The sequence below is a fragment of the Scleropages formosus genome, chromosome 5, assembly GCF_900964775.1.
Source record: "Scleropages formosus chromosome 5, fSclFor1.1, whole genome shotgun sequence".
Lineage (NCBI taxonomy): Eukaryota > Metazoa > Chordata > Actinopteri > Osteoglossiformes > Osteoglossidae > Scleropages > Scleropages formosus.
The window spans coordinates 21,718,172-21,790,260 of NC_041810.1; the positions used below are offsets into that span (position 1 = coordinate 21,718,172).

Here is a 72,089-nt window from a genome sequence, read left to right on the forward strand (position 1 = left end):
TGTCTGATTACGCTGCCTGGCAGTTAGAAGTGTGAGAGCAGTCCTGCGCATTCTGCTGTCTGTCATTGAACGGTCGAGTTCCGGTTGCTCTCTGTGTCCTTCCTCGCAGAACGAGCGGCGCAGTGTTTAAGGGTAAACAGCCGGTGTTTTACTTCTGCATCCATGTTGACAAACCTGTACGCGGCGCTTCAGTGATTGAGGAAGGGTGCTGCACCGCCTGGGACTTCCTGCTCTCGCTGGCTCAGTGCCCATCAGTCCAGCAGACTGACTCTGTTAGTGTTTCCCACATTTTCTTTTTGTTCCCGTATTTGCATGGACCCCCTGAATGTCCGAACACGCCACCTTCTGGTTGTTAGGCCTCCTCTTTTTTTTTTTTTTTTTTTTTTTTGTGGTGGCCTTTTGTTGAAATGACCGCATATGAGAGACAGAAAAGTTGTAGCTACTCCTTTACAAAGATGCTTCAATAGTACCAATAGTGACGTGTGTCCTACTTTATCTTTCTATGTACTGTATGTATGTATGTATGTATGTATTCACCTGTAAGGCACAAAACGCATACAGAAACGGTTATGTACTGCCTTCAAAGTCTGTGCATTTGGTTTCTCAGTCTGAGTTCTATTTAGTCAAAAAAAAGCCTTTTTGTATTGAGAAAAAAAAAAAAAAACTGATGCTGGTGGTTTCTTTTGTATAAATACAATACTGTATATGTATCTGTTGTCAAATTAGGATGTAAATTCAAATATTAAATATTTAAAACAAAGCTGTGCATAAATGTCATTGTGCCATTTGAGGTGAACGGTATGCAGTGCAGAGTACCATGCAGACAGATCCTTTCAGTGTATTTGCACACTCTTGCCTTCCTGTCCTTCCCCTTTTGGCCCCTGACTGCAGGTGGGGGGGGGGGGGGGGTGATAGCAAGATACAGGTGAACGATTGCAGTGTCCTTCCCTGGGACTCGTCTGACAGCAGAAGAAACGCAAAACAGACACACACTGCTCCTACTGGCCCAGCGGTCAGGCAGACTAGACTGTGTTCCAAACCCGGCGCTATGAAAGAGGTCACCAGGTCTCTCCCTGTTCTTGGTCCTTTGGTCAAAGGTAGTTTTAAGGAAGCGACAGGAGAGGCCAATGACGCATCCGTTCTACAAAGCGCCTCCTGCAGAAACATACGTGTCATAACCAGCAAATCCACCTGCTACTTCCAGCAAATAATGAGTAGCGCAGTGAACAGGGAGGGTTGTGGGTTACCGTCCTCACCTGTCCTCCACAGCACATCCACCTGGATGACTCGTGTGGGAGGGAAGCAGGCTGTCTTGTGAAGACTCCGCCCCCAGAGGAGAGTGCGCTCATTCACAGCAGAGGTAAACAGTACCAGAGGAACACGCTCATCCACTTCCCTCCTGGGTGCAAAAGGGAGCAAGTGAGACGGCGCGGTGCTTTTATTCGTCTCATGGGGAGGATAGAAGAGCGCCACGCGGATCACCTGTTGCTGCTATGGGGGGGTGCCAGACCTACATAGGAGGCTCTGAGACCAGCGTGAAATCGTGTGGAATTGCCGCCGACAAGCTGTGAGTAGCGATCAATAGAACAGCTGCCTTTACGTGTCAGCAAGATAATCGGCTCCTTGTTTCCATACCGCGGTTCTGTACCTAGTTGTTTACTGTGGTGGCTCTCATAGGAGATAATAGTAATCAAAGAGCTCTGAGGGATGAAAGGAGAGCAGGAACCTTTGTGATGGACATGGAAGCCAGAGCTCAGCAGTGCTGGGTGATGTTGGGGCTGTGTGTGTGTGTTTGTTTGTATTGGAGGCTCCATGGGCTGGAGTGTTTTACAGTCACTAGTACAAACTGTCATCAAGACAGAGCACATGTGTCCGTGTCGTCATCACACAAGTTTCCAGCCACCATAGACCAAGTTGGGTCATAAAGGTTTACTGTAACAGGAGGGAAATTTGTTTCATACTTTGCATGAAGGCAAATCCAGATGATACAGGAGGCTCAAGGGGTGGGTGGGTGCATGTGTGTGCGTGCGTCACCTGTGGAGAAGTGAAACGAGGGAGGCTTTTTAGAACAGTCAGGGCTTGGTGTCTGGGGGTGTCACCCAGTGTACAGCAATAATTGTCATCAATACAGTAGTATAGTGTACTGTAGGACCAGGGTAAAGCCCAACATGCATGAGGGACTTTCCAGACAGGTTTTGGAAAAACGAGAAAAATGCACGTGAATGGGAGTAATTTTCCAGCTTCCCCTTGTGTCATCAGACCTGCTTGGCACTTACATTTACATGTATTTATTTAGCAGCTGCTTTTCTCCAAAGCGACGTACATCTCATTGACAATAAAATGTGTTCATTACATTAGCAGGAAGAGAGACATAGTTGCATGTGTGATTCTTAAGTAGCTGCATAAAACTTTATCAGAATATCAATGATTCCTGAGTAGCACTTTTTTTTTTTTTTGAGATTCATATTATTTACATTACATTACAGGAGTAGCTGTGTAAAGGTTTATCTGGGGATGATCTTAGTTATACTGCGTGAACATTTATACCATCCGTGAAATTCAGAGATCATGGGCGAAGGGAGTCTGGAAGAGGTGAGTTTTCAGACCCTTTTGAAATGTGGAAAGAGTTTCAGCAGTTCTGAGTGAGAGGAGGAGGTCTTTACACCACAATGGAGCCAGAACCGAGAACCTCTGTGCTTTACCGTTCGGGCGTGGGACCACTGAGCAGGCAGAGGCAGAAGAGTAAAGCGGTCTGGTTGGGGTGTAGGGGATGATCAAGTCTTGTAGATATGTGGGAGCAGTTCTACTGATGCATTTGTAGGCCATAACCAGGGTCTTAAATTTGATCCGGGCAGCTACAGGAAGCCAATGCAGAGAAATGAGTAGAGGAAATACATGGGAACACTTTGGCAAATCAAACAACTTGTGCAGCAGCATTCTGTATCAGCTGCAGAGGTTTATTGCAGTAGCGGGAAGGCCAGACGAGAGAGAGTTGCAGTAGTCCAGACGGGATGCCACCATGGCCTGGACAAGTAGTTGGGCAGAGGCTGTTGTGAGGTAAGGACGAATCCTGTGGATGTTATGCAGGATGTATCTGCAGGTCCGGGTTGTGGCCTCGATGTGCTGAGAGAAAGACAGACTTGAGCCCATGATCACTCCCAGACTCTTAGCGGAGGAGAGGCAAAATGAGTCAGTGGTCCAGTTTGATTGAGAGATCGTGACAGGAGGACAGGCCAGCTGGGAGGTGTAGGATCTCTGTTTGGGAGAGGTCGAGTTGAAGTTGGTGATCAGCCATCCATGCAGTGATGTCCAACAGACAGGCAGCAATGTGTGCGGAAATGTCTGATGCTCCAGGTGGACAGGAGCATAAGCACTGGGTATCATCAGCATAGAAGTGGTATTTGAATCCATGGGAGGTGATGACAATACCAAGGGGGGAGGTGTAGTTAGAGAAGAGCAGAGGACCCAGTACCGAGCCCTGTGGGGGACACAGCTTGAGAGAGGCAGAGGAAAAGAACGAGAGCCCCGCCAGACCACGTAGTAGGATCTGTCAGATAGGTATAGGTAAGACTCAGACCATCTTAGTGCCGCACCTTTGATCCCAAGCTGACTAAAAGAGGAGAGTAGAATCTGGTGGTTGACAGTGTCAAATGCTGCAACAGATCTAGGAGGATGAGGACCGAGGAGAGGGAGATGACTATCCAACTGGAGAGCATCAGACACTACCAGAAGCGCTGTCTCCATGGAGTGACCAACTTTGAAAGCAGACTGATAACCATCGAGGAGATGGTTCCGGATGAGGAATTCAGAGAGCTGAATTCAGAGAGGCCACCTGCTCTAGAGATTTAGACAGGAAGGAGAGGAGGGAGACTGGTCTGTAGTTTTGGATCTACAAAGAGTTTCTTTACCAGAGGTGAAATGAGAGCCGTTTTGAAGGCAGATGGGAAACAGCTAGAGAAGAGCGAGGAGTTGATGATCTTAGCAATGGAGGTGGAGAGTTGTGGAGAGATGGTCTGTAGGAGTGAGGATGGGATCGGATGTAGCGAGCAGGTGGTGGCTCCGTGTGATATCAGGTCGTCAGAGATTTTGGATTCAGAGAGCATAGCTTCACAGGGAGGTCCAGCGCGAACCAGGCAGGGTGATGCTGAGAACTTGTCTGTGGTTGCTTTGTTTTTCAGTGAAAGTCAGTGCAGAGTCATCAGCAGTGAGAGGAGGAAGAGGGAGCGGTGGAGGACACAGTAGGGATGAGAAGGTGGCAAAGAGTCTGTGGTTTTTAGTTGCAGAAGGAGGTTTTAGCTGAAGAGACAGCAGAGTGAAAAGTAGCTGAGAGTTGTTTTTAGACATCCAGCTCCGTGCGAGACTTGGATTTTCGCCATGTGCAGCCTGCAGTTTGGTCCTGTTAGCACATAACGTATCGGTCCGCCATGGGGTGGTACGGGGGCATGCTGGTGTAGAAGATAGTGGACAGAGAGAGTCAAGGGAGGAAGATAGGGCAGAAAGTGTTAGCGGCATCGTCTGTTGACAGATCTGAGCATTGCGTGGCAGAGGCAAAGCAGGAAGGTGAGAGATTTTAAGTTGTGGCGGAAGGTGACAATGGGTGCAGAAGAAGGAGATGAAGAAATGATCGGAGAGATGCAGCAGGGTAAGAGACAGGACAGGACAGCCACAGTTACGGGAGAAGACAAGGTCAAGGCAATTGCCTGCTTTGGGAGTAGTGGGGGACTGGGACAGGGAGAGATCAAAGGACTGCAGGAGTGGCAAAAGGCCAGTTGCATGAATGTCCTCGACATGCAGGTTGAAGTCACCCAGGAGAATCAACGGAGTTTTGTCCCTGGGAGAGAGATCAACTACATGTTGAGGTCATCCAGGAAGCGGCACAGAAAAACCACAAGAGTGACTGTGGCAGTGATAGAGACAACATTCAATTCAAGGGAGGACAGGTCATGCAGGTGAAGAACAGAATATTCCCACTGGGGAGAACACTTAAGTATAATAATATTTGAAACAAATCTAATCTAGCTGTAGTGCAAAGTTAAATTCTCTTTCATTTATTCATAATGAAGAACTGCTTGCGTTTCTGTGGTCCGGTGAACAGTTGCACCCCAAGATTTGAATCCCATCTCGCAGGGCAGGTACTTTGGCTCTGTCCTTCCACTGTTACACCTGCGCTCTCCCGTAACACAAGGACAAACCACTGGACACCAGAACATTCCCTGCAGCACAAGCCCTACCTGTTACATACCTACACATCCAAGCTGCTGCTGCCCATGGACATGCAATCCCTATGTGTACTTCCAGATGGGCTCCATAAGGCTGAGTGGATCGCGTGTCACAGTGAGTAATGGGGCGGGGGGGTGAACTGTACAGTCACGACCGTGCTTCTCAACATGACTGAGGATGAGTGCTTCACCTGTTCCTTAGTTTTTGTGTCTGACAGCTGCTCTGTTTATTAACTGAGCAAAACCTTGAGTTCTCAGATGATGCAAAAACAGTACAACATTGCTATAATTTTTACATGAATAATAGGTGAAGTTGCCATTTTCTGTCCCCACTTAGAATTCTTACGTTTATATTCTCCGTTTCTATGATAGAGTAAAAGGGGATTATGGGAACAGAACCCTGTCAAAAACAACCTCTAAAGAATCCATGATGCAACTTCGGAGTCCGCTGCTCATCTTAACTTCAGGTCACCTGTTTTTCTGTACCTCACAGCTGTCTTCTTCTTCAAGAACATCACGGTGATCTCCAGCGCCCTTTCTGACTTCTGCACCGCGAGCACCTGCCCCACTGCCAGTGGCCCCGGTGGCGTGTGAGTGTCTGGTCAATTTTACACAAAGCTACTACTGAAAGAAGCAAAAATGATGACGTTATAAGCAGAGAGGACTGGATAGATGAGCTCAGTGACACCAGGTCACACCTGGACTGCAGGACCTACTACTGGACTGATGGGAGCGGGAAGAAGGTGAGGTGCTCGGCCCCGCTCTACACGGACTGCACTCTGTCCTACGTCCAGCAGCTGCTCGACGACGAGAACGTCTTCCCTACGAGAGCAGGTTGAACGCAGGCTGCTTCCTGTTTCTCAGTTTCTTCCGGAGACACTTTGTACACTTTTCTGAAATGATCTCTCCTCCATCACATCACAGCTCAGTGAAACAAAACATGACCCTTTCATGATATTCTTTGTGTTGCTCTGCTGTCGTCCTCAGATGCCTCCTTTCCCAAAGGCTTTGTGTTTCTCGTCCAGAGGATCTTCCTGTACATGTTCCACACGCTGGCCCACCTCTATGGGACTCATTTCTTGGAGGTGGTGCAGCTGCAGCTGCACCCCCATCTCAACACGCTTTTTGTTCACTTGATTACTTTTGGTGGGAGTTTGGGCTGCTGGAGGCGGCTGACACACAGCCGCTGGAGGACCTCTTCTCAGCTCTCACGCACTCCCAGAGCTCCTGAGCGCTGGGGGGCAGTGGACAGCTGGACGCTGAAAACACCTGGACTGAAGGTGGGATGTGATCGGAGTAGTCTTTCCTGTTGCTTTAGGCACAGAACCAAAACAGCCATAGAGCCACATGACAACTGCACTGGGATTCAGGCCAAAATCATCATTAACTGGACTGTTCCTCTGTCTCACGCACACACTGGAATGAAAAACAAGTTTAGCTGAGGAACAGCGGCTTGACCGAAGTAAAAAATAATCATGGTGTCAAATAAACATGCTTGTCAAATTGGCCATGTCACACCCCCCTTTTATTCATTCATCTGATGCTGTTCTCCGAAGCAACTTACAATGTTTTGGGTTACTGAGAGTGTGTAGGTGCCCAGGACTGGGTTCACAACACTTTAGCTTCAGATGCTGTCAGCTCTATTGCTCTGCATTCATTTTCCAGTTCATGCATGTTCTCCCTGTGTCTGTGTGGGTTTCCTCCCAGTACTCCGGTTTCTTCCCACAGGCCAAGGACATACTGTTCAGTTTCACCTTCAGTGTATCTAGCAGTGTTAGTCACCTTGGTGAATAAGGTGTGTGGGCTAGTAACACTACATGGAGTTTATTGGAAGTTGCTTTGGACAAAAGTGTCTACTAAATAAATGTAAAAAACAAACCCAGAGAAACTGAAACCCACAATATTTGTCCTTTAATCCTAAAAAAAAAAAAAAAAAAAAAATGTACATGATTGATAGCATCATCTGCCTAAAGGTATTTTGGAGGGGAGGGAATAAATCAGACATAGAACTAAAAAATCAATTAAAAAAGGGGTATCAGGAATATTCTGGTAGAGGCTGAGAACCATTTACTTCATGTTCATAGCAACAGTAAAGCGTGCTAACCTCCGTGTGTGTGAATGTGAGCACTGTATACCGCGCAGTGACAGACACAAACTGCTGTGTCCCCAACCAACCACAAGTCTCTCCTTGCTCAACATGTCTGTTTAACTATTGCTTTGAAATGGAACTGAAGACAAAATTACTTTACCTCCCAGTTGACACTGTGGCAAACAATGGCACAATTTCTACTTCAAAAAAATAGACGTTCCGAGGGCCGTTATCTTTCTTACACAGGAAACAAAAGTTAAATAAATTATCACCATACGTTACATACAAATTCCAATAGTTATATACAGCGATAGATACTGCAACAAACATCGATATTTCAAACAGAATTTTAACAGAGATGCCGGGGTTACGGTGCTGTTCGCAGGAGTGCCTGTTGGGGACTGTGTCCGGGTTAGGGTGAGTGCCCCTGGCCTTGAGTTCCCAGAATGATTCTCTTTCACTGTCTATTCTAACCTGTGCCCTTCACTCAACAGAGCAACTGAACTGACTTGTGGTCCTGGGGTCTGACCGACAAGGGGTGGGGCTTCTTCCAAAGAGCTCCAGCTCTGCACTCAACAGCAACTTAATGGAACACAGCAGTGTGCACAGCCAACATGCAGTGACATGGGTACAGATTGAGATGGGGAACTTTTTAAAGTATTCAATCAAGAAACTATCGAAAAGGGCCAAGAATGGCTACAAGTACAGAAGGGAATGTGGTGCCTCAACTACACAGGATGGGTAGAGAACGTACTCATGTGGTAAGACAAATGCAGACGGTGTAAAGCACCGCTATAAAGCTATTTTGGAGGTGTTACCCTGGGAGCGACAGAATGCTATTTACAGAAGGACAGATGATACGGGGGGGGGGGGGCAAACACACGCACCAGTCACGCTACACAATGCCGTTAGTAGTTCATTCTCCATACTGTAGGCTGGTGAGGAGCACTGAGGTCCTTGCACCCGCAACCCCTGTGCAATGGACAGGAGACCACTCACACACGCACCACAGCCCTCAGGTAAAAATGAAGCACTGGACAACCTGAAAGAGAGATGAAGACTGTATACAAATGTAATACCTCTCATGACACACTGCCTGTACTGACATCCCTAAAATGCACATTTGCATCACATATTTACAAGCTTTGTACACAAGATCGGTACACGAGTGTTGCGTGTTGTACTGCTGAGGAGGATGAAAGCAGTTCCAGTGCCGCTGGGGCAGGCGGGCAGCTGCTGGCCACGTCCAGCTGTCTACGGCCACTCACCTCACCATAACCTTTACTGCCTTCTTAGTGGTATTACAATGAAAGTCAAACCCCCACTTTACAATTAAACTACATTCAACACATCTCTCCAATGTCTTGACCCTTCATACATGAGCAGTGGGACCGGCCGTCTCCTCCCAATACCGTGCCAAGTAAACAACCAGAGGTGGATTTTCTAGGCTTTACTAATTTGAGTGGCTTTTCCTGCCGTTTTGACGCAGAAATAACATCCCTTATTTCCCTTATATGTCCCTCAAGTTTGAATAATGTACAGTGGTTCTGAAGAACACGACGCGCACGGCTGGTCTGTAAACATTTGAGAGGAAACTCAAACTCATAGAACTCTCTCCATAAGGCCTGCATAGCTAAGCTCCACCTAGTATTTATACACCATGATTTCACAGTATTTACACTGCCAAGTAATGGGACTGATGGAGTCAAAGCTCTAAAGCAAATCAGGCTTTAAATCCTTCATGCATAATGTAGAGAAGACATTTTTGGGGCGGTCAGGCAGCTGGAGGAGAGCAAAGCGAAGCCTGCAAGAGCAGGAGTGCAGTAAATGGAAGGTGGCGCAAGCACCCACACACTGCCTCCCCCCGTTAAAGTGCAACGGACACACAGGTGAGACGACGAATGTGTGGAGTTGGTCACGCAGTCCACCGTAAAGCAGTTGGAGAGGATTGGTTTCTCTACCACATATAGAGAACAGGCAAACTGGGAGGCAGCCTTCTCCCGCATTACGGAAGTTTCTTCAGTCCCCAAATACTGTGTGCAATTGGTTCCTCTTCACAAAAGTCCAGAGTAAACAGTGGTTATCTGTGGTGATATCTGGAAGCATTAAGACCACAAGACGACAACTAGTAGTCTTAGCTGGATTAAAAAAATAATAAAGATTAAGAAAAATAAAAATACTGAAAGATGATTATGCCATTGAGAGCTCAATGTCCACAACAGCGAGCGTGGTCACACCATGGGGCCTGTCCCCTTCCCACTGTCCTCTGCGAGTGGTCGGCCGGGATGTGCGGCGGTGCCTCTGTTGTGTGTTCCTTCCCCCACTGACGCAGTGCATGCCAACCTCCTCCCTCTTGTTCCACTAGCGTCTACGCGTCCGAGAGGCAGCTCTGCACATTGTCCATCCACAGCTGGGCGTTGCCGCTGTCCTGCGCACAGAAGTTGTACACCCTCTTGGTCGTCTTCAGCTGTTTCGCAAGAGAGACACACAGCACACACACTCAATCTTGTGCTATCGAACCCCTCCCCTTTTCTCCCTCAAGGGATTTAACGGTATTGGCCCGTGAAAGTAAAGGCCAGGTGTATGATTCCTCCTAGCGGTCAATTCCTGGGAAAACGGACCACTGTGGATGACGGCAAGGTTAAACACAGAGAACTACTTTAATAGCAGCATTTTAAAAACAAGCATCTCTCCTGAAAGACGTATCTGGCGACTCACATCGAAGAAGGCCTTCTCATCTATGTTCTTGGGTGCTCCGATGGTGGGTGTTCCAGGTACAACGGACTCCACTTCGGCCAAGTCAATGACGCCCTTGCACTCCTTGTCCTGCCGGGTCTCGTAGTACCGCAGCTGCAGGAATGAGATGAGGGCAAAGCTCTTTGTGAGCGACGGCGTGCAAACCCCACGAAGCACGTCGCATCTCCCGGCTATCGAGCGGACCTCGCCGGTACAAACCTGGTGCTTCGTCTTGTCCAGCACAAACCAGCGTTGTTTCCATGGCTTCAGCAGCGCCCCCTTTTTGTACAAGATGCCCTCAAATGACCTGCAAGAGAGCAACAAGCCATACCGTGGGTCTGAGTGCGCTGCGTTTGCAAACCACTGAACATATGTGTGTGAGCAGCAGCGCCGACCTGTTCTCGCTCTCTGTGCTCTGGAACTGGCTATACAGTGTGCTGGTGCTGGGCCTCCCCGACATGCCCCCCGTGGGGGCAGAGCTGCTGCTGCCCTCGCTGTCCAGAGAGAGATTGATGGCAGAGCCCACCATGCTGTCCTTCAGGTACACGCCTTGGGTGCGTCGATGGTGGCTGAGGTTGGAGGACATGAGCAGGGAGCTAGAGAGGGAGCCCTGCAGCAAGACAAGACAGCAATAGGGGGTTACAATACAAGTATCAAACCTCAAAATACGTTCATGTAGCACCGTACTACAATACAAGCGTTGGTGCAGGTAGATGTGGCAAATCTGATGTTTGTGGATCGTGAAGTGAGCATGCTGCTACCGAGGTGGTGAAACACGGTGCATGAGGGGCTCGCTCACCCTGCTCTCCAGCTTGCTCTCAGAGCGCTGTGTAGCCTTGATCTTGTCCCACGTGTCCTTCCACTTCTCTGACACCTGCCCAAGTTCCATCTCCAGACCCTGCAGCTCCTGATACAAGTGGAAAGCGTTACAGTACATTAGAATACTAGCACACCTTCTGCTTTGCACTTCACGGCATTCATAACTACACCCGTTTAATTCGAACATGGATAATAAAGCAAAGAAGCAAATCTCTCACTGCGTCCCACAAAATCGACAAAAATGCCGCAATCAAAAGTGATGCAAATACCTTATATATCAGTGACAGTGAGGCTGATCAATCCCACAGGGAGATGAAGAAACCATTTGTGGGTGAGTGACAAAGTGATTTGATTTGACTTGAATTAGTGAATAGCCTCTGTACCCTCCTGCTGTCTGATAAAAGGTACTAAAGCATTCAGGGCCTCACAGCAAGACTGTGTTAACAGTTTCTTCCCCCAAGCCATAAGACTCCTCAATATTCAAGGACTGGGCTGACACTAGAACTTGCGCACTGGTCAGTGCTGAACTGTCCGTTATTGTGCCTATTGTCCTGTTTTAGTAATTGTTGAAATGCCTAGCACTGTTTGCACAAGTCTTGCACGTGTGCATTTATACAGTCCGTGTAGATAACTCTGTTTCATGTAGCACCATGGTGCTGGAGGAACTTTGTTTCTTTTCACATATATGGTTGAAATTACAGTAAAACCTTTTGTCTTGTCTCTATGGTAAACTACTGCAGCCCTGAACAGGACACCCCTTACATTTTTAGTGGTAGCGTAAAACATATTTATAAATCTTTCTGTCCCCATCATTATGAGAGACCCGCATGCTGGAGAAAGTGAGCACGGCAGAGCCGAGAGCAAACCTGCAGCAGCTTGGTGATGGCATCAGGCACCACCTTACTGCGCCGATCGTAGCACGGCCAGACAATGCGGCGCTGGGATGTGGGTGCAGCCGTGTCAGGCCTGTCGCCCTCCTCCGTCTGCTCTTGCTTCCCCTGCACCAGTTCCCAGTCGTATGAGGGACCTTCGGACAGCGTCTCCTCTGTGTAAAAGTCCCAAACCTTCAGGTTGGAGATGTAGCTGTAGGGCTTCAGTACCTGGACACAAAGGAGAGAGGAGGCCCTCAGCCTGCACTAGGGATTCCTGTATTCAACAGCAGGTGGCAGCAACAGCAGACAGAAGCAGCACCTCATTGTACATGGAGAGTGACATATCCCTTGGAAGAGGTAAAACAACCCCCAGCAGCTCACCTCTCCATCCTCAGGGGCAAACATGAAGTTGAAGAAGATGGGTGTCTTTTTGTTGAGCCGGTCAATATAATCCCACACAGACTTCACCTGCTGACTTTTCTTTTCGCCCTTCTCCTCATACATGACACCTGCAGAAAGACGTCGATAGCCAAGAAAAAAACTCTTTAAAAAAAAAAACATTTCATGTTTTATTTAACAGTGACCCCTTTCAAGTAAGACAAGAAAGGTCCTTCCTGTAGAAAAGGGTGTCAAGCCTGGGCAGGAGGAGCACAGCCAGCTCACCAAACACATATTCCACATATCAAAGTACATTTCAATATTTGGTATGGAAGGGAAACGCAAGGGAAGAGTGACAAGAAGGGATCGCTCACCCAGCTCAATTCTCTCGTAGTCCGAGTCCAGCAAGAAGGTGCGGAAGCGGTTGGAGACGTAGTGGTAGGCCAGGAACTTCAGGTAGTACTGGCTGAACTCAAACTCCATGGGGAACTGCAGGTGGATCTGGAGCAAGAGGTGGGTGTGAGCAAACTCCCCTTTGAGTCTTCACACAACACAACAGGACAGGAGTAGCAAAAGCCTGTTTGCACGAACGGGAGCATTTCCCCAACAGCAGTGCACTGAAATGACCTCTGTGGAAAGTAACAGTGACCTCTAGAACACCTTTGAAGTTTATGACATCCTGCTGATAACAGGCAGTCAGTATCGCTCCCGATGAGAAAGTCCAAACACGGATACCGGGAAACAGTAGTCCAGTTACTCGTTATCTTCACTAAACAGCTGAACCACAAGCACACTGAGCACAGCCAGGCCCGTCCCCCAACCTGATGGACACAGTCGAGGAACTGCAGGAACACTGGTGTGAAGCCACTGTTCTGACTGGCCAGCGTCTGTGCTCCACGATGGCTGAACCGGTGGCCGAACGACAGCCACTCTTTTTCCACCAGCAGCCGGAAGCCGTCGAAGGTCCGGTAGTACGGGTCGGATAGGAGCTGGACCAGCGACACCACCTGCAAAGGGAAACGGGATATTGGCTTCTGGCCTGGACACCAAAAGTACACCGTCCAGAAACGGAGGATTGCTACTGCAAGCCAAACATAGCTATTATCCCGGCAAGAGCTCAAACAGGAGATGAGTCGCTCTACTTTCTTTGGGTCGCAGAAACACAAGAATGACACTTGTGCCACCCGCAGCTCGTAAAAATGATGAAGTGCGCTGCAGTGTGTTAAAGCCTTGTGCTTGCAAGCTACCTGCGTGGTGATGTCCCAGCCATCCTCCAGGCTGACCATGATGGAGGAGCCTGAGTCAAGCAGTTCAACCACCAGCACAGACACCTGCAGGACCTTATGCAGCTGAGGAGACACAGGGGTGGGGGGGGATGGCATTACTGCCGTTACTTTCGTAAACTTCAGCCTCTTCTGAGAATGGTTGCTCATTTGATCTTTGTTCTGGGTGCTTGTTGCTCTGAGTCCCTCTTCTGGAACACACAGGGGGAGGAGCTTACCAAGCACATCCACTCTGACTCCTGAAGGCATCGGTAGAAGGTTGTGTCGGGATCGACGACCACAGAGCTGGGCATGCAGGCCTTCATAAGTTTCTTGAAGCTGGCCTTCACCTGGCGCACATCAAACACCTCGATGGGTACCACCTCCCACTGCTGGAAGGAGTCCTGCTTGGCGCCCTGCAGCCAGGACACAGGAAGTGGACGGGGAGATCAGCCACGCAGTGACGGTTGAGCTGTTCGTCAGAATTTAGTGGGAGCTGAAGTGCGGCTTAGGAACCTTCAGCTGAGACTTGTCTCCAATGATGTAGAGGTAGGCCCTCTGTGGCCTTAGGAAGTGAGTCTCCGAGGGGCCACCGTTGGCCTGGGGGGACTCCTTCCCAGACAGCCTGTTCCCGACATCGGCGTTGTAGGTGCTGAGCCGGCCAGTGCCACGGATGCTGCCCCACTTCCCTGTAGTACAAGAACAGAGACAGACAGACAGACAGACAGACAGAGAAAGGATTCAGACCTGTTCTTACTACAAATCAGCGTCATTCATAGCTGGGTGTTGGAGCAGTGTGAACCCGAGGACATCCCTGTACGCACACGTACAACCTGCAGCCAGAGCCCTGCACTTGCTTTGGTAAATGGGAAAGTGTCGGATACAAAACAGCCACGGCATTTTTGTGTTTGTTTACATAGCAAAACTGGGGAACTGCTTTAAAGGCACGTTTCCGGAGCGAGAGCAGTGAATAGCACTCGCGCACACAATGCACAAACACTGCTGGGAAAAGCGAGAACAGAAAAGCATGACGCCACCGCACCAGCAACACACAGACTCTGAGAGACCAAGTGTCCTTTCCGCCCTGGGAAATCAAAACGACACACGTATGCATGGAAAAACAACCGTTCTTGATCGCCAACATTATGTACATATTGGGATTTCGAAAGAGCTCAACGTGTCAGATTCATGTAAAGACACACAGAGAGTCACACAGTGTTAGTACCGCTGAGCCGACTGACAATGACCCTGTGGGAAGCAGACGCCAGCGCAGACATACTGACACCTCGCCTGGTGCAGTGTTGGTGCAGCTCAAACGGGAAAGCAGCCTGCTGGATCAACTGTACCTCTAGGAGAATCTTGGTCATTCTCTGAAGCTCTAGGCTGAGAGAGCGAGGCGACTCGCGCCCTTTGACCTAATCCCGAGGTTGAACAGGACACAAGTATTATAAAGACGTCACGCTGAACATTTCTCTACTGATTACGCTCTGCGGCACCGGCAGGCCATGTTGCTCAAAAAACATCCGTGAGAGACGAGTGATTCAACACAACCCACCCTTTACACCGCGAAACAACCTGACGATGGCGGCTGATGTGGAAGACACAAAGATTCGCGTCCACATTTTTCTGTTCATTACACATTTCATTTAAAAGTTGACATGGCACACAAATGATTTGCCCTAGGTAAGTGTTACAAAGACTTTAAATGACAGCTTTAAAAGAAAAAAACTGTTCACCATTTGATAAGACTGGACTTGAACTCCAATTAGTATCTTCAAAATGTGGTGTCAACATTTAGAGTTCTCTGATGGTGCTGGCAGAACATGTTTAGAAAGCTCCACTCACCTCCCCTGCTGAAGGTCCCTGGGACATCCTCCCTGCTGCCCATCACTTGCTTCATCAGGGCTCCAATCTTGGGCTGCCGAAGCTTATCCGTCGAGTCTGAAGCAGTAAGGGTGGGACCCAAACAAGTCATAAGTACGAGAGCTTAGGGGATGGGTCCGTGGCTTGAGGGTGTCTGAGCCCTGACCCGCAGTGAGTTTTACGTGTACTCAATCAACAGCTGTTGACAAAAACTGAATATCAATCAGCTTCTCAATCAGAGCTATCGATTACATGAAGGGCATGACTTCCTGACTATTAGGTTAGAAAAATCAAACTGAAATCAACCAACACTGACTTATGCTTCATCTATTTGGAAGAAACTAGTCAGTTGGAATCAAATCCTTCCACTACATCATTGAGAGGCCATACTCCTGATTGGGGCATCTCGCTACGCTCTTCCTCTGGCCTTCCGTTACTTACGCGACAGCGAGGTGACAACATGTGACCACACCTTCCTGGCCAGCATCTCGGGCCCTAACACAGTTGGTCATGTTAAGCCGGCACAACAACGAGGCCCAAGCAAACAGGCGCATACACTTTGTAGGTGGTGTGGTGACATGAGCAGAAACACCTAGATGCGCAATTTTTACTTCAAGTATCAAATTCAGATCCCTGGTGCTGAACACACGAAAAACACTAATGTCTCAAGAACAGGGTTCACGTCCAAGGCTGGTGTCACGACGGTGATCCCTAAGACTGACCACCTGGCCATTTGCTGTAAAACCAAAACCCACCCAAAGAGCGAAAAAATCACTGCCGTCCCTTCGCTTGGCTACAGCCACTGGAGAAAACTGACCTGAGCTGCTCATGTGGGCTGAGGTGAAGCCGCTCAGTGTGTTTCTGGCACCGGTGTCCGAGTACGAGGGCATGGAGCTGACGACAGCCTGCAGGTACTTCTCCTGCTCCAAGCTAGTAGAATCTGCCTGGGAGGAGCCTACAGCATGAGGAGGATGGGGGAAGGGTCCCACAGCAGTCAATCACTGGGAGTACGCTGAGAGACAAGAACCATGCACTGGGAGACGGGACTGCGGGTTACCTGCACTAGGGGCATTGGGGGACTTGAAGAAGCCAACCACACCCTTGCCATGGAGACCACCTGAGCGCAGCAGCACAGCCTTGGTGCGGGAGCTCCTCCAGCAGACCACAGGGAAGCGGCTTTGCCGGTAGCAGCGCGAAATCCTCTGGATGGTGGAGTCTGGGATGCTCTGGGGCACAATCAACAACCCAGGATAACTGTGCCAAAAAAGAGGGGCAGATAAAACATAAAACTCTAACAACCACTTCGGAGCAACACAAAACAGAATTCAGAGAACAGTGAGGATCAACAATCACCGTTTCACTGTGTCAAATACTGTCAGACTTTGAGAAGCAAGGGAAAGGCTTGGGAACTATTTGATTTATATGCAGTCATCGTAAAATAATTAACGTAAATAAAAGTTTTCACATTTCTATATGGGACAAGCGGTTTCAGACTATATGTGTGTGTGTATATTTTTTTAAGAGATGTTTGCACAACCCAAATTATAAAGAACATCTGTATTGCACAATTTGTAAATATTGTAGAATTTGACAAAAGTAAGACCTGCTCATGGGACGAATCTGGAGGTTATGGAGATTTTTTTATTCTCAGCAACTGCAATTAGTTTTAATTTTAATGTCACCTGAATTTAAAAATATAAAATGTATGACTTGATTAGTTTTAAAAAATTACACCTTTAGTTCAGGCTTCCAGCGAATCTATCATGCAAAATAAAACAGAATAAAACCTATTATTAACTTTCAATGGACTGTGCTTTAGTGGTCTAGATACGTAGGACTAAAACAAATTGTGTTATGAGCAGAGTTCCAGCCCCAGTCGTGTCAAGGTGAGGAGCCAGTGCAATAAGAACACCCAACAGGAGCCCATCTCGTTCAGTGAGAGACCTCCACACTCACCTCCGGCACACGGTATACATGCGATTGACAGTGGAGATGCGGAAGGGCTCGTTCTTGGAGCGTGTCAGGCTGTTGCTGAGTGTACCCAAGCCCAGGCGCTGGTAGTCACGGCAACAAGCCCGCTCCACCACGCTGCTCATAGTTTGCCGGTCCGATGACTTAATGGTGGAGGACAGAGTGAGGGAAGTCTGGTCCACCTCTTCTGAGACTATAGAAGGAAGAAGATGGCGTTAGAATGCAAAGGCTCTTCAAGAAACTACCTTATGAAAGAAGGGCTCTACGTTGGAGAGGAGTCCTGCCATTCAGCAACCCGAGGCCATACCGGAGATCTCATCTTCGTCCATTTCGGACTGTAGACTGCTCCGCTGCTCCCATGTGGGTGGTGTGTACTTCTTCCGCGTCACATACTGTCGCCCTATAGTCTTCTTTGCGCTCTTCACCAGGTTCTTAGACAGAGTTCTGCGGAAACCGAACAGATTCCACACGTCAGTTGAGCGACAAGCAGCAGGGTCGGTGTTAGCCATCGGTGGTCATCACGAGCATGCAAAGAAAGGAGAAGGTGTCCTTCACCCCACCACTGTATTGAAGAAGAGAATGCAGAAACAATCGATCAGAGGGGGAGAGAGAGAGAGTGTCCTCCTCAGGTCTGAGGGCGTTGATTTCGAGAAGATGGATGATAATTGAGGCTGTTGCCCACAACCCTGCCGCAAGCGCCACCAGAGAGACCAGAGTTCTTGTGCTACGCGCCTCCTGTTCAGCCGAGGCTCACGGCTAAACACCATCCTCTGATGGCAGCTACCTGCTGTGACAGTGAGGCAGACAGAGGGTCTGGACCGAAGGCGTGTCAGAAGCATGCAGAGAGGGATCAAGTTCACGGCGACATCTCGGAGTGCGAAGTGAGCGCTAGCACTGGCGCAGGCCAAAAATACACAGCATGTCCTGCAGATCACACACCTGGCTGTTTTCTCCCTGGTCAGCGGCCTCCCCTGTTGAGCATCGCGTTTGCCACCTGAAGTCATCTACTTGTTTTATCTAAAGCAGCATTTTAGACGATGATGATGGAGCACAATAGAACACACATAACCAGAAACAGGGAAAATAACGACTCAGAAAAAAGGAAATGCAATCCCAGCGCAAAAAAAAAAAAACAGGATGTGGTTGATAGTGTTACCACTGCAGTGTCAAACTGAGTAAGAAAATGCGTCTGCTTTCAGGATAACACACACAACAGGCGCAAATGAGATTTGAATTAATTTGAATTGAATTAAAACAGGCTTCAAAGTTAAGAGAAAGTGTAACAGATGGCACCTGATAATAATGATAATAATATGAATATTTTATAAAAAGAACAACGATGTTAACGTTCCGGTATAAACAGCCACTGCCAGTGCTAATGCTCATCTGACATCCGAGAGAGGAGGAGGAATGAGTGGGACAGGAAGCCCTTAGGAAGTGTCGGGGCTCTTACGCGGTTGACGAGCCCATGCGGCCCAATGAGTGGCCCAACCTGAGCCCATGGAGCGACTCATTCATCTGCCAAGAGCTGGGGCAGAAACACACAATGAGTAATCTCCCAGCATCGGCATCACATCCGCAGTCTGGGTAAGTTACTGCGTCGACAAGAGAGCGACCAGTTCCTTTTTAGACATCACCCTCATTTTGGTTACTTGACACCTCCAAAGACACACGGCACAGACAAAAGATGCCCCAAGGCCCAAATCCACTTCCTGTGATCATGTTCCCAAGATCAGCATAGTCATCACAGGTGGCGCTCATGATGCGACAGGCCCATGATGCCCAACAAGTCCATGCTCCGTTGTTTGCACGGCTGCCTGTTCTTACTTCAATGACGGGTTCTTGTCCTTGCCCTTCTGCTCGACCGCCATCTTGGCAGACTGGCCCACGGTGAAGGCGAAGGTGCCGTGGACGTGCTGTGGGTAACGCAGTTTATGCATGTGTTTCCGGAATAGCTCTGCCAGGTCTGAAGCCACCTCCTCATCAAAAGCAATCTTCATCAGCTGCAAAGCACAAGATGAATAAGTGCAGGTTTTGGAGTTGAAGCTCATGTGTAGCACTTTGATTTGACAAGTGACTGCCCTGTGTCACCACATCTACCACAGCCATACTGAAAAACCTGAAGAGAAAGTCTAAGAAGAGCAAGAAAGTGGTGATCTCTCAGAGAAAAACATGCCTTGGAGCTACACAAGGTTTTAAAAAGCAAACAATATTTTCTCATTTGACACAAGGGCTAAATCAAGAGAACTACTGGCTTCATTCCACCCTACCTGAAAGGTGGAGGAGCGTAACTGTAGGCCCTCCTGGATGAACTGGTCCATGGGCAAGTTAACGGAGATCTTTTTCTCTTTGATGAGGGACGCCACTGGGAAGGAGCGAGTTACCACTTGCTCTCCGACTACATATGAAAAACAGTGTTATTAGATGGATCCCTCTAAATTGTTCAAAAATGCTGACATACCTCTCCAAAGTGAAGAGCAGCGAGATATAGCCTTCAGAGCAGAAAGGCCTTGGGTAGGACTCACCAAGTGGATCGATCGGGGTGCCTTTGAAGATGAGGCGGTATGTGGTGAGAAAGATGGCGCCCTCAGCAGGCAGCAAGGGCGGACCCCCCAGGGCCCCGGAAGTCTCTTCCCGTCCGTCAGGCATCAGGTGAACCCTCATGCCTTCCATCATCAGTTCCTCACCTAGCAGCAGGGTGGGTCTCAGCAGCTTGGGCTGCAGTCGGCAGGAGGCACGGGGGAGGGTAGAATGAACAACTTGTTAGTTCCCAGGCCTCACTGGTGTCCACAGAGGAGTCACAATAAACACAAAAACAATGAACTAAGACAACTCAATTACAGAAACGCTACAGCTGGGAGAAAAAAATAATCTTGTGTATTATTACAACAGCTGCACAACACAACAGTATTCAGAATATGTGTAAATCATTTCCTAAATAAACAAAAAACAAAACAAGCAAAAGCAGCTAGTTTAATATGAATATAATTACAGCAATTGGCAGAAAGTATTTACCCTGGAAAATTATTTCTTAACTCAAATTGTGTATATAATTTTGTCAATTTCCAAACGTCAGCTGTATTCTCCCAAAGAGCTTGGAAGGGGGACCCTACTTATAAGCTGTAAACAATAAAATCAGCAGCACCGCATCAATTATGCAACGATGCAAAAAGTCTCTTGTGAAAGGATCTACTCTGAAAGGATCGTTCAAGCGGAATTAACATTTCCATTAACAAGGGCCATGAGAAACAATGGCAGCGGTGTTACGCTCTCGCAGGAGCCCTGAGAGCGGAATGCCGCTAGCGCATGTGCGACTGCTTCTGGAGCCGCTTATTAGGTAACGGACACAACGACAGCCTGTCACATAACTGGTCTCCAGACTCCAATCAACAGCCCTGCAGTGTTCTTCGGCCACTTGGGAAATGCAGCTGGCTGCCTTCACAGGTGAAGCTAAGTGTGTAGCTTCTGAGCTCCATACCTTTTGAATGGGGGGCAATCTTTTACTCTCCCGGTGGACTGCATCCAGGGTCTCAATGTGCATCTGGACGATATCTGTAGAAAGGCAACATGCAATTGTAGTAATTACTCCAGAATACCAGTACACTGATGACAGCCCCAGTAAGATTATTGAGAACCCACAAAACACTTGAGCTTACCAGGGATCATGGCATGAAGGGCCTTGAGGTGTTCGTTGGTCACACCACTCTCGTTGCACACTTTGTCCACAAAGCGGTTGATAAAGCGCACCACTGAGTTGGCCACATCGGAGCTCTCTGCATCCTCAAAGCCGCTCTCTGTGTCGTAGCTCTCCGCCATGCTGCCAGCGATGCTGTGCAACAAAGAGCAGTTTTGCACAGAACTTCATATTCACAATCATTTACATTACTTCATTTACCTCACATTTTTCTCGAAAGAGCCTTAGTGTTGTTAAGATACTTACAATTATTTACCGACTTACACAGCTGGGAAATTTTTACTTGAGCAACTTAAGGCATGTACCTTGCTGAAAGGCACAACAGCTGGAAGTGAGACTTGAACCCGCAACCTTTACGCTATGTTACCAGCTGCCACATTTAAATGAGAATCCAGACCCATTAACGATAACTGGTATTAATAACCTTGGATCGGCCAAGTAAGCTGGAGTTGGTATCAGGAGGTTTGCAAAGAGGCAAAGCATTCTCTCTTCATGCTCAGATGAACAAGCTCATCCCTGCTCTGGCTACCTGTTGGTGACATAGCTGTTGCTGACGCTCTCCACGTCTCCCAAGGCCGAGCCACGCAGCAGGCGGTTTTTGCTGGTGTCCAACGGTAGCAGTAGGTAACTCATGCGGTTGGCGTAATGGATGGCCTGGCTAAACACAGTGCTCTCCTCCTTCTGCACCAGCTCCTGCTGCTTGTCCTTGCTCAGCGTGGGCCACAGGCGCCGCTGCTCCGATGCAATCTCCAGCGCCCCGTGCTCCTCGGACCCATCCTGCTTTTGGTCCTGAGTGGGAAGGGGAACAATATTACGGAACATCTCTCAATGCAAGACACAGCAGCTACAGAGCCAGATCATGCTCTTTCGTGTCCTTCTCCAATGCTTGTACTCTAGCGTTTCTTACCGAACTGGGTTGCTCGTTCTCACTGACCTCAAGGTATAGCGCTCGTATGTGGTTCTGCACATCACTGTAGAACATGGCCTCCCAGAACTGCATGTTGGTCCAGACCATGTGCTCCTGAACACAGCTGTAGGCAAACTGGGTGATTCCTGCCCCAAGTTTCTGCAACAAAGAAAAGCCCTCATTGTGAACAATAAAAAGACAACTGCTGGGTTATTGAACAATAACGTCCAAGGTGACATATTGACCTGTGTGTGGACATTTGCACCACTACCTGCGAGTCACCAATGCATACACACCCTGCAGAAGGCTGTGACCAGCGGCAGAAGAGCAGCCGCTATGCCGTGCTCATCCATGTGTGAACAGTCCTGAAAAACATAATGAAAACTGATCCCTGATGTTCAGCAGGGGGCACTGAGTGCTCTGGTTTGACTTTGAAATTCTCCTGTACTGCATCAGAAAAGGCGTGTGCCAAAGGTCACAAGAGTGTCTTACACCCCCCCACATTATTGCCAATGTCAGCACAGTGAACCCAGTGGATGGATAACATTTCAGAAAAGCCTACCTGCAGCGTGCAGTTCATCATGCGCACGACGTAGTCAAACTGCTGGTCATCCAGCACGGCCCGGTTCTGTAGCACGTGCAGGTTCAGCTCCTGGGTCAGGCAAAGTCGAGCTGCCCGCCCCTTCAGAGCCCGCAGAACTGCCGGCATCAGCTATAGGGATAAGCGCAGTTTACACCTCACTCCTCTCTAGAATGTACACACACTCCAAGAACAATGTGAAATCTGGCGATGTTCCTGAGACGTACGGGACAATCCAAAAGTTTCTTCTACAAAACAATTTAGCAGCTCAGTGGCGAAAATATGTGTTCACCTGAACTATGTAAAATGAACACCTTGTGGTCTGGATTGCTTTGTGGGACTTTGGGAATATTGTTCAAATGGTGACGCTGAGGGATTTGCCACATCTTGGAGAAGAAGGAAAGGTACAGCTCCCACTCACCTTCTTGGCCTCCAACATCTTGTTCTCAAAGATATAGGTAATGCAGTTCCTGACCACCTCTAGCCTCCGGGCGCTGTTGGCAAGAACGCTTCCGTTCCTGTCCACAGCATCACCTGTAAAAAGCATGAGAGGCTGCTGCTAGGGCAATGAGCCAAGACTGTTCAGAAGCACTGGCTTGTGTTTCCACCACACTGGAAACACTCTGGATGAGTGCCATTAGCCGACAAGAGAATAGCACCATTTTTATGCAAGAATTTTGCACACACTTAACAACTGAAACCTTTGTGACTTTTATACATATTCCTCCCTTGGACACTGACAGGTTAAGAATGCAGCAAGACAAAATAAAGAAGAACAAGAGTGACATCGCAACTTTTAACCACAGTTGCACAGCAGCGGGCCAAATATGACCACACTGTTTCAGGAGTTTAAAAATGAAGCGTGACAACTTTGCCCGTATTTGAGGCCCTTCCTCCCGCCCTCCTGCACCAACCGCATGGTCAACCCCAGGGGCCCACCTAGAGGAGGTCCAGACGGCACCATTCGCTTCATCTCTGCCTTGACAATCGGTGGAGCCGTCTTCTGCTTGGCAGCGGCATGGTCAATAAAGAGCTGCACCGTGACCTCATCCAGGTGCGGGAATGAAGTATGGCGAGACTGCAGGTGAGAACTCTCTTTAGGCCTCTGGACTTTGTGCATGGCCACCGCCGGGTATGGGTTCTCCTGGGGGGGTAGGAGGTAAGTGGTCAGTCTTAAGACAGATGTTCACAGGTCTCGAGGCAATATTAGTGTCAAAGGGGACCAGGCTGCTCTCATGTCCAGTAAAGTTAAAACATGTACTGTTGACAGAAATGTGCCTCTTTCAGCATGTCAGCAGGCCCATCTCCACATGCCTTCCAAACCCACACAATCTTCACAAACCCACAGTGACACCACCACGTACTCATTATGACAACATACTGCCGGACCTGCCAGGTCAGACAACAGTAAAGAATGCTTCCCCACTCAATCTGTGTGGAGCTTGCATGTTCTCCCCATGTCTGTGTGGGTTTCCACCGGGTGCTCTGGTTTCCTCCCACAGTCCAAAGACATGCTGTTCAGGTTCACCCACAGTGTGTGAGTGACAGAGTGTGTTCCAGTGATGGATATATGGATGAGTGACCTATTGTAAGTAGTGTATCTAGCAGTGTAAGTCACCTTGGTGAATAAGGTATGTGGACTGATAACATGACAGAATCCATTGGAAGTCACTTTGGAGAAAAGCATCTGCTAAATAAGCAAACATAATTCACAATCCTCTCCATCAGTCTTGCTCTATAAACGGGATCATTTTCACAGGCTGAGCCAAAATGCAATATTTAATTCTATCACTCAATAAAAGGTTACTTGTGACTCAAAGGAGTCTTTCTTGCATCTAAATTACATTATAAACATATACTTGTAAAAGCTGCCAAACCAAACGGTGCATGAAACAACAAACCCAGTCTCATTTGACATTTTTCCCCAGGCAGTGCCAGTTAAAGCTCCATAAATGAACCTCTCGAACTGCAGAGATCCCAAAACAGACGGATTTTATTGGCTGAGTAGTGAAATCGACTGAGCGACCAAAGACGTCACACCTGCTCATGTGCACCAAAGAACACCTGTACGAAGAAATGAACCACACCTCGCCTGCACACACGTTGTATTATTTAACATTATAAAATTTTAGTGCTTGTGGGCTTGCTGGCAGTTAAAACAATAAATCCAGAATGAGCAAAGGGCATGCGTAGTCGAGGCACACTACCCTAAGGGTGGCCTTTGAAGGATTGCTCTCAGCACAAGGTCACATGAAAGGTGCTGAAGCCCACATACGTTTTTGAAAAGCTGCTCAGCTAGCTCCTTGACGTGGTTCATCATTTTGTGGTTGTCTCCTTCCTCCAGGCGGATGCGCTCCACTTCGTTCCCGACGAGCTGGGGACAGAGGGGCACACGGTCATTTAGACTGTCTGGGTGGGCTCTGAGTCTCATGCCTGCTTGTCTCCTAACGGGGTCTGACCACAACTCTTGGACTGGCGTCGGCTTTGTCGCCCAGAGCCTTGTAATGCAAGGACTGACATTAATACGCGATCTTTGCTGCAAACATCATGATATGAAGTAAACAACAATTTGTTTTTCTTTTTTTTAAAAAAAAAAAAAAAAAAAAAAAATCATCAGCATGTGTTTAAAATATTTGTAAGGAAAGGAACCACTGGACTTTGAATTTACAGAAAAACTGTTTATCGCAAAAATGCAGGGGTCCAGTGGCAATAAATCTACTGTTGTTTATTCCTAGCAGTTTCCCATAGGAGACGACTATCTAAACATAGTCAGAGTTAACAGTTGCTTTTCAGGCAACCGGGTGACAGTGAGGCCTCAGCTTCCTTACCTCGTCGAACAGGTCGATGGGCCTGTAGGGTGGGCCTCTCTCAGATACAAAGCCAGCAAAAGCCATTCCGTCCAGCACCTTCATCAGGAAGTCATCCTCACTCAGTGCCCGCTTGCCCAGAAAAGCAGCCTGGACAAACATGTTGACATGAGCTACAATCACTTATAAAATTCAATCTGTGGCCTATTGCAACAGCATAGAATCTCGTGTGAACTCCTGCCAAAGGCTTGGGGAACGTCAACTGTCTCGAACTGTGGGGAAAACCTGAGTCAACATGGCATGTCATTCTCAAGAATTATCCGGTCATCCATTCATCACAAATCCTAGAAGCACAACGACTACAGAATCCTCCAGGAAAACTGCTGAACATCACCTAGTAACCTAGAGCAGCGAGAAAGGCTAAAAATGCATCCCTCCCTTGTCCTCTGCGTACCTTGTGGAAGCGGATCACAGGCTCAGGATGGATGCGGATGATGTGCAGGCACCAGCGGTAACCCCGGAACAGATGTGCGAACAGCAACAGAAACACAGCACGGATCTCCTTGTCCTGCAACACAGGGATAGGCTGCATCACAAACAGAGAGGGGGGGGTCTGAGTAAACAACGAGGAGCCAACTACGGTTAAGTGACTGAGTGAAAGATTAGATTTTAGGCTATAAATCCTTACAAAACTAACATCAGCATTTTGTTTAAATGGATAGAGTAGTGACTATACACAGATTGTCAGTGTTCTGAGCTGTAACAGCAGCTCCTCCCTGACCTGGGGGATTTCTGAGCCATTAGTGTGACTGCACCATCAACACTGAGTGCCAAAGAAAGTGGGTGACAGAAGAAGAGCGATGACCAGAGTACCTGGATTTTAAGGGTGGAGGGCTGAGTAGAGGCCGGAGGAAATGCATGATCTGCCACCTCCAGCTCTGGGTCCAACACCTACAAACCAAGCAGAAGAGTGAGTTGAAGCAGTCAGAGCTGAAGTACTGGTCCACAGTGTCATGTGCTGGAAGGGCGAATGGAAACTCCATTAGGAAACAGGAGACCCCTGCTGAAATAACCAGTGCCAGGAAGCTGCATTCAGCTGAGTTAACTGGGGGCTGCGATAGGCTGAGGGGCAAATGTGCTGTACAGGATGTGGACCACTGACTTTGGTTGCCTCACAACCACACGTGCTAGCACAGCTTCACCTGAAATATCTTTGCAGAAAAGTAGGCAAATTAAGAGCCCATGCTGCGAAAGGGCTCCGCTTATCGCCCCTCAAACATTGAAACTACAGGTCATGAAGAATGTATGGGAAGGACAAGGATTAAAGGTGGTAGTGAACAGTTCTGGATACACACAGTAACAGCGTGGCGGCCGCAAAGTTGTGTCTGGGAGCACTGGGGACACCAGTGTGAGAAACCACTCCTTGTAGATGATCAGTCTAGTCACGCAAGGTGCTGACTCAAAAAATAAAAACAAATAATTCCAGACAGGCAAATGCTGCTGAATGTCTGAGAAAGACTTGTAACCCCTCCTTATGAAAAGTTCGAAGTTCAAATTTGTGACCTACAGTACATAACTTTCAAGGCACATATTTGCTAAACAAAATGTTCGTAACGTAAAGACAACTTTTGCCATAAACCTGACAGGCCAGAAAAAGAAAAGAACAACTGCCATAAGGTTTTGGTGGAGAAAAAAAAAAAAAAAAAAAAAGACTCATTTGGGGATATTGTCACACCTCAGCTCACCTATGCAGCAACAAGTCATACTTACTCTTGACTCAAAACACCGCATGGAGGAACATAGAAAAGCACTTCTGAGAGCAGAAGCCATGTTCTAGACCAAGGAAAGTGCAGGTGACCACTAAGATCCACTGATATTGCTCAGCTGAGCTTGTTTCTACTGAGAGGAATGGATTGTGTCCCATGATTCTGATTCATGGCCTTTGACACGAGAGAAAGAGAGGTTCCTCACTCAAGATGAAACTGACCCCAGTTCTAGGTTTGACCCTTGTCTGTAAATCCAGATCCAAGTGTTGCACTCTCAAATTTCCTAAATATTCATTTCTTTTCTTGAAGGGCTTTGGAATCCTCTACAAATCTTCTTTCATTCACACAAAGAAGGATGTTTTAATCTAAATGCCCAATCAAAATGTTCCAAAATATTTCCAGCAGGGTTCAATTCAGGACCTATATTTCATGCAAGTTTGATAAGTCCTGCATTAATCCAAACACAGACACTCCATGTTTTGGCTGAAAGTTCTCAATGCCACTGTCCAATGGAGACACACCAATAGCGTACATTTCTTTTCTTTGAGTCTATCTGTTTAATTAAAAAAAAAAAAACTGATGTTACCGTCTTTGAGGATATTTAGTCTCAACTGCCATCTATACAGGCTGAGCTTAGAGGACATAAAACTACCATTCCCAGTTCCCCTAAAACATTACGTGTCCTGAGAATATCAATAAAATTTAACAAGCAGAATTTACAGGACGTTTTAATGAAAAATAACATTGTTCCTATAATATAATTTACAGTGTCATAATACATGGGTTTACTTTTGACACAATGTCTGCTTGAAAAAACCTTAGATTTATTATGCTTTGACTTCCAGAAAAAAACTAGTAAGGACCTCCCCGCAGCAGATGTGTCATCCCTTAGCAAACATGTCAGGGTAGAACAAACAAACACACACACACACACACACACACACACAGTCCATCACCACTTATCCTAAGCAGGGTCGCGGCTAACTGAAGCCTAATCCGGCAACACAGGAGGGGGAGGAGAAACACCCAGGACACGACGCCAGTCCGTCGCCAGGCACCCCAAGCAGGACTCGAACCCCAGATCCACCACATGGCAGGCCCAAGCCAAACCCGCTGCACCACTGCGTGCCCCTCTACAACAAACAGTGCACACTTAAATCATTTAAAGCTATAGTTAATCAAAACTTTTGTGTGCAATGAATGTATGAATGAACTTTTGTGTACAACAAATGATGCTTTATGACGAAATGTAGGAAGGTACTTTATTACTGAGGAGATTCTACCCATCTTCAGCCAAAAGGTGTTAAATTTAAAGAATAATATGTTCAATATGTATTTGGATGCTGAGCTTGGCAATACCCCCAGAGTTATCTGCTCAAGGAATCGTCACTTCATTGCTTAGTTGTGTATACTCGGGCTTCTCAAGCTACAAAAAGACAAATTACAAATTAAATCATTTTTCCATCTTATTTAATAATTGCATTCCCTTCCATGTTTTTCTAACCATTCTGTATCTAGATAAGTGACCACTTGTCAGTTCAACATAATTGTGGATCATCAGTGGTGGCGATTCTAAAAGCGCCAGTAAGAAGAGGCATCTTGCTACCATTGAGGCCACAAAGCAGAGACAATAAAGCTGAGTTTGCAAAAAGATGAAAAATTTTGCACATGCATATGGGAGAATCGGTCAACAAACAGAACTGAGTACCGGTTTTAGGATACAGTATTCTTATTTTCAGTCATTTCAAATTAGTATTCTTTTTCAGGTAACTTCAATTTAATGAATATATTAAAATGTGGTACTTTTTCAATTTATCATGGTTACATCAAGGTTTTCTACAGCAAATAACCCAAGGATGTATATACTACAACTCCTGGCAAAAATTATGGAATCACCACACTTTGAGGATGTTCACACAGCTTTTTCACGTTGTAGCAAATAAACAAATCACAGAGAGAACACAAAACAATTTTTGTTTGATAGCTGAATATTCTGGGTTCATTAAACATACCACAAACAAATTAAATTATTTTAATTAATGGCAATTTTTTTCCAAATCAAGCAGAAGAAAAAATTATGGAATCACTCAATGTTAAGGAAAAAATTATGGAGTCACTTGGTATTTGCATTTTTAAAACAAACACAAGTCAAAAAATGCAAATTAGTCTGCAGTTAAAAGAGAGATCTTACTGAGCTTAAGGAGCTTTCGGACTTGACTAACTGAAAGGAAACATGGCCCCAACAAGAGAGTTGTCAATAGAAACAATGGAAAGGATAATAAAACTTCTTCAAGAAGGAAATCCAACACGGAGTGTGGCATAAGAAGTTGGTTATTCCCAGTCAGCTGTGTCTAAAATTTGGGGCAAGTATAAACAAAACGGGAAGGTAATAAAAGGAAAAGGGTAGGCCAAGGACGATGTCAAAGCATCAGGATAGAAAACTCAAAGCAATATGCCTTGAAAATAGAAAATGCACAACAAAACAAATGGAAAAACAAATGGGTGGAAACTGGAGTCAATGTTTGTGACAGAACCGTAAGAAATCGCCTGAAAGAAACGGGATTCACATATAGAAAAGCCAAACGAAAACCAGCACTAACACCTAAACAGAAGAAAACAATGTTACAGTGGGCTAACGAGAAGCAATCATGGAGTGTGGATGACTGGATGAAAGTGATATTCAGTAATAAATCACAAATCTGCATTGGCCAAGGTGATGATGCTGGAACTTTTGTCTGGTGCCGTTCTAATGAAACATATAAAGATGACTGCCTCAAGAAAACAATCAAATTTCCCCAGTCATTTATGATATTGGGTTGCATGTCAGGTAAAGGACCAGGTAAGATGGCAATCATGACCTCAGCAGTCAATTGCCAGGTGTACATTGAAGTTTTGGACACTTTCCTCATTGCATCAATAGAAAATAGGTTTGGTGATGAAGTAATTTTTCAGGATGATAATGCATCTTGCCACAGAGCAAAGAGTGTTAAAGCTTTTCTTCAGGAAAGGCATATCAACTCAATGACACGGCCAGCAAACAGTCCAGATCTCAATCCGATTGAAAATTTATGGTGGAAATTGAAAAAACTGGTCCATGATGAGGCTCCATCCTGCAAAGCTGATCTGTTAACGGCTATTCGAGAAAGTTGATGAAGAATATTGTTTTTCCTTAGTGAAGTCAATGCCTCAAAGAATCCAGGCCATCATAAAAACCCGAGGAGGAACGACAAAGTATTGACTGTATTTTTTTGTTGATGATTTCATAATTTTTTCTCTCTACTTGATTTGGGAAAAAAAAATTGCCATTAATTAATTTAATTTGTTTGAGGTATGTTCAACAAAGCCAGAATGTCCAGCTATTAAACAAAAAATGTTTTGTGCTGTATCTGTGATTTGTTTGTTTGTTATGAAGTAAAAAAGTTGGGTAAACATGCTCAAAGTGTGGTGATTCCATAATTTTTGCCAGGGGTTGTATTAAGCTTCTGTTGACTGTTTTCAATGTAAAAGTGAGTACTAGAGCCTTCTGGTCCCAATTGTGCTCGCAAATCAAAAAGGATGTTTGAAAGAAAGTCACGCTGCTGTCTCTTGTCATTTTGTTTCATTTACATGTATTCATTTAGCAGACACTTTTATCCAAAGCAATGAACATTTCAAAGAAAATACTATGTGTTCATTCCATTAGCAGAACGAGAGACGTAGTTGCAGAAATGTGATTCTAAAAAAAGTTTCTTTCCACCACATGAACCACTGTTCATTGCACGATTAGCTGCATAAAACTTTATCAGAATATTGACAATTCCTGATCACCTTTCTTAGTAATTTTTTGAGATACACAAACATTTACGTACATTACAGGAGTAGCAGTGTAAAGGTTTATCCGGGCATGAATTTAAAGTTATAGTGCATGAACATTTACACATTACATAAACTTAAAAGATCATGGGCGAACATTTACAGAAAGTGTACTACATTTACATTTATTTATTTAGCAGACACTTTTCTCCAAAGTGACATACATTTCATAGAAAATACAATTTGTGCATTACCTTAGGAAAAAGACCCATAGCTGCAGATGTTTGATTCTTAAGTACAGTTAGTTTCCTTCACCATATGCAATGATGTTCATCACACAAGTAGCTGCATAAATTTCACCAGAATGTCAATGATTTCTAATTACCTTCCTAGTGTTTAGTAATTTTTTTAAAAACATTTTTTAGATACATATGAACATTTATGTTATACTGCAGGAGTAACTGTACAAAGGATTGATCCGAGCATGATTATGAACATGTATACTTTACAGGCATGAACATTTATACCTTACATGTACTTAAGAGATCATGGGCAAAGTGAGTCTGGGAGAGATGAGTTTTAGGATCCTTTCTAAATGTGGACAAAAATTCAGCAGTTCTGAGCGAGAGGGGGAGGTCGTTCCCCCACAATGGATCCAGAACCAAGAACCTCCGTGCTTTACATTTCTTGCATGGTTTCTTAGGCAAAACTTTAATCAAAAACAAAATTTGGTATAAAAGATTTTATGCATTTGTACAAGTGAACACTGTTCAATGAAACTGCAAAAAAGGATAATATATGAACAAAATCTTGATCTCTGAAACCTTGAGGTTTCAAGTCTCTGTCCTTCAGTGTTAGGTGACCACATCCTACAGGTAGGGAGACTGTCAGAGGGCTTTGCAGGACTCACCATGGAGAGGGCAGTCTGCGTCTGGTGCAGCAGGGGGTCCGGCAGCAGAGAGATGTGGACGCACTCCGGGATTGTCACCGTGCCTCCATCCAGGTCAGCAATTACCACGTCCAGCTGAGGGACCCAAAGAGAGTGACGGTCAGACCACCACTTTGCCCTGTGACACCAAACCCCGTCTGTGCCCACAAACAGCTGAGTTCTGTCTACTGCTACCCAAGGCAAGTTCACATCACTGTTTCTGTATCTGAAGTATCCTTCCTCGATCACCCCTAAATGGGACAAGGACCAGAACCCCTCAGAAATACAGGCTCCCAGAAGCCACATCAGGCTCTGAGTCTATCAGCGAGCTTGTCTCAATGGTCTGTGTATGTAGACATTATCAAAGCGTCGGCATCAGTCCAGTGTTTCATCACAAGAAAAATTTTCTTGTCTTCTGGGCTACTTCATCTCAAGCACTGTCATCATCATAAGCCATATCTTTTAATCAACGAATCTTATAAACAAAGAATGCTCTAGATTTGGAGTGAAACAGAGGAGGCTCTAAAGTTTACTGGCACCATTTCTCTGTCACCAGCCACTCATTACAAATAGTGTGACCTGCTGCTCACACATTCAAAAAGAAAAAAAAGGACCAAAGACAGCGTGACGGAAATTGTCTCTGACTGTACTGTCCGTATCACATTACCTGGAGAAACATGACCTACAATATAAAACAAGAAGCTCATTGTTGAAGCAAATTTACTGACAAGGTCGACAGGGCTCTCCACACACGTAAGACGACACATTTCAATCATTTAACAAACTGATTTCTTCTGACCCTACATAACACAGGCTACCAGTGTAATCAGCTATGATAAGATAAGCTGTTCATACCAAATATTAATTTATCTAAACCTTCTAAGCAATACATTTACACCAAACAAAAGAACAGCAGGTATAAAAAGTCAAAAGCTGAGACTAAAAGACAAATTCTAAGCCAGCAAAAATTTACAATTTTGAAATCAAAAAAGCCACTAAACCTACCCACAGTAATGGATGAACTGAAAATGTAGTGATCAATGACCCCTAAAGACAATGTTCTGATACATAAAAGATCTGTCAAGTGAGGCACAAAGAATGATAAACTTCAGGTAAAATACAAATACTAAAAAGGTATTTAAGTGGGAGGCTAAGGCAGCTACATTATGTGTGAAAGCCAGCTCAGTAGGAGGAGTAATTTTGGTTTTGGTGTACTTAAGCGGCCAGGACATACCAGCTCCTGCGTTTCAGAACGGAAGAAGGAGTTGACTCCAATGATGAAAGGCGTTGGAGTGCTGAGGACCTCCAGGAGTTTGCCCGGAAGGATGGGGACGTACGTGAAACTGCACAGAGGAAGAAACGTCAAGGCAGTCACTGCAAACCAGACATCCCCACAACCCTCCCTTGCTCCACAGTCCTGCATGGTAGAAAAGTACTGCTTCACTCCCAGAGAGACAGTTTAAACCAAGTTTCTGAAGCTTCTCCAGCATTGATGCAGATGCTGAAAGCAGACAGGCCCCTTCATGGCACTGGTAAAGCACAAATGGCTTTCGTGAACAGACATCCTAAAATTAGGGCAACTTACTGCTTATCAGCATCAAAGACCTATGAAAGATCTACGAGAGGACTTGACACCCACCTGTATTTGAGTGGGAACATGATTGCCAGAAGGGCTCTGCAGGCATCTGAGAGCCTTTGATAACTACTGGACAGGAAGAGGATCTTGTGTTCCGTCAGGGCAGCGCAAAACAGGTAGAGGACATTGATGATTCCTGCAAAGGAAGGAGTTTCATGTGCCTCTGCTAAGCAAAAGCCCTGTCAATGAGGGCTACATTAAACAAAGGCAGAGTGAAGCAGAACAAGAAGGCCAAGACAAAATATTCAAAGGAGCTCAAAGAAAGGAGAATTAAATTACAAACTGCTTACATTTTCAGGTTGGGTTGGGACCAGCAAGGAGTTAAGAGTGTCTGCATCTCTTACCCAACTGCCTGAAGAGTACAGCCACGCTGCAGCTGCTGACCGGTAAGGAGTCGCTGATGGGTGTCTGGATCACTTGTCGATCCCCGGCTCCTAACGTGATGGTCCTCTGGAAGGACACGATGCTCTTGAATGAGGGCAGGCTCAGTGATTTGGCAATATAACTGGGCAAGGTTTCAATGATTCAGCATCCCACAAAGAGACAGCAGTAAAAACACTGTGGTATCCTTCATCCCTCTGCTACAACATATAGCCAGCCTGCTCATGAAAAACTTTCAGCGACTAATATCAACGTGTTCTGATCTATACCAACGTTATACAGGTGTCAGAATAACGGTGAATAAAAAAATCAGAGTGAATTTGAGAAGGGAGTTGATCAGCACTTTTTCTGCATTATGAAATCAACCTATGCAAACAAAGAGTATACTGGTAGCCACGGTGAACTGATCCAACTGGCAATCTGTTATCACTTGAGTAAGCAGTATTTGAACAGCTTATCAGACCTTACCCATTTACTTCAATTTAGCTTTTTTCTACACTCTGTATTTCTCAGGTTAAATGGTCAGCAATACATGCGTTTAGCACAACGTTCAGTTGCATCAGAAAGCAAAACACATTCCAATACTGTACCAGAAAACATACTGTGCTGAGATATGCACAGTAAAAACAAAAAATGTTTGAGGATGTCGTGTCATGTATAGCAGAGTCAGATGAGAGTTTGCAGCCTCGGATCATTTGCAGGGGGCAGAATGGATTCACAGAAGCTCAGGTTTTGCATGCATAGCATGTTGATGTAGGGATGTGTTATGTCAAACCACCTTGGTTGTGTACAGTAGAACAGATCCGTACAATGTAAAGAAAGGGGAAATTATGTGAACAGAGGATTATTCAAAAGAAAACAAATCAGAAGCAAACAGCTTGATGCACACTTAAATGGACAAGAATCAATGAGTAAAGTGACTCAAAAAGACAACCACCAAAAGCCCATATCATCAGCCACCTGCAAATTTGTCTTAGCATTACTATTCCTTCTCTCGAGTCGACCAGCTTTTATGTCTGGAAACTTTCTCCAATACCCTTTCTGGGACTGACCCAACTCACACACTATATGGGTTTTTGATGCAAGATTAAATCAGAACAGAAAGTGGTTATCATCATGCCCATGTGATTTGACGGGTTTCTGGGGAAGCGCCGTGCGTTGACTGGAGAAGCGTGGATTTGAGCAGACACTCCTGTATGAAAGAAGGGACACACAGAAGAACTTATTTGGGGCCAGAAGCTAAAATGTAATATAAAAGCAGGCATACCACACTCTCCTCCTCCTCCGATGGGCCAGGATAGGTTTGCAGACAGGACAGACACATCACAGGAAAACAGACAAATTATACACATTACACTCCGTGGGGTTGAGGAATGACACAAGGAGCATGGACACACACACACACGTGCACGCGCGCACGCACACACGCACCACATGACAGTGGGAGCAATACTATTGGTGCTACTCATAGTGATTCATATCATGGAGTGACATTTAGACCAGTTTCACTAGAAAAAATTGGACATAATGGTGTTCACATATACAGCCCTCACACCTGAAGGCTGGGGGGTCCAGACTCAGGAAAAAGACACTGAAAGTTGAGCTGAAGTAAAATATGCATTTTAATATGTGAGGAAAGTGGAAAAGGGTCATAAATGTGTAAAATGAGATCACAACCTTTCACAGCATATATCACCACACTGCAATAATTATTCCTTAAAGACATGATGGAATGAAATGTATGAATAATATTTCTCCATCTCTGGTCACTGGGAACTGAGTCCTGTGAAGAGCCCGAACCGTAACCCAATGGCACTTTCAAGACTGCTAACAACTAATGTGTTCATGGAAACATTAATGGGTTTTAATCTCCACTCTAGTTTGTCTTCTTGATAAAAATAATCATAAACCACACATGTTGAAGGTAATGTCCGTCCATTTGTGACGCAGGCGTTGCATCATGACTGACTTGCACCGACCATCGGTGTCTGGCACTCTGAGCGTCTGTGCACCGAGTCAGACTCCAGCTCGCTTCTCGAGAGGACTGCCTCACTCTCAGAGGGCGTGCAAGAGAAACAGACGTGGCCTGAGCAGTGCTCTGACCAAGGGCTGGAATTGATCTCTTTTACTACTTCTGCTCCATCTCACCCAGTCAGGCCACAGAAAGGGGTCGTGAGAAAGTACCTCACTAACTGCACCTTTTAGAAATAGAACAGTGATGAGCTTATTTTGTGAATGATCCTCCTACGGTGTGGTGCTGGACTCTGCAAGCAAGGCCCTTGACAGCAACAGAAAAAGGGCCTCCCTGTTCTAATGGACCTCTGGAAACCCTCTTATAGTACACAAGATAATGCTTTGCACTGTGCCCTACATCTGTTTAATGCACACAAGGCAAAGTGTATAATTTACTTCTGCCCTCCACACACACACACACACACACACACACACACACACACACACACACACACACACACACACACACTCAGAAGATCCAGAGACTATTGTAATCTAGGCCGCAAGGTCCTAACTGTCCAACGAGTGTATACCGAAGACATGACAGTATTACAGTGCTAGCTGGAGTTTTTTTAGTAACTGCCATATAGGTGACACAGGATCTCTTTCTAAATGCACAAACACATGACAGCAACCCAAATGTCTGTGAACTTATAATGACTTCGAAATTTGGAGGTTAACTCCCAGACCACCTCTGATTTGCAAGGCTGGCCTAGCTCCAAGTACCAAAGTGAAGATGAAGTGTGTGCAGAAAAGCCTGCCTCTGTCACAGTTAAGGCCAGAATGAGTTGTTTTTTAATAGGACAGAAGGACAAGATATTAAACCAGGGCCTGTCTTCTGCTTAAAATCCTTGCCTGCAATGCAACCATCTGCTGGCTCCTCTCTCAGTTAAAAAAAAAAAAGAAAAAAAAGAAAAAACTTGCCTCCCAACCAGAATGCAGCCATATGTTCGACCTCGTGTGGCAAGTTATTTTAAGATACTGCTAGCAAATACATCTAAATACCAGACGGAGGCGGTCTCTGTAATCTGTATGTGGAGGGGGGCGTGGTCTCAATCGCCTGAACAGATTAGAAAACATCCTGTTTGGCTGTCTAGGTAGAAGTGTCCTATCAATATGACCCACAATATTTACCTATTAAGAAGGTTACTCCACAAAAAGCACTAGAAACAAAAACTATCTGAATGGTCCAGCATCCCAGATATCATGTTTCAACACTGATTTCTCTGATGTTGGGTGAATTAGTACTTTGGATTTAAATGCTTGCATTTCTATGTAAACAGTTTGGATCTGATATAACAGGAGGACTGCTGGTGAGAATGATACACACTAAAGTTTCAACAGCCTGAAAAGCATCCAGGGAAGTTGTGTGCACAGAGCAGGATTGCAAATGCTGACAGACTGCACAGCTGTGACAGTGACACAACTTTTACCTACAGAACACAAAACACATCCATCACTTAGTGATGGTGCACTACCGTATCTATGCTAACTATAGATATTTAACAAATATTCACAATAACTTCGAAATTACTATTGGATATAAGAATCATACCACGCATTTCATTGAATGAAGTACTTGTATCATAAGAAGTGAGCAATCAGCTGTTTCACAGTTTACGGTTGAAGTGATGGAAACTACAGCTGCAGGACTACAGACCACGGGTGCTTTGCTCAAAATTACATAGGGAGGGTCCGGCAACATTTATGCAGTGGTCATTGCGTCGGCCAGTCTAGTATCCATCGTATAGTACTGATGACGACAGGATTCTTTACTATCCAGAATGCTGCACTATAATAAGGCTGAATATGTGATTATGAAGGACCAAATCATGAAAAAGGACTGAGTGAAGGCATGATTCCTACTGCAGACACTTTTCTTGACAAAATACAGCCTGCAAAAAACAATGTTGAAACTAGTTTGTAATTTTCATACTATACATATTAGCTAAAACTTACATCTAAATCCGTCTTCTCTGGCACTTGAAACATCTCTGAATGTATTACCAAGTGCAATGTAAATAACATTTTAAAATACAACAAAAATAACAAACAAAGAATTTCTAAATATTAAGTGTTTTACGAGAGCACATTTTTTAATGCAGAAAGCAGTGGTTCCCAGAAACTGGGGGGTTTGCACACAATAAATCACAATGAAACCCTATCAATAAACAGGGTGAGTGGAACACCCCCCCCCCAAGCTGCCCATTTCCTGTAAAACTGAACTTCAACTCACTTTTCATCCTCATCATGTTTACAAAGAGTGTCCAAAAACATCTTTGGTTGAGTGGCTGTGGTGAACACAGGCTGCACCCAAAGTACCACTGTACAGTGACACTACAGAAAAATCAAAGGAAGTTTTTACTTCCACAAAATTTATTCCAGATACAGAGGGAAAACAGGCATCATATCTCTAAACAGATATGAGAAGCACTGATTGACCAGTTCTACTAACCTACAGCTACTGATGCCTGCAGCTTGGTTACAGCAACTCCTGAAGGATAAAAGCTTTATTGATCCCAAACTGTACAGCTTTACAATTGGCAAGACCTTTTTCTTACCTGGGAGCCACCAGCGATGGGGATGAGGCAGGTAAGAAGGTTTCCAATCAGTGTCTCCAAGGGGACATTGACGCCATCAATGTGCACTGTGTAGATGAGGCCCAGGCAGTTCTGCATGCAGAAAGGTGCCATTAGGGTGGATCCAGAGCACTACAGCTATGGTGCTCCTCTTCCCCCATCCAAAAGGGGCAGCAAAGGGGGGAAAAATAAATAAAAATAACTTACCCTAAAGACCTCGGAGTGATCCAGTCGTGACACCAGCACTAGACTCCTGGGTGCAAAGAGCTGCTCAGGCTGCGCAGATCCAGAGTCGTCATCTTCGTCCACTTCGCTGTGAAGGCTCTTCTGGTGTGCGTGGGGGTGAGGACAGTGCATCAGTCAATCAGCAGTCATCTTACAGCACCTCACGTATGACTCTGGATTCATGTGCAGCGAAACATTATATATGTGCATTTCAACAGTATACCCAAAAGCATACAGCGGTATCATGGCGGTCACTATGTGGGGTTCATGAAGAATACAGCTGCCATAAACAGTCCTGTAACCTGTTGGAGCCTAAGTGGGTGAAGTTTCAGATTTGTGAGTTACGTAACTTGTTAAGTACACACCTGTAATAAACATACCAGAAAAGAGTGCTGGGAAACCAGCCAGCTCCAAGAGACCTACCTGGGTGCTATCGACCTCCTCCCAAAAGGTGAAGCAGGCACAGTAATGGCGCTCAGAGTTGATGTCGGTCAAAACAGCAACGAAGTAGGATGGGGGTAGCCTCTCAGGTACTAGCTGCCAGCCACTGGGCTGACAGAACTGCAAAGCAGTAAGAGCACACCAGTGAAAGGTCCAGTTACACCCCTGCTAGCCAGAGTGGGGTTTGTCAAAGGCAGAGCAATATTTTTATTTGTTACCACAGTTGTCAATATTAATGCTGCATGTTACACATCACTCCGTAGTTGTTGGGGGGAATCTGCTGAGAAGTAAAATGTACAAAAAACATCCAACTAATCAAATAAGAATTCTGCTTCTATAACTAATGTTCTCCACCTTTCTGTTTGATTCTCAAGAGGAAAATAGTCCACCTGGGTGAGTCTAGTGTAGAAGTGGTCATCACCACAAATATCCCCAATGTGGCAGCCTTCCAAGCCCAAGCCAGTAGACTACTGTCTCAGACTTTCTTCCTACTCAGATCATCTAGAGGCAGCTTTCGTAGGCATATAAGTGTCACTTTCATTTGCAATTCCGGGAGCACCACACCTCTGTGAAACAACACAAATGTGAGTTCAAAGCTCCTTCTTGGAGACTCACTGCGGAGAATTTGCCAAGGGAGTGACCGTCACTGACATCACCCAGCAGGATGACAGCTGGACACCGAGTCAATGGATGTATAATTGACCAATCAGTGATAGTGACATCTCAAGCGGAGTCAACTTAGAGGACACACAAAACACGAGCTCCATTTTAATTGACATTAACCCCACATCAGCACCACATGAAGACGACCAACACTTCTGAACTCCAAAGCCGAGAGCGCAAATAACTCTCACCGATCTGTTACAACATTGGAAACTGTACTGTGTGATTTCATAGCTACGCTTCTGACCTAATGTATGTTACATGCAGCCAAGAGCCAAACAGCTGTGTTTGCTTTCCATTCAGTGACGGATATACCGCAGGTAAACCAGTAGGTCTCGTGAGGTAATCTATGTTGAGTCCTCATCTTGGTTTTTTTAGGATGTGGCATCCTTCAGCTGTGCAAACAAGTAATTTCCTGTCATCTGTGACTCAAATGAGAACACTCCTTATTCCACCATCCATACATTACCAGTAACACCTACTCCAGAGGGGGGTCACGGTGGCCCAGAGCCCATCACAGAAGCACAGGCTGTGAGACAGGGGACACTCTCAACAGAACACCAGCCCATCTCAGACAGGTCAGTCACACACACTACTTCATTCACACAATCACAGGGGCAATTTTAAGTCACCAATTCACCACAAACACTTGTCTTAGCTTCCTCACAAACACAACGCCACCATGCCGTCGGCACCCCTTACATTACGGACCATATTTTACCTCCATCAAAGACACACTTAATCAGAAAACCTTACTGAAAAACTAGAAGAAAATGCCAAATATCAATGTGAGAAAGCACCACAATGTCCTCTGTGCCTTCAACACATGAAGGAGGACACAACATAAATTACCCAAAGAAACTTTGATCTTTAAATATTTATATTAATGTTTATGCCAAGCACACTTGACTGGGAAACCTACCGTAAAATATGAGCTGCCAGATGGAGGGGCACTACTTCTTGCAGTGCTACACACACACCATTTACCTTTCCAAAACATTCTTTTTGTATGGTTCCAGGTCATTGCAAAACATTAACATTTAGCCTAATATAGCCACAGGTCCATGCCTCAAGTGTAAAATAAAATATTTAACTTACAGCATAATTTATGTTTAATTTTATGTTAAATATAGTTACATGTTCTTAGTGTAACGCTACTGTTTTCTGGTAGCACTGAAATCTGAAATGTGAAGCTGTCCAACTTGCAGCACAGAGAAACCAGACTTCCTGCGAAAGTGTGTGTATGGGCACATCTCTGCACATTTTCATAATTCTGGGCACATTTTTTGAGGAAAATGTCTCCACAAGTACTGTGAGGCCTAAAAGACGACAACCAGAGAATGCAAAAACACCTTTATCCATTTACACATTAGAAAATTTTTGTATGTGATTGAATTTTGCTGGGGTGGGGATGTATACTACTCACCAGCTCAATTCCCTGGGGAAAGGGGTTGTCCTCCCAGTCTTTCTCCGGAAAGCGCTGGAGAATGCGGCCTTGGCCGTCACTGCCCCCTGCAGAAAGAGGAAGAGCTGTACGTCAGGAAGGGGAGAGAAACAAAACAGGTCATGCACTCTTCCTCCAGCTCAGGCCCTCAGAGCAGTACCCGCTCCTCAAACCATCCACCAATGAACTATGGGGGGGAACATGTGAAGAACTAGAACTATAGCTTCTTTTTTTAAGGGGGATGTTCAATTCACATTGGTGCAAGAAGAAAGGTCAAAACACTTCAAAACAGAGATGTTTAAACACAGCGTCTTGCATTTGTATATATGCCAGAAAAAATTTAAAGGCCTTATTACGCATAAAAAATTAAAAGGCCATCGTCTGGGCGGCACAATAAGTACCACTGCTGTTTCACAGCGCCTGGGTGGTGCAAGAGGACATGGTCTGATCCCCACTCAGTCTGCGTGGAGTTTGCATGGGTTTCCTCCCACAGTCCAAAGACATACTGTTCAGGTTCACCCATAATGTGTGAGTGACAGAGGGCGTGTGTTCCACTGATGTATGGATGAGTGACCCAGTGTAAATAGTGTATCTAGCAGTGTAAGTCACCTTGGTGAATAAGGTGTGGGCTGATAACACAACATAGAGTTCATTGGAAGTCGCTTTGGAGAAAAGCGTCTGTTATAAAGAAATGTAAATACGTAAATGTCATTAGCGCTGACAATCACGACCAGCCGGGTGTTGAGAGTAACTGCTAACAGATCCTGAAACGAGGTCAGAACAGTGGGAGGGACTGAAATGCAGAGCAGCATCTAGCCATGCCCACAACTGATTTAGGAGGAGCCAGACTTTAGTTGGCACAAAAAACAAATGATTGAGATAAACTTTGCAAGTGATGTTCAATCGTAGCACTGCACAGTTATATATTGCACCTTGGCAAGGTAAATGCCTTCTTTGCAGTGCCATAAAAAGGCCTCCGCCAATTTAGTACCATTCCCCATCAACAATGTACTACGGAGCCACATGGTCAGTTCAGCCCTGATGATAATTCAGAATGAGATCCAATAAGGTCACATGGAAGAAACTGTACCAGAAGCCATGTGATCAAGGTAAAACAAGTCAACTTTGACTTAAGATGGTTACATGCGAATTCAACTTTTAATGATGTTCTTTCAACAGCTCTTTTTGCAGATGAAGCCACACAATGATTAAACGTGTATGGATTCACAGAACTGTCAAGTCAGTAACAACACCTTCCTGTTTAAGTCCAGTTTGTAAAACAACGCAGGACACAGACTGGCCTAAATAACAACACCAAGATGTTAAATAAGCAAAAAAAATAAAATAGCTTAAAGATCTCTTGTCATGGAAAAAGTATCCGATTCATCTCTTTGCAATAAGCCTCAGTCATACAGCTTCATAATGCAAAGTGAGAGGCACACAGCATCAACTAGGGTGAAGTATTTGTGTAAATACTGACATACTTAAAGGTGCCAAGAGCTTAAGTTAACCATGCAATGAAGTTCATTCACCTCAAAAAAGGGGTTAAAAGGTGTCATTCAATAAGCCATTTGAGATATGCAATGGCAGCTGAGCTCGTTCGCTCACACACACACACACACACACACACACACACACACACAGACTAAAGCCGCCTTGCCCAAGCTTGGCTGCGATGAGCCGGAGCCTAACCTGGCAACACAAGGCGTATGGCTGGAGGGGGACGGGACACACCTAGGACGGGATGTCAGTCCGTTCGTCGCAAGGCACCCCAAGTGGGACTCGAACCCCAGACCAACCAGAGAGCAGGCACAGGCCAAATCCGCTGAGCCACCGTGCCACCCACAGCTGAGCTTGCCATGACAAAAAAAAAGCAAAACACTGGAAATGTGAAAGGTCAACACGCCTCTCCATTGACCGTTCCAGCATCCAACTGGATGGAGGAGTCTGACTCCAACAGCCCAGGACTGTAAGAGGACCGTGTCCCCTCGATGGGTCACGAGGAACCGCCGCTATGACTCCTCCTGCGAGGCATGTGACACTAACTCTGCTAGCAAGTAATAAGTGAGATAAGGTGGAGTCACATGGACACACAATGTTTATACAAGCAGCGCACACGGGCGTCTGGGCGGGACCCGTGCACACCTACAGAGAGACAAGGCTTCGTCCTACATTTTTTACAGTGCTATACGACAGCTCCAGCACGTACTGTGGTAAGGCAGGCATCAGCCATTAGACCAGAGACTTCACTGACACTGCTGCAACACCTCTACTATGTTGTGTCTGCGCCCCTCATTTGGAACAGCAACATATGAGACCTTTGAAGGAATCTGACCTGCGAGACACCGTATGCACAAAAGCATCACTAACCTTACCAATGGCAGTCCCATAAGAAGACAACAGCAATATGACCTTCCAGTGTTTAAAAACAGAGCCAGTCCCCGGATTACGAACGAGTTCCGTTCCTAAGTTTGTCTTTAAGTCGATTTTGTACGCAAGTCAGAACAGTTAGGTATGGTTTGTGGTCGGGGGTAGCCGTGGGTTAGTCGATACACTAACATTGACCTTGGGGAGAATCCAGAGTTGTGGTTGTGGAGGTGATGCCTGAGTTGGGAGCCGTGGATGTCTGGAACGGGGAACGAGGGATGGAGGAGGAACTGGGAAGGACGGGTAGGTAGACGATGGTTCACTCGTTAGTGCAGGAGATATGGGTTTCTCGGATGACATTCCACAACAAGGGGGTGCAGGTACAGCTTTGTTAAACACTGCTGCTCTGATTTCGGACAGGTGTGGGCTTTTGGAGCAAAGTAGTCGGTGTGACAGAACGAAGCCTTTGCCCTACATTGGGCCGATGAGCCGAAGAACTGCTGTAGACGTGCAATGCTTTGATGCACATCGCAAAGCAGCGCTTGTTTGTTATTACAAACCATTGTATGTTACACGACAGACTGGCGTCCCATCCTGGGTGTGTCCCCTCCCCTTCCAGCCTTGCGCCCTGTGTTGCTGAGTTAGGCTCCAGTTCATCGTGACCCCACTCGGGATAAGCGGTTTCAGACTGTGTGTGTGTTACTCGAATATTTTAATATAATAGGCTGTACTGGGGTTGGTTCGTAACTACAGGTTGTACGCAAGTTGGATGTTTGTAACTCAGGGACTGCCTGTAAACAGAATGGGGAGAGAACAGAGCATGGTTAAGCATCTTTCACACAGTAGCAGTGTGGATCAGAGGCCAAAACCTCCACACTAAGCTGTGAAATGATGTTGATAGGAGATCCCGAGCTATAGATAAGATCTTTCCAACAGATGCTCATGGAGACAAAGAATATATAAAGCTTAAAGAAAATTTCCATAACAACTGGTCGTTGATATGCAGGCAAGACTTGTAGGAAAATTCTACATTTTTAAGAGTTTAATGTGCTAAAATCTGGTTTTGCTTGGCTCTGGACTGAAACCAAACTGGAAGCAATCAGAGCCCAGCCCTGAAACGTCAAAAAAAGTTCACACTTTGCTGGGAATGTACAACTACAATATCACTTTTGTCACTATCACGCAAAAGGAATTCTTTAAAGAAATGGCTGCATTCCAGCGCTGGAGGGTTTCACACAACAGAGGTGTGGTTTTGCCAGGATATGCAAGACAGCAGATGTGCTGCCAGAGGTCCTGAATGAAACACACAGCAGAGAGTGAGTGTGTGTGTGTGTGTGTGGGGGGGGTGCATGGGAGCTGACATGACACAACAGTGCAGATTTGTGAGCTCTCCGGGAAGAGGGAACCAATTCCAAAAGCTTCAAGTGTACAACCGGTGGTGATGATCAGGTCAAGATAATCCTTGGCAAAATGTACTCAGATGCACAAAACTAAAAAAGTTAACTGCGAACTGGAGTGGGAACAAGTCTCAATAACACATGATCACAAGACTGCTGAGAAACAGAAAGAGGTGAAAATGGTTTCTTTACAACCTTCCTCTTACACTGAAACAACACTGCAGGCAGTGAGGCCAGGTAATTGACCTCTGACTTGTCTGAGCCACAAGGAATAAAATATTCACCAAATGCTTGATCAAAGTCTGACTTTTGTGACCAAATAACAAAAAAAACAGAAGCAGTAAAACATGAAAAAGGCCATAGTTACAAAGGCTTTGCCAGAATTACCCAAGATGTTAGGTCTACGGGCATGATGCACAGCTGCTACACACATTCATAACACGGTACAGTAAATATAAACGTACTGAAATATGTCACCGTGGATTTGGAATTCATAGCAAAGTGGAGTGCAAAATATGCAACACCACACTTGAGTCCAAAACCACACACCACATCTAGCAGCGAGCTGTATTTGTCAGTGTGACTTTAGGTCGATAAGTAGCTAAATATTTTTCAGGGAATTCGGGGCCAAGCCATTTCACACTAGTGTAGAACAAACTAACATCAGTAGCTATGCTGCACAATCTCTTCTGGACGATATTCTATCGCTGCTGTTGAAGAAAAAGATCTCAGATCATAAGCTGTGTGGTACTCTGCAGCACGAGACTTTTACATGAGTGATTTCATCAACAAAAACCATGACCGCGATTCACCATGACCCTCTGCAACCCCATGACTCCCCCCCACAAAAGCTGAGTCTACTAGGGGATGAACGAAGCAGACAGCAACGGTAATGTCTGTCTGTGGAGCTCTTATTTACCCATATCCCCTTTCTCCAAGAGTGAGGAGGGCCAGAGGATTTCCCATGGCCTTTGTAGGTCGTGTGATAATGAAGGGGGGGCACAAAAGAAGGCTGTGACCAGTGGCACCACCCACCCCTTTCTACAGAGGAATTCTGGTTCTCTGGAGAAAACTTAGAGTAATTAAATGCAAAAATGTCATCTTGGAGTCGGCAGTTTTACAATCACACTGCTGTAATAAAAAAAACACACTATTCAAAGACAGCACTAATGCCTTCGGTTTCAGTTTGTCGTCTTGACATGCTTTGTTCTTATTGATTAGTCAAACCCATGTAGAGAGGAATTTGAGCCTTAAAAACAAACCATGAAAGCTATGCCAGTTATGAAATACACATCCCTTTTTTCAATAATGTCTTGCTCAGGCAGATGCTACATATTATTGACAATTAATAGTGTCTAAAGAGAAAATCTGCACACATAGTGAAAAACTAGTGAATAACTAGGCCCTGACCAACAGCCCCAGAAGAGCGGAGAACGGAGACCAGCAGACCAACTCCACCACCTGTGACCGCTTCGCTGGTGCACAACTAAACAATCTTGCAATTCAGGCTGACCGAGTGGGGCCGTCATCGCATCACAAAGGAAACACAAAGACACTCCTTAATCAGAGCTTGCGGACTTGCTGCTGCATGACAAATGCGCACCAAGATTTTGTAAATGTTGGGTGTCAGCATATTAGCATATTACCCATTTTAATGTGCAATACTGTCTTCATGCCTTCTTACTTTAATACTAATGATCCCCACTTCAGAACACATCAGTATATGCTGAACCCTAGGCTTCTGGCACACAGTAATCCTGCAGATGGATGCATTTCAATTTACAGAAAACACTGTGTTTCTACTTCAATTGCCTTTTGTGATGATGAAATGAGATTTTGAAGATAAACTACCAACTCTGACTTCCACCTATAAATGAAACAGCAAATTAGTCAAAGTGACAATAACAAACTAAACAAATGCGCACATTCCCCAAAAAAAAAAAAAAAAAAAAACTGAAATTTTGTGTTTCAGGGGTTAACAGATACATGTCTTTGGCAATACCACACTATGTGGTGACACGTTTGTTGTCATTTCCTGTGCTACCATAATGTACATTAAAAATGTGCCCAAATACAGCACCTCATTTCAAAACCAGTAAATTAAGGATTGTGACGTTATCAAACACAGCAATGATTTGATAGAGGACAAAGTGTTCCATCCCACGTTGCTCAACTACAACAGCTCCAGGAAAAAAAGATGAAAAGTTTAATAGCTCTGTATGCTTTTCAGTTGCTTAACTAAATGATCAGTCATTAGTGCATTAATGACATTCTGTATTATTTCTTATGGGAGAAAAATAGTCATGACAGGTTGTTTCACCATACGCAGAACTTTTTTGATATTATTAGCATTGCAGAGCAGGAAGCTTGTACTATAGATTCAGCACTGACAGCAGGCATTACAGGCACATGGTAAATGAACACAGAGAAATGCAAGATCGTGAATAATGACACATCTGTTGTCAATATATGAATATAAATGCAAGTCATCAATATGGGAATATACTGTAGTGAGGAGGAGACGGCAGGAAAACACAGGCATTGACTCACAAATGAATGCTGAATCAGGCACGGAACATCACTAACATGAGCACAGGCCAGGCCCACGTCTGTGCCAGTGACTGAAACACATACGCAGGTACATAAAGCGATGTGATCACGGACCGGGCCCCACCAGAACGTCTGGAGCGGACTACGGGATTACATCATCGATTTTAGTCTCACCTCTGAGACCAGCATTGAATTCAGGGTGAGTGCTTCTTTCACACAGTCCCCATGGCCTTGAGGGCCCGCGGCTATGCTAGTGACTCATCCGTCAGCAGGCCGGGCTGAACCGAAACGGAGAGAAAGCAGTCGCATTATTCAATTAGTTCTGCTGGAATGCCTGGTCAGACTGGCGGCAAGCCTGCCTTGTTGGGGTGTCCAGGCTTCACGGTGGGGACGGAGGAGCGTGGTGCACCAGGAGGCTCATCACTGGAGCTCACATTTGGCTTTCCAACTCGCATTGCAAAACAACGTCAAGGCCCTGGGACGGATTTGTGACTCACGTGCACTGCAGTTCTGTCTGACACGCAAATACTGGGTATTGTATGGGTGTGGACAGAGTTGGTGAACACTGATCTGAGATCTGTACAAAGCCACACTTTAATCTCCACTTCTTCAAAGGGTGGAGGCAACACTAGTTTCACAGAATACACAAATAATGACCTTTCACCTGTTTACTGATCATAGCTGAAGTTTCTCCAGGATTTCCACTCATACCAGCAGATGTGTGGTACTACAGTGTTGGAAAAACACCGTTTTTAAAAATGAACCATTCTTTATGTTTCAAAAAGTCTTACTTACATGCAAAGCCACAAACTGTAAAAATGATAAAAAATGAGAAATAAACAAATGACAAATTGAAATGCTCATAACAATGTACAGTATATGAAGGGGGGGAAAAAAATAAAAAATAAAAAATCTCTGAAACACATCCAACCCCAAGTTGGCAACTCAAAAGGCTGGGTAGTTAATGGTCATTGTGCCAGTAACACACCGCAGCAAACCTTCCTATCAAGGTATTTATAATTTAAAAAAAAAAAAAAAAAAACAGCAAGACTGTTCATCTTGCCCATCACCTGCTTTAGCAACTGCTGCAGGTCTTGTAGGCACCAGGCCAAGGCAGCAACGTTACATGACTTATCACTATCTGTGAGGCCTGATACCGTCAAAGTACACATAAACATCTCAGTACCAGTATGGTACACAGTCGCACAGCAAATGGAGCACATGCAGCTCTCCACAATTAGTGGAAAAACTCATGCTGTCGCTATTAGCCTGTCCAGGAAAGGGAAGAAAATTAAAAGAATTAATACAATCATAAAGAGATGTCATTGTATGTTTGTCATAAACACACATCCCTTTATTGGGTTAAGTAACATCATCTACCGAATGTATTGCTATAATTTCAAAAAATAATCAGTGACAGGGAATGTCATACAGCAACCCCTTTAAAGCACCATTATTCACTCACACACACACACACTGACTGAAGCCGCTTGTCCCAAGTGGGGTCGAGGTGAGCCGGAGCCTTACCCGACAACACAGGGTGCAGGGCTGCAGGGGGAGGAGACACACCCAGGACGGGACACCAGTCCGTCACAGGGCACCCAAGCGGGACTCGAACCCCAGACCTACCAAAGAGCAGACACAGGCCAAACCTGTTGCACCACCACGCTCCCCCCCCCCACCATTATTCATTGCATTACAAATCATGATATTATTACATTTTTTTCCAATATCTTTTTTTAATTGTTGACCAAAAGTGAGATACATAGCTGTACAGTTAGGTAAAATGTATCATCCTGCAGCAAATTTAAAGTAAGATCATTGAACCAGCAGTCTTCAGGTTACAAATCTGTGTCCATAATCGCTGTGCTACCTGCTGTCCGTACAGACTGCTTCCTCCAGTAAGTAAGGAAGGCAAGAGTGCATCCGGTTGATGGATTTGCTCGGATGTCTCCCTGGCACCTGAGACACTAATCCAGCTCAAAGGGCGGCCCCTGGCACACCACGCGGGCATCTGGCGGCTTGCTGCACTGCCAGCCGGCTGAGGGCTGGCCTACCGGGGAACAAAGCCGCTCGCTGTCCGGATCCGGCCAGACCCAGGGTCCTCCCCTTGCCCCACCTACCACCCCGGGCAGCAGGCGACCAGACAGCAAAACCATTCAAACTGTGACTGACAATACACAAGGGAAATATAGTGTGATACATAATGAAAAGCCTTTTTTTTTTTTAAAACTTTAAGAATACCTAAAATATTCTGAGTATAAGTACACAGTCCATGGTATTTCTTCAAAGCCAAATAGTGTGACTGATGTCATACTAGTAAATTTAACCTGAACTGTTAGACATGCAAGCACACGTTGTGAAAGCCACACGAAAAGAACTTCACATTAATTGTTGACATGGCTCATGCCAGACATTGCTGCCTCTGCCTCCTTTTCCTGACTGCAGACTACCTTTGAAGCTTTTTTTTTTTTTTTTTTTTAATTATTTTATTTCTGTATTTAGCAGATCCATGGCTAGCTACACCGTGCTATGAGCTAACCACACCCTCCCTGGCCCTTCCATAATCCCCCAAATCTCTTTATAGGTAAGAGTTTAATCATTCTTGCTGGAACAAGACAAGGGAGGTGTGTGTCAACAGCATTACCAGGGGCCTCCTGTTAGCAGATGACCATGGTCCTTCCAAACCCAGCAGAAACACCAGGCGGAAGGGGGGTGAACGATGGCTCAGCCTACTGTGCCCAGTTAGCAAAGCAGAGGGAAACCAAGGGACATTCATCTGAGGCTTGTGATGCCTTCTGTCTCCTAGAGACAACACCGAGTGTCACAGGAAATGTGAGGATATCCAGGCTACCAGTCTCAGGCAAACCGAGGAAACGACCAAGTGTGTTCAACAGCTTACATTCAGATCAAGAAGATACCAAATTGGGTAATTCTTTGCTGTAGAATGGATAATAAACTTTAGGTCATTTCCAGAAATAAAGGCCTTTAATGAAATAAAACAGCTCTTGCCCACTATTGACCCAACGTGGCACTGAAACATGCTTCAGCCTAAACTTCAGCCTGGGGTATTCCACAGATTCTACGGAGAACTGGTGGGTGGTTCGGCTTACGCTGGTAAACCTATATCATGAGCACGTCCCAGGACACAGCAAGAGAGAATGTCTGCCCGAGAAGCTCTCGTGGCAATTCACTGAGACTTTTTTTCCTGTTCTTGTTTTCTTCTGAGAAAAGCCGAATCAGTCAGACACTTCTGCCTGCAGAGCTCCTGAGCACTGGCTGCTCTTGCAACCACACTGTGTTGCTACGCCTCAAAACCACAGTGACACTATGGCACTATGGTTACAGCACAAACTTGGGGCGTCCCGCTGCATGATGGGGGATGATGAGTTTGCTCGCTCCTCTGTTTGTTTACCACAGTTCCCAATGCAGCGGCCACAAACACAGCAACGAAAAAAGTGTCTGTGTTGGAGCTCAGCTTAGCCACCCCAGTGTCCGACTCAAGAAACCTCTCCTTGTCAACATATTGCCTTCCTCCTGAGCCTGGCCAGGGAAAACAGATGCAGCCATAAACAAACAGCTACAAATCACACACACAGAGCCGTTTGCTCAGGAAAAAAACTACAGGCCGAAGCTCCAACGTACCATACCCGTGCTGACAAATGGGGACTATGTTCTGCAGAAACTGGATGACAGATCTAGAGATGAGAATTTGGCCTCTTCCCTTTGAGAAACAGCAGAGCCTCAAGTTCCAAACCCAGAAAATATCACTTTATTATTTTATAAACAGCTGCCTAGCAGACCTCTGCAACTATCCAACAGACTTCACAGCTTCATTACTCTTTCAGACAACTTCTCCTTTTACATTTTCTAAAGAATTTTTATATATATATATATATATATATATATATATATACACACACACACACACACACACACACACACATACACACACACACAAATATATATTTAGTTCAGGTGTGAGTAGATATACATACACTTCCCCTGACAGGAAGTGAGCAGGAAATGAAAAGAAGGTGTTTGTGTTTATTTCTGACTAGATGACTAGCCATCTTGCTAACACAAAATCAGGCCATGGGCTGGGGCAGGGTGCGGTGGAGACCGTTCCAGCAGAGACAGAGAGCAGGAGTCCTCATTGTCACCGCGATTAGTCTCAAAACAAAGGCCAGTGGGCATCAAGCACAATCGTGTACATCATAGTGTGTTTACAGACCAGAGACAACCCTCCTGTGGGTGAGCCCAGGTACGGCTGCAAGGTGTCTGCTGCCCCAGAGACCAGTCCCAGGAGATGCACTCAGAATGTCTGACACCCAGGTGATTTCATTTGCATAAACGTTAAACACAAACGCAATGGACAGCTGGCTGCAGTAAATCTGAAAAAAGAGAGAACTCCTCCACAGAGACACCATGAAAATGTTTTAATACAGCAATATGGGACGCTCAATGAGGACTGAGGGCTTCTGGTCAAGTTTATCAGGTCACATGTGAGGATAGGTGTGCTCTTTTGGTCAAGTGCTGCTTCACAGTTATAACCACATCAGCATGTTTGCCTTACAGGTCATTACTACAAAGTTGGTTCTGCTTAGGTCCAAAAATGAGAGAAGTCCAAAACCCCATCTTGATGCTTTAATCCTCTTTTACAATGAGAGGATGACCACCGTTTCAACTGGTGTCAGGTTTTTTTTTTTTTTTTAAATCACTGATGTAACTTCACAAGTTCAGAGATGGCTACCAAAAAGGAAAAGGTGACACGTCTTCCAACCTTCTCCAAACAAAACAAGCATCCTTGAATTCCCCGGCTGTTCAGAGCCCAAACCCGCTTGTGTGAAGAGGACCCTCCCTTCCTGCCCTTCCTACACAGCTTCAGAGACAAACCACAGAAAGGGCAACTGCTGTCTAGGTCTCTTCTTTTGTCTGGCCATAAAGAATGCATTTGTTTAAAAAAAAAAAAAAAAAAAAAAAAAGAATGAAACATAGCAGTTTAATATACTAGCCTATACTGATATAACAGGAATATACTAGTTTTTCGTTTACTGTGTATTCTACTGGATTAAATGTATGTGATGTGTACGTGCACGCACATTGATAACAGCAGGCCCCGATGTCTTTAAGGGGAAACAGATAGGGCTTCATAGTACTATTTCATCTGACCTCAGCTTCCTCCCTTGTCCCTGCTCTGCCTCCTTTGCATTTTTGCAGCCATACAAGTGTACTACTCATGCCCCCCCCCCAGCACCTCGGTGTTCTCCGGCCACCCAAGCAACACCTCACAGAGCAGAGGAAAGACAGTTAAAAGCACTCAGGTTGGCACCAATGGAACGACAGGCTTGTGAGCAACAAGCAGCACAAACACGTAAGGGAATATGAGATCCATGTCTGCCTCAACTGCTGAATCACTGCTGGCACTGAAGAAGGGTCTCAAAACATCTCCTTTGGATGCGCTTCTCCCCCGATCTCCAAAAGAGCTTCATAAATTTGTATTAATCTGTCGTAATCATCATTCCATCTGATTCTAATTTCTGTAAGTAGCTACTGAGTAAAATGTTCACCAGTAAAGAAAAGTAGTATCAGGCAAACTGTTTTGCTGATCATGTGATGCTACAAAACTATGTGTACTGAGAAAAGCAGTTTTGGATGCCTTGCATTGTACATCACTTTGGAGAACACACATTTGCTAAATGTAAAAATGTCAGTGAAGAAGGACTAAAGGAAAGGCAGACATAGACCTTCCATACCATTCTGAGAAGAAACATACAGACTGGGCAGTGGGATGCTATTTCTCTGAAGGCCTCCTCTGAAGTGATCTGCCTCTTCAGCACAGGCCTCTTGCTCTGCTGGTAGGTCTTTTCTTCTCTCTCTGCCCCCTCCCACCCCTTGAGACAGCCTACTATGGTGACACACGATCTCCGCTCCACCATCGAGTCAAATACTGCTCCAAACTGTCATGGCGACCTTGTTCTGTCATCAGAAAGCCACTCATGGGCGTCAAGACTCAGCAGTGAGTCAGCCACAAAATATGTTCGTGTACAAAAGAGGTGCCACACCTGAGGGCAAGAGACAGTTTTGAGCTGTTCAACTCGCCTCTTTGACTGCATTACAGACTTCTTGAAAAAGAATTCAGACATCGGGAGAAAACGATGCAAAACGCAAAAAACCTGCAAGCCACAGTTAAAAATGTTGCCGAAAAAGCAATAATCTAGATTAAACCAAAGCCACTAACAAAAACAGTCTGATGGAGTTACAAGACCGCGTTGGTTACCACCCACTGAAGACATGGGACGTCTCAGTCTTCTCAGAGACTGAGCTTTCAGTTTCATGACCCACGGCACACCAAAAGCTCAAAGCTCAGCGGCCTTCCTTTAAAACACCTTCACACCTATACTGTCATTAAACATTAACAAAGTTTGGAAACTGTCCTTTGCCTTCCTTGGAAAACCACGCAATAAATGTCTAACCTGAATCGGATATTTTAACACCTTTCGGCAATCTACTCTAAACAGACTCCCTTTTCTTCACTTTCATAAACATCAAGGCAGATTCAGTTATTACATTAGAAATGCAGTCAAAACCATAACAAAGCCAATGAGTACAGGTCACTGATATTCAAAAGGGAAACTGTCTTGACCTCAAGCACAGACTGAACAACCAGGAAAAAAAAACAATCACAGCTGATAGAGCAACCTTGTAGCCCAGAGTATCTCTTAAAAAGTGGTATGAACAAGCCTCCAACACTACTTGAGGTAACGAGCAATAAAACCACAATCTACCCTACATTAAGCGTATTCAAAAACAGTCAAACAGATTTGAGATATGAGTTCAGTCAGTGAGATGTGAATTTAACGAAATGCTCATGTTCCCAGCCATCCCACCACCTACTCAGAACAACCCTTACTGGCGCATACTGAAGGCAGAATCTGGGCCACGGAGGCCTCAGACCAAAGACATTGGGGCCTTCAAACGTGAGTATATGTCCTGGAGGGAGGCCCTCTTAAGTTCTTCCTGTAGAGACAATTATCCCCACAATTCATCTGGACAATATGAAGCCAAAAGCTGAACACTGGTTAACCCAAAAAAGCTGCCACTGAAGACCACTGTACTACTAAGACTACTAAGAGTAGACTTCCCCAGCTTCATCCAGGATTCAGACCCCCCAGTGCCATGACTGCTCACACACAACTCACCATTCTGCACTTCAGACTGCAGGGGGTAAAATGACCTGCATTGAGGAGCCAGGGTAGAGTCAAGAGTCCTGGCTGGTATTTACCACAGCCTCATCTGATCGTTTTAATGAAATATGACATTCAGCTGAGTCTCACTTGCTTCCTACATTTGAAATGTTAATGATAAGATTCAACACAGGGTCAATGGCTAGTAGTTCTAGAACAAGGCAGAGCTGGCCTCACACCAGTAGGAAAAGAGTCTTGGTCCCCAGTGTGTCCCCAAGCTGAAGACACTGCTAATTACAGTGAGAGAGATTACCTACAATGTAAACAAACCACTTTGGAGGTGGAGACAATTCCCAACATTTCAGAACATACCAACAAATGGTATGGGACCAAACAAGAAGATGCTGTGTCAGAAGCAACCAAGCCTTCCCTGCTATCTTTGAACCAGCAGCCTTTTTGTCTCACTGCAAATGGTGTCAATCCCAGTTTCCCATATACTTCTTCCTCTGCATATTAGCTTTTTTCATGAAATTTTGTTGTTCTGGTAAAAAATTTAAACTGCCGTGACACCAGAACTCTTCCAGGAAGCTACAAACATGAACAAGGTCACCACTGAGGAGGAACCACAGTAAAATTTTTTCATTTGAATGTACAAAGTCTGAGATATTGTGTTTCTGAGGGAGTTGCACAGAAATTGTGCCAAGTTTGTTCCTGACAAACCAAGGAACTGCAAGGCAGTGCTCTAGAAGGAAGCGTAAGGCGAACATCGAGCCACATAAACCGGTGACCTTTCCCTACATCTTCAACCCCTGCAATCAAAACACATTGGCCAACCCACCCATGATCTTGCCACCTCGTCTGTTGGCTCTCCCAATTTCTCAGCATGTTTCAGACAGAACTAGGCCCCCGCTCTTCTGTGCTGTCAACCCACCAAGTCTTGCAATGACTTTATCTCTAAGAAAAAAACCACAATCACAGGATGCTCAAAGAGCCTGAAGTTACAAGAATAAAACTGTTAGAAACAGCATCATAAATACCTGTGAGAAATACTGTTTGCTGTATTAAATGTTGGCAAGGACCACTGGAATCCACAGTTTTAATAACAGTACACAAGCCCTGCAATAAATACCACCCCACACGCCCCACTGGAACTACCAGCACAGGTTTGATCTAGACTCCTCAGGCCTCAAAGATACCAGCTCACCTCTGTCCTTTACTCACATAAAATACAGCATCAACAACATTTACATTACATTTATTAATTTAGCTGACATTTTTCTTCAAAGAAACTTACAATATAAAGCTACTGACAATTATTCATTCATTTATACAGCTGGGTAATTTTACTAGAGCAATTCAGGGTAAGTACCTTACTCAATGGGACTACCACTCGAGGTGGGATTCCAACACGTGACCTTTGCATCCAAAGGCAGCAGCTGTAGCCGCAATGCTATAAGCTTTCCACTTTAACATACGAACCAGCATCTCTCGACACAACACATTACACTGTGGTTAGAGCGATCCCTTTACAATGGAGAGACCAAGGCTCAATTCCCTCTCTTTGGTGTTATACCATTGAGATTGAAAAAGTAAAATGCTCCAGTAAGAGAACCCCGTGCAATAAATGGGAGTAAAACTATAAGCAGCTTAGTGTATAAACATTGAATTGTAAGTTGCTTTGGAGAAAAACATCTGCCAAATTAAAAATAATAATAATAATGTGTCAGCCAAGCCTGCGTGTCCTGTCACTCCAGTTCACTCTTGCCACCTGAGGATGCTGAACAGGAAAACCCAAACTCTAGTTTCATTTCATAGCTGCAATCTGTGCTCATCACCTTAATTTTTTTTTAAACCATTAAGGGAGTGTAAAACTCTTAGATGAAATCAAGTGCGAACACCATGCATTTTTCCTCTCCTCCACAACTTTTACAGCAAGAAAATAAAACGGCATACTGCTCCACTTTTCTCCTCCAAACCTTTATTCCCGCGTCTGCAAAACAGATGTTTGGTCGACTAACAAAAACAGCAGGGAGGAAGGAGAATGGCAGCCGAGATTACACACACGCATCCTGCATTCAGTACAACCATGCAGCTTCTGGGGGCGGAAAGGTCCCGCCAGTGGGGGCAACGGGCAAAAACACATTGGCCTGCATGGCAGGGCAATTCCAGTCACCCTTACAGCCATGCTGTGGGCTTGTTTCTCTGCATTATCTTTAAATAAATCATAAACTCCCATCCAGCCCCAAAATAGAAGGGAGTCTCAGCAGTGGGAGGAAAGGGGGGGAGGGGCATCAATGTTTCATGCATCATGGGCATGAATCTAGGCCACAAATTCACTCTATGGTACAGGAGGTGATGCACACAGGTCCCTGATCATTTCAACCACGTAAAGGGTTAAACGAGAGGACAGAAAGGAGGAATATGAATGTCAGTGTGAAAGACAGGTGACATGTCCTCCTCTCCTCCAACCACTGCCCTGTTCAACTACTGTACTGTACAGTACTGTTACTCTCTACTCACTGCATTCTGTACTCTTACACTGCTCTTAACTCTCTGTTACCCACTACTATTACTTGTTGTATGCTGTACACTGCTGTAGACTACAGTGTAGTGTTACTCTGTGTTGTTGTACTGTGCTTAGATCTGTACTAGTCACTAGTGTTACCGTGTACTGCTCGGTACTGTTTCACTGTAGTTGTACTGCGCTGTACCGCTACTCAGTCCTTCTTGGGCCGCGTTTCCTCCACTTCTGTCAGTGACAGACTGAGAAATTTGTCAAATCGCGCTTCTCGACTCGTCTCGTGTCGTGTTTGAAGGGTTCGAGGGCGGCGAGGCCCGACGAACCGTTTCCTCCCGACTAAATCGGGCCGGCCCAGCCCAGTCTGGCACGGTACGGTACGGTACGGTACGGCCCGGCCCGCCTCCCATCCGCTCCCCTCATACGAACACCATTTTTACAGCTTCAACGCTTCACTTACCCCTCTTATCGAGGTCGTATCCGACTACCACGAAGTAGTCGGCGAGCCTCGCCATGTCGGTGCTCCGCCAATTTCAGCGCGTCACGCCCGTCGCGCTCCCTCTTGCCTTCCTTCCACAGCCGAGCTCGCTTTTACATTCCCGGGGCTCGAGAGACTTGCGCGAAGACGGTAGCATCCTTCCAATAGGGTCCCGACGCCATACTGTCAGCTCGCTCCCTGACAGGAGCCGCGCGGCGCGCCTGCGCAGTGGCGCGTGGGGAGGGGGGTGCAGTGCGAGGAGTGGCGGGAGGGACAGGCCCCGTCCGCGAGCGGGACGACGAGACGCGCGCGCAGCGAGCCGAGCCTTAGCTATTCGGCACGTTTGTTCGTTTCGTTGACGTTCGTCTGGGTAGCGCAGTATTCCAACGAAATTAAAAAGTCATTAACGTCACGCTTCTTCTTGTGCGTCCGGTAGTCGAATGTTAGGGTGACAGTGTGAAAAGCAGATTTCATTAGAAACCACTGGACTTCCCCGTCCTTCTACAGTGAAAACAGTGTTCTTTTATTAAACAAAACACCAATAGAGACAGACTGTACACTAAGAAACTGTAAATACGCATACAATCATAAAACAAGGGAAAAGTTTTGATATTTCACACAGGTGTGTGTGATCACATACCACTGTGTGAGAGCCTCCAGGAGGGTGTTGAAAAATCCCTGAATTTGAGCAAATTGTGCTGCAGGCCAAATGTTAATTTTTCTAGTAGAAAAAAGTTGAACACTTTGGTCATCTATGTAATGCATTTGTAGCGGTAACTATCTGTCCTGTGTGTGCTTTGCAAAGTGACTCCAAGGTCCAAATGAACACAATTCCGGCAAATGGTTTAGTGGGCCTCTCGCAAGCAAACTGAATCGGATCCCAATGCCATCGACCTCTAAAACACTAAAATCGCACCCGCTTTGAGCTGACACTGTAAACCGTGTATCAGAGAATGTGATGTGAATGTGAACGTCACACACCAACCGCCCTGGTCATACCTCAGGTCAACGCCCTCAAACAGCTCCTTGAAGGCCATATATGATCTTATTTTTCTAAGCACAGTAACCTTAATTTTATAATTAGTAATACTTATCTCCATATTGCATCTCATTGTGCCTTGTAGTGGAAGGTGGTGGTGTAAGTCAGCGATAGGGAAATGAACTCATATCCAGAGGGTTGCAGGTTTAGTTCTCTACCGGCCTTCTGCGAAGTGCTCTCGAGCACGATATTTATTATTAAAATCTTTCAGCGCTCATCCAGGAAGCATGCTTCAGTGTTCATCCAGAAGTGAGACAAAGCATCTACTAAGTGACAATTTACTGTGTTTCCTTACTTCTTTCTACATTTATCTGACACTTTTCTCCAAAGCAACTTACAATATTAAGCTACATAGTTATGTACCTGTTGTATTTATATAGCTGAGTAATTTTAGTGGAGCAATTTAGGGTAGTACCTTGCTCAAGGGTACTACAGCTAGAGGTGGAATTCAATCCTGCAGCCTTCAGGTGCAAAGGTAGCGGTGCTAACCCTACACTACCAGCAGTAGAACCGCATACATGTAAGTAGAAGAGATTATTACTAAGTGGACCAGGTGACGCACACAAAAGGGGGTTGCACTACATAAAAAATACAGGAACCCCTCAAAAATGGTCTCTGAGACCCTTGTCCTAAGCAAACAGAAGAAAGTCACATTCTTAAAAAGGACAACCCAAGTAGACGGTTAAGGCACTTAAAGGATAAGGAATGAACTTGGGAAGAATGCAGGGATCTTGGCAATATCAGCAGACTGCATCGCTGAAGAGGCTATGGGCTGTGCGCCAGTAGGAGATAAGGAGCTGGCTGTTGGCTCCAAGCTTGTGCACAGCTCTCTGCGGTCGATGACCCCGTGGAGCGAAAAGCTCCCAGGAAAAAGCAACTTTGTCTCTTGAGAAATAACTGAAGACATTATGGGTAGGCTAGCTTATTAGTTAGAGCTGCTTAAATGTATGCAATAGTGGCTATTAAGAATGCTAATCAAACACACACACACACACACACTGACTGAAGCCGCTTGTCCCGAGCAGGGCCGCGCCGAGCCGGAGCCTAACCTAGCAACACAGGGTGCAAGGCTGGAGGAGGAGGGGACACACCCAGGACGGGACACCAGTCCGTCACAAGGCACCCCAATTGGGACTCAAACCCCAGACCCACCAGAGAGCAGGACCCAGCCAGACCCGCTGCGCCACCACGCCCCCCCTGCTAATCAAACATTATAGCTTAATACTCTTAACATTACTCACAAAAATTGAGCAACATATGTACCTACCCTATAGTTAAACATGAAAGGTAATGGATTTCAGTTTTTGACTTGGGAGATTTGTACCGCAAATTCCTCAGAAGAAGAGTGATGATGGGACTCCCCTTCATTATGGTGTTAGGCTTAAAGATATAATTCCTTACAAAATAGAAATTCATACAAAAATAGTAAATAAATCATTACTGGGTTCCGGGTACAGAATTTTACATTCATTCAGCACTCATTTTGGCAAGGATTATTACTGGGATCAAAACGAATAAAATTAATGGTTCAAACCTGCATTTGTAATAAATGAGCTACGTATAATTACTTTATGTGTAACTCAACTTCATGTCAGACAGTTCCTTTAAGGGAAGGTTTCACACATCACCAATAAAAAATTACAGCAGAGAGCGATAACACCTCGACCAAATATTATAGCAGTGGCAGCAAATAATAAATGGTACATTCTATTAACGCAACTAGGAAAGCAGTCGGTATGGCCGAAAACAAGGCTGGAATTTGTTCCCACCAACACATACAAACTCATGCATACAGTGAGAATTGACTTTGGATCAGGAAAATGATGGAATGAAGCATGGAAACCAAAGGAAGTGGCAATCTACATATCTACAGCACAGTTGGTATAACACTCTGCATTGCCCTGTTTGAGGACACTTATGTAAGGTAGTGGTGACCTGAGCATGACATTCATTCCTATTCAAGCCCCCATTCTGAAGAGGAAAACAATAGAGTAGCTTCCAAAGGAAATGTTTAAATGTCTCCAGACACTCATTCCTGGCAGAGAGAAAATGCAGCATTTGTCATTTCTTGGACTGAAATAGGAATTTATCTAAACATTTGGGAAACAATGATGTAAACATTTACCCAGCTGTGAACATGGGCCGCCGCTACCCGGCGCAGGGATTCGGCTGTGGAAGAACCAAAAAGCGGCAGGGGGTGCACTCTGTCCACTGCAGTCTAAGATCAAATCTCCAAATGAGAGCGGGACGTTGGACCCTTGCCCAGGTTCATGGCATTACCGCTCATGACAGAGGGACCTTACCATGTGCTCATGCTATAATAATAATATCAACAATTAATTTAAGATAACGCCTTTCTTCAATGGTTAAACCATTTATACAGCTGGGTCATTTTTACTGGAGAAACTCTGGGTCAATACCTTGCTCAAGGGTTCTGCAGCAGGAAGTGGGATTCAAACCTGAGCTCTCTGAGTGCAGCACAGCTCACAGAGGCGTTGAGAAGCACTTTCATCACAACGCAGTGACATGGACCCAATTACAGCTCAAGAACACGGTCTCTGTTACAAAGACACATTCGCCTGCATGTAGTGACAGCTTCTGGATGTCGAATTCATGCAGCAGAACTTCAAAATCATGAGCAGAAGGAGCCCTTGCAGTGTATAAGCTTGCTGTGTGGAGTTTGCATGTTCTCCCCGTGTTTGTGTGGGTTTCCTCCCACAGTCCAAAGACATGCTGTTCAGGTTCACCCATAATGTGTGAGTGACAGAGGGCGTGTGTTCCACTGATGTATGGATGAGTAACCCAGTGTAAGCAATGTATCTAGCAGTGTAAGTCACCTTAGTGAATAAAGTGTGTGGGTTTATAACACTACATAGAGTTCATTGGAAGTCACTTTGGAGAAAAGCATCTGCTAAATAAATAAATGTAAATGTAATGTAATAAATGTATCCATGCAGTCTGGAGTGTGTGTTGTGTGTTAGCACACAACAGATTCCAGCGCTCTCACTGTTCAGCACTTTGACCCAAAGCACTAGTCGCTTGGGAGAAGTAGATTCCCAAGCATGTTTTCCTTCCTTGCTGCACGTCAGTCATCAGCCTCTTGCTTCACTTGAACATGGCATGTGCTTTTTTTTGTATTTGTTTGTTGACTTTGGTGTACATTCCTGTGTGAAAGTGTTTTGTAATGTGCTGGCTAAATATGACTAAGGAACTGCCAAGCAATTGTAAATACACAAACTTACACTGAAGGCGGACAAAGGGTACCATATTTCACAGGTGTTTCAATTATCATACAAATCAGATGTTCATTTTTATAGCGGAAGAAAGTTAAACACTGTGGTCGTCCACACACTGTATCTGTATTTGTTGAGGGAATTTTAGGTGCAGACCATAGCATTAAAATACATTTCCTTGCCAACTGTGTAAGAGTTATATATACTCCTATTCATAAAAAGAATCTGGGCTGTGATTTCACAAGAAGTGACAACTCAAAATTTCTATTAAAGATGAGTGATTGCCGTTTGCTGATGTGGTCCAGTTGATTTAAAGACCGATCTCTAAAGCAGTCTCCTTTGTGTAACGGAACCAGTGAAATGGAATGCAACAACTGAAGCCTTCATCCTCCTGGTCCCATTCTGCACTTTTACTGCGTTTCCCAGGGTGCCTTAGAGAAGATTGCCTGGGACAACTAAGGTGCTGCACATGTCACGTGTCACTGATGAATCTCATATGGTGAGGCTTCTGTTGTGATCCTCTGGCATCATAAAGTTTGCTGATGATACCACCGTTGTGGGTCTGCTCACCAAGAACGATGAGAGGACCTACAGAGAGGAGGTGAGGCTCCTGTCTCTCAATGTCAGTAAAACTAAGGAGCTGGTGATTGACTTCAGGAAACAGGATACGGCTCATGCACCCATCTACATAGGAGGGGACACTGTAGAAAGGGTCAACAACTTCAAATTCCTAGGGGTCACCCTCACTGCTAAACTCACACCGACTGAGCACACAGCATCCATCATCAAAAAGGCACTTTTCTCTTCTCTGCCCCCTGGGAAGCGGCTCAGGTCTATTCGAATCCGCACCGATAGGTTCAGGAACAGCTTTTACCCTGTTGCTGTAAGAGTGTTCAACACTCACTAATGTACCACCTTTTGCAACTATAATTCGCACTGATCCCTCCAAGCACATCACTTGCATTGCCACTTTTAAGTATTCTGGCTATTTGTTGTTAAGTATCATTGTTGCTACTGGCATTATTTATTGTTTTTTTGTGTAGTACAATCTATTGTGTGGGGGGCGCAGTGGCGCAGCGGGTTTGACCAGGCCCTGGTCTCCGGTAGGTCTGGGGTTTGAGTCCCACTTGGGGCGCCTTGCGACGGACTAGCGCCCTGTCCTGGGTGTGTCCACTCCTCCTCCAGCCTTATGTCCTGTGTTGCCGGGTTAGACTCCAGCTCCCCGCAACCCCGTAAGGGACAAACGGTTTCAGACAATGTGTGTGTGTGTGTATCTATTGTGCTGTCTATAGTCTGTGGAGAAGCACTCAGGCAAGAATTTCATAGTACTTTGTACATGGTACTTGTATTTATGACAATAAACCTTGAACTTGAACTTGAACTCCATGTGGACAGGACATGACAAAGGCATTAGAAGATCAAGTCAGTAGAGACATTTTGACATACGTGCCATTCAGTAGAACGCACACAGCGCCATCCCTGGATACTGTTCCTCACCACCTCCATATTTCACCTTTAGTCCAGTGCGAGTTGGATATTTGACTAGAGCGAATGTGATTATGTGCCCTATTGAAAGGTATAGCAGCAGGGTCTCTCCAGAGATATTATGTCACCGCCATCCCACTTGCAGTCCGATGTGTCAAAAATGGGAACCCACAACAAAATGTGATGGAAAATCTTGGGTCAAAAAATGGGAATGTGATCCAGGTTTTTCCAATCATCTGCTTTGCTTGCACACCACGTTTTATAATTTACACCATATGATTCTATTTCTCTCAGTTTACAAACAAGTGAACCCTAACCCTAACCTATCCCTAACCTTAACCAGCCCTATTGTTCGTCTGCCACTTCCTGGTGTTAGTACAAAGTGGATCCCACCAGATTAACCCTAACCCTAGCCCAACAGACTAACCCTAACTCTATCCATATCCATAACCCTAATGCTAACCCTAATTCTACCTATCCTAATTCTATCTGAGAAAAAAGAATGGTCCATCAAAGGGGCCATCAAGAATTCAGGGAAGACGGCCTTTAGCCGAAGCCTCTGAAGGGGTTAAGGTAATAGCCATCCACTGATTTGTTTTGAGAACATTCTATCCAGGCTTTGAGCACTTCGTTGTCTCAGCACAGATTATGGCAAACACCGTCTGCAGGCGAGCAAAACAACTTAAAACAAAGCCAAACGTGGGAGCTCGTTCCAACCATGCTAAGTAGATGTAGGTAATTTGGACGGGTAGCCCTAAATACTGCAGTGGTGCATTCATATAAATCTATTCTTAGTCAATAGATTTAGTCTTTCTTAATCCACAATTTCAGCATATTGATGAATGTATTTTGTTTTTTTTGCTAATGCCCTTCAACGATGCACAGCGATGCACGCTGCACTGGAATCCATAAAACCATTATGACTCGTGGTATGGTAATCTTGCAGAAGGGAGTTAATGTGCTAAAAGGAATGGCTTCGTGGATATGAAGGCACGTGCCATGAAATCATGAAGGGGAACAAAATGAAGATTACAGGCCCGATTCTCCCTGCTGTGAGATCATCTCTGCCTCTGAACCTCAACAGGGTTTCAGCACGCAGAGCAGGAGTGTCAGAGCGGATGCAACCGTCACGTGATTTCCTGCCGGCAAGCCAATAAACGGGCTGCAGAGGAAGTGGGACGGTGACCTCTAAGTACCACAGCATGTATAAAGTGCATCCTTCATCTCTCGCAGGGAGCCGGGTACTGCATCCTGTTCAGCCTTTCACTAACTCCCCTATTGACACAAGTGACAGGTTTGCCTATTTGAACTACTGGATGTTCCTCTGCAGCACATCGGGCCCCTTGTTCATGATTACTTCAGTAGGGCTGCGCTCCTGGGATTTGAACCCACAACATTCGCTTTAGCCTAAGACCTTCGTTGTTTTATCGCCTGCAGTCTACAACCTCCATACCCGCCTATTTATAAGCGAACCAAGACGCCGGTGAATTGGTATGTCGCTTGCAGGATGCCTCCTGAATGACCAAAATCAATCCTCGCGCCTTGTAGAGCGGCAGACAGCGCATCAAGAGCCAGGATTCTATTCAGAGTTTCCAGCCCTTTCTGACAGCTTATGTTTCCTTGAGGGTTTGAGAGAGTGTCCAGGAGTGCTGTTTGACGCCTCGATTCCCAGTCCACCACTGACTGCTCTGATGGCCCCAGCGGTGCCAGGTCTCCAAAGGAAGCTCCCCTACCAATTGCTGCAAACAGACGGGGCTGAAACAGCGAACGCATGATTAAGATTATGACTTAAGTGATTAAAATTTCTGAAATACGTGATCCCTTGATAGCTGGTTTGAGTCCCGTGCTGCACGAGGGCACTCCTCGTTCACGGAGTCGCTGCGCTGCCAAGTAAACCGCTTGAAGGCTGGCGAGGAGGAGAAATCGGGCCCTTCAGCAGCCTGTTTCATCCTTTAAATTCACACAAACCACATAAAATTGCTCCTGCCTCAGGTGTAACCCTGTGATTCCAAGAAACGTTCTGGACTTTCTGTGATCCAGCATTTGATAAGCAGTTATTTATAATAAACATACATATTACTCATAATCTATAAATACACATCTCTCAGTACAGATATATGCAACCAAAGCAGTTCTTGGGCAATAAACCCCACACACTTTTGTTAACCAAGTCAGGACAAGTGGAGTCCATCGCAGGGGAGCCCCCCCACATACACATGCACACATACACTCTGGAAAGTTGAGTCACCAGCACAGCTGAAACATGACTTTGGGAGAAAATCAGAGCACTCAGAATAAACTCACAAGAACATGCAAGTTCCATACGGACCGAACAGGATTTAAACTGGCACCTGAACGGTCCAGGTGCTATGTGGTAGCAGCACTACCCGCTGCACCACCATGCGACCCAATTGATTTTAAATCTGGCAAAGTTCACACAGCCTTGAGAGCACTGGTTTGATGCACCAGTTTAAATTCTCTTTGTCATACTCATTTATCCATTTCAGTCTTACTCTTCATTGCCGTGTTTCTCTTTTTGCTGGGCCTTTTGATGCCATGGTGTGTGAGGATATGACGCTCATTGCAACCCCAGCCTACTGGACAGTCGTCACACTGATTGTCTGGAATGATCTGCAACGGATCACAGCTCTGAGGGTGAATAGAGGGAGAGAGAAAATCTGGTTCAGCTTTAGTTCAGAACAAATCTGGAAGGAATTGTTCTGCAGTCAACAGTGGCCACCAACAAGCTTAGGTCTCTCACTGTGGATTCCACTGCTGGTCCACACCAGTAGCTCCCACAGTCTCAACCAAGTACAAATGCGGTACAAGCAGAGTGAACACACCGGTTGTTGCCGAGGAAGGTGGTTGTTTTCCATGTTATTTAAAGAAATCAGTGCTGCTCCATTTGGCATTGCAAACCAAGAGCCCTCGACTGCGGTATGCCTACAGCCGTCACATGACTTTCACCAAACAAATATTTAATGGAAAATTTTGACCCCTGTTTTGCAGTGGTACAGTATTTAAGGTTATTTGCCAAAGGAGCTGAGAGCAAAGTGGAACAGTTGCACAGCTATGTGGTGTTAGGTCCTAACCCAAGCCAGAGTTCCTTTGTGTTTTCAGAAATTCGACCCTGAAGTTCACTAGATGGCAGCAGTCATATGAAAACAAGCATTTTTGGCTCCTGTAGGACGCAGTCACAGTCCACCTGTAGCCAACTCACTGAAATTTATTTAAAAAAATGCTCTGGCTGCCAGATACAAATTACTATCAAGAGAGGTGCTCAGGTCAATGTCAGAATTCAGTAAGGATCTTGGGTGCTGGAATCACAGCTGTATGCAGTAAAAGGGAAAGGAAGGATGGGACGGCACATTGGAGCTTAGAGAGACAATAAATACCTAGATTTGTATTTTTTAAATTTACTTTGTATAAATTAAAGCGTTTATTGACTCGCTAAACTCGAGCGTTTGCTCCCATCTTTCTTTCCCCTATTTGGCTGGTTACTCATGGTACAAGTCACATGGTATAAGTGTTACAGGTGTCTTAACATAGCAGCCAAATCAGAGCTGTGGTCTTGGTGGCCCTTTCTTCCATCGAGTGCTGCCTTAACATCTTCTCAATGCCATGTGGTGGAAACGCTCGAGATAATCTACCCATAGTGCAAGGGCGTGCAGAAAGGTAAAGACGTGTCAAAACTGGTTCAGGGTGACTCAGCTTTCCAACCAGATCTGCACATGCGCTGCTTGTGAAAATCCAAAATGTGACCCATGGGGGCTTGTGGGTGGAGGTAAAGTGGACTGGATCTTTCTCAGTGAACTTTTTTCCCTTAGAGATGGATACCTTTTAATGCTGTCCCTGGTGAGGTTTCCCAGCGAGATTAATGAGGGATCGTTCCGTTTAATTATACCCTGGATAGGTCTGTTTGCTTTAACGACCTGTCTGGATGTGGCACTAATGTATTTTTTCAGTTTATACAGAGATCCTTAATTAAAGGTTTCGTCTCCTCTCGGGACAATATTTAACAACGATCCATGACAATGGAAATAACCAAAGAAGCATTTATTTTTAAACGCTTTACATTATTTAAGTGTATTGCCGTTGAAAAGTGAAACCAGTCCACAATTCACACAAACTGCTAACTACCAGCTAGTCCATGATTTAATGCAATATGATGTTAATATTATCAAATGAAGCAAAGTAGCAATTCTGCAATGAAGAACACAGCAAAATGTTTCCATTTTTTATTCTTTGGTAAACTGTATTATTGTAAGGCTACATTAATCTCAGGTTCATCTGCACCCCCTGCACCATTAGATATTGAAACAACTGCAGAGATCAAAAAGAACAAAAAAAAAAAAAGTCAAGATGATGATAATTTTTCTAACTGTTGATGATTCACAGATCTGGCTGGTTTTTCCTAGAGTACTTTTAAAGGTTAATACTTTGCTCAGGGGGACTACAGCAGAAGGTGTGATGTGAACATACAACTGTTGAATCTAAAGGCTGTACCTCTAACCACTATGCCACCCAGTGCCTGCTGCTTGCTTTCATTTAGAACTGCTCAATTGTTCAGATTTCAGCCCATGCTCATGTTATTAGGTAAGAAAGAACTCAAAGCTAGCAGGGGAATGGTGGCTTTTTGAAAGTCATCCAGCTGTCCGCGCCATTTGCCCCCAAAAAGCGGTGTCTGCAGTGAAACCTTGGGCTCTCAGTGTACTTAGTGTAGCCCTGCAGAAGCATCTCAAGTGGCTTCAGCATGTAGCAGATTCTGTCGAAATACAATTACAAAGATGTCACGAAAACCAGTGGAAAACATGGGGAGTTGGGCTTGGTGCAAAACCACACATATCCTTTCTGTGGTCACATATCTTCAAGTGACAGGGCTGCGAGGCAGAAGGGGAGAAGAGAAGAAGGGAAGCAGGGAAGCAAGAAGGGAAGAAGATTAGAAGAGAAGAAGGGAAGAAGAAAATAATAAGGGATAAAGAAGGGAAGAAGAAGGAAAGAAGAAGAGAAGAAGGGAAGAAGAAGGGAAGAAAAAAAAGAGGAAGGGCACACGGTGGAAATGACAAATCATACAGAGCAAAGGAACACCATCTTCAAGAAAGAACAAAAAAAAAAAGAGAGAAAGAAAGATAAAGTAACCACATCCCTCATAATGCGCGCGGAACACCGACACAAACACCAGTATCTAGAGCCTTTATAACCCAAGCGGTGCAGGAGCGGAGATAAAGGAGCGATATTATGTGTCCAGGAGAAGTTTCAAAAGGAGCAGGAGCCCCGCCCCCCCAATATTTAAATATACAGTATGAGGCGGAGGGCCGCTCCACATTGCCGAGCTCCTTCCGACGCGTGGACCGTCTGCGTGGAGAGCAGCACGCGCGCACAGGGATTCGAACCCACAGGTTGGCCACTTTGACTCATTGCCGGGCGCGGCGGAGTAGGAGCTGTGTGCGAGGGGACGTGTTTTGCAGCAGAATAAATAGAATCCACTTAAATTAGCTACTGAGCGGTAACGTTGTTATTATTATTTCTGTCTTTTAATGTTTTAGTGGAGGGGGAGGGGATATAATTAAAATATTCCGCTACGCTTATTTTCTCATTCAGAAACTGCAGGTGATTTATGGACATTCATTGCTTCTGTCTTACTTATGATTATGTCGCTTTATGCCCATTTGTAAGATTCAATGACCGAGTGGAATCGCTTTTTTTTTTTCACCGACGCAGGTGTGTGAAACAGCCGGCTCTCACACACACTCACACACACCACCATCTGCGTGGATATCCGAAGGCTTTTTGAAAAAAAGTTTTTCTCCGCGACTCCCCCCTGCCCGGACTGCTGCGACGACTGTCGAGGACACGATGCGGCCCCCGTCTCTCCTGTCCCTCCTGTCCCCGCTGTCCCCGCTGTCCATGTGCTGCGTCGCCCTGCTGCTGCTCGAGCCGCGGCTCCTGGCCGCACCTGCGGGAAGCTCGCAGCAAAGGAGCAGGTGAGACTGAGACCCTGTGCCACACTGTGCTGCACTATGACCGTGTGTGTGTGTGTGTGTGTCCAGACCAGTGAAACTGTTTTTGACGTGCCCTTTAACAGTTTAACAACTTATATTGGGCCGAGGAGCGGAAATGTTGTCTGTTAAATATTGTGAAATATTATTGAAATAACAGTACCGTTATAGTACCAGCTCTCCGGTGGGTCTGGGGTTCGAGTCCCGCTTGGGGTGCCTTGCGCGGCGGACTGGCGTCCCGTCCTGGGTGTGTCCCCTCCCCCTCCGGCCTTACGCCCTGTGTTGCCGGGTAGGCTCCGGTTCCCCACGACCCTGTATGGGACAAGCGGTTCTCGAAATGTGTGTATGTGTGTGTGTGTGTTATAGTACCCGACGCTGGTGGGTGGCGGGGGCACCTCAGGCTTGCGTGGAAACTGCGGGGGACGCATACCTGCCCGAAGGGACGTGCTGCGCTGTGGGTGTTATGTGTCTGTGTGGGGGGGGGGGGGCGCTCCGGTCCCCTCCCGGTGTGGGGGCTCCATTCGGCGCGGAGGTACAGGGAGAGCGCGCGGCTCCCTCGTGCGTAAAACGGGCTTTCGCGCGTACTGTCCTGGGCCGAAGACAAAGGTGGACAAGCCGGGACCCCAAAGGACGTGTCGTGGTCCATCGCACGGGCTCTCTCGCGGACAGCCGGCTGACTGGGGTGGGAAGCGCACTCACTGTCTCACATACTCTCTGCCACGTGTATAACTGTGTTATGACGTCACATACTGTATTTCAAAACTAATATATTTCTTAAAAACTGCATCTTTGCCCGCTGACACGTACGGCCGCGGCTGCGCAGCAAATCAGCCAATTCGCGCGTTCATAAATATGCAAGTTATTAAATATAAATGAATCTGAATGTTCGCCACAGTACGAACTTCAACTTCAAGTTCTTGTCACCAGCTTTTCAATGAAGGGCGGCGGAAGTGAATTAAAATGATTAATTTCGGCAGCGACCCTGTGCTGCGGAAAGTGTAGTGCGGTTAGTTCCGCGAAGTCTCGGTGAAATAATGGGGGAAACGCGCTCTAAAGTGAAATGTTTCAGTTGTGAGAGTGAAGAAAAAGTTAATGATGTTTAATTCGGACTCGGACTTGTTCTCGCACTGAGTCGCACCGGGTAACTCCGCTCGCACGCTCAGCTCGGTCGCGTGCCACAGATATAATGCAGTTCATAGGTAAATAAAATAAATATAATAAATGTGAATCAGTGTAAGGTTTGAGGTTCACTCGGCTCGCATTCTGTGGATCTCACTGCTTTTCCTTCCCCCTGACTTTTATCTGTATTTATTGATGTGCTCTGTACAGCATTTCGTGGCAGTGACCTGTAATGACCCAATAGTACATCTTTTACCCATTAATTATTTCAGGTCAAGATGAACATGAATCAGCAGGATTTAAAAAAAGACAAATGACACACCTGGACAGGAGCCAGGCTATTTTTGTTGTTGGAGGAAGAGAAAATACATTAAGATGAATGTGTCAGAGCGAAGCTCACTTGTTTTTTTTTTTTTTTATTTTTTTATACTTTTTTATTTATACTGGGAGGAAAAAGTAATGCATCAACTTTCCAATATATCTGACAAAAGGAAAGAGTTAATCAGAAATGCTTTCTGACACCATATGAGATGGTGTGTTGTTTAGGGGCTGTTGTCTTACAAACTGCAGGTCTGTGGTTCAAATCCCATTGCTGCTGTGGTACCCTGGGGTGAGCTCCTTATGCTGAATTGACGCAGTAACAATACCCCGCTGTGTAAACAAGTAAACCATTCTATAACTGCTTATTAAACATTGTAAGTGACCTTAAAAAAAGGGGTCGGCAGCCTAAGACTTGGTGGTTAATAATAATGATGTCATCTCGCACTTGCTATCAGATGTACTTAAGAGTAAATTTAATAAACGCTCAATCTGTGGCAGAAAACTGGTTGAGCCCCTGAGGAAAATGAAACGACAGTTAAGCAGTTTGTTATGCGTGTTAATAACAGTTTTAGAATATTGCTGTGGGCTGTTGAAATACAGTAGCTTTAGTGCTTTTTATCAAGTGTTTGCCTGCCCTCTCCTGGCTGGTAGGCCCTGGGCTCTAGGCTTGGCTTCCTTGAAGACATTTAAAAGCCTTTGACACCTACGTATTACATAAGGCCGTCAAATATTACAACATTTTATTTGCTTACTTGTAACAATAATTAACGTCGAAGCTTCGAGATTCTGTTGCCAAAAGTCCAGCTTAAACACCAGCTGATCTGCAACTTAATGTTGGGGGACAAAGAGCAGTCGCTTGACGTTGAGTTGGGGTTCGAGAGTGACGCAAATGCAGGAAAATTACCCCCCCCCCCTTCTAGAACCCGTACACTTGCAAAGTTCTTAGCTACTTTTTAAAGAGAAGTGGATGTAATGGAATCAGTGTTCATTTGTGCACCGAACCATGAACTGCGAGTCCTGACCATTTGTGTCGGGACTAGAATGTTCCTCAACACAAAGTGCGAGCATTTGCATAATGAGGACTGGATGGAAATTTTCTCAATTGTTAAGCAGAAATAATACTTGGAGGAGACTGCTGCGGGAAAGTGGGAAAAAAGAGGAATCTGCCCACATTAAACACTGGCATTTACACTGTTATTACTCAGGCATGGACAAGGCCAAGTATTGCTGAGACAAAAATATGATGGTCTGCTCACAGACATGTCACTCACAAGCCTTGATGACTATAATAACTATGTGGAGACAGCTGTCCTCTGGCTGAGCCCCGGGTT

At 45.4% G+C, this 72,089-nt stretch overlaps 2 protein-coding genes and 1 pseudogene across 10 annotated transcripts in view; 2 read left to right on the plus strand and 1 right to left on the minus strand.

Annotated features, from left to right (window-relative positions):
- The first annotated feature begins 1,368 nt into the window (after positions 1–1,368).
- On the plus strand, positions 1,369–9,314 carry LOC108942303 (MOB kinase activator 2-like; annotated as a pseudogene).
- Positions 9,315–9,405: 91 nt separating this feature from the next.
- Positions 9,406–57,798, minus strand: LOC108942301 (myotubularin-related protein 5-like). 9 transcript variants are annotated; one of them, XM_018765539.2, is made up of 44 exons: positions 57,545–57,798; positions 41,048–41,133; positions 38,941–39,078; positions 38,500–38,616; positions 38,275–38,385; positions 34,968–34,982; positions 33,664–33,769; positions 33,323–33,455; positions 32,918–33,026; positions 31,666–31,779; positions 26,071–26,148; positions 25,652–25,783; positions 25,219–25,347; positions 24,666–24,764; positions 23,330–23,534; positions 22,812–22,924; positions 22,373–22,522; positions 22,107–22,175; positions 21,838–21,969; positions 21,433–21,692; positions 20,866–21,038; positions 20,688–20,761; positions 19,735–19,927; positions 19,480–19,607; positions 19,037–19,212; positions 18,663–18,737; positions 17,517–17,653; positions 17,195–17,402; positions 16,296–16,492; positions 16,056–16,193; positions 15,221–15,316; positions 14,722–14,790; positions 13,892–14,064; positions 13,615–13,791; positions 13,361–13,462; positions 12,935–13,120; positions 12,488–12,614; positions 12,117–12,244; positions 11,730–11,963; positions 10,844–10,951; positions 10,440–10,654; positions 10,264–10,351; positions 10,027–10,158; positions 9,406–9,775 (listed from the first exon to the last, which is right to left on the minus strand). In XM_018765539.2, exons 1-44 carry the CDS (start codon positions 57,597–57,599, stop codon positions 9,677–9,679), a joined length of 5,784 nt encoding a protein of 1,927 aa, XP_018621055.1. In that variant the 5' UTR covers positions 57,600–57,798; the 3' UTR covers positions 9,406–9,676. The 9 variants fall into 9 exon arrangements, with proteins under 9 accessions (XP_018621055.1, XP_018621054.1, XP_018621057.1 ...); XM_018765538.2 differs by having other exon boundaries at positions 38,500–38,619; XM_018765541.2 differs by having other exon boundaries at positions 25,652–25,765; positions 38,500–38,619; positions 57,545–57,797.
- Positions 57,799–68,395: 10,597 nt separating this feature from the next.
- The window catches only part of LOC108942138 (protein ADM2-like), a 14,491-nt gene continuing 10,797 nt past the window's right edge, over positions 68,396–72,089 (plus strand). The window contains exons 1-2 of the mRNA XM_018765272.2: positions 68,396–68,718; positions 69,041–69,303. Of these exons, the coding sequence (XP_018620788.2) occupies positions 69,176–69,303 (128 nt within the window). The 5' untranslated portion in view covers positions 68,396–68,718; positions 69,041–69,175. The remainder of the gene's footprint in view (positions 68,719–69,040; positions 69,304–72,089) is intronic.

Bases quoted from the DNA above. Each gene is read 5' to 3' on its own strand.
- LOC108942301 (XM_018765538.2), bottom strand. From the start codon at position 57,599: ATGGCGAGGCTCGCCGACTACTTCGTGGTAGTCGGATACGACCTCGAT. The intron at 16,493-17,194 runs GTGAGTGTGGAG...TTTTTGGCACAG, and splicing joins ATGTATACCGTGTGCCGGAG to TTATCCTGGGTTGTTGATTG. The intron at 15,317-16,055 runs GTCAGTTTTCTC...TTACTGCTTCAG, and splicing joins AGCCCACATGAGCAGCTCAG to ACTCGACGGATAAGCTTCGG.